At 38.3% G+C, this 54,144-nt stretch overlaps 2 protein-coding genes across 2 annotated transcripts; both read right to left on the reverse strand.

The window, feature by feature from the left end:
* Positions 1 to 8,925: 8,925 nt before the first annotated feature.
* LOC119787559 (glutathione-specific gamma-glutamylcyclotransferase 1-like) lies at positions 8,926 to 11,157 on the reverse strand. The gene is made up of 3 exons (XM_038291504.1): positions 10,719 to 11,157; positions 10,559 to 10,594; positions 8,926 to 9,674 (listed from the first exon to the last, which is right to left on the reverse strand). Exons 1-3 carry the CDS (start codon positions 10,887 to 10,889, stop codon positions 9,273 to 9,275), a joined length of 609 nt encoding a protein of 202 aa, XP_038147432.1. The 5' UTR covers positions 10,890 to 11,157; the 3' UTR covers positions 8,926 to 9,272.
* A 2,034-nt stretch (positions 11,158 to 13,191) lies between these two features.
* On the reverse strand, positions 13,192 to 22,514 carry LOC119787583 (delta-like protein 4). Its single transcript, XM_038291543.1, has 11 exons — positions 22,088 to 22,514; positions 21,732 to 21,986; positions 21,222 to 21,279; positions 20,658 to 20,927; positions 19,276 to 19,336; positions 18,935 to 19,065; positions 18,676 to 18,845; positions 18,191 to 18,410; positions 16,173 to 16,881; positions 15,586 to 15,694; positions 13,192 to 14,488 (listed from the first exon to the last, which is right to left on the reverse strand). Exons 1-11 carry the CDS (start codon positions 22,139 to 22,141, stop codon positions 14,483 to 14,485), a joined length of 2,043 nt encoding a protein of 680 aa, XP_038147471.1. The 5' UTR covers positions 22,142 to 22,514; the 3' UTR covers positions 13,192 to 14,482.
* Positions 22,515 to 54,144: the final 31,630 nt, after the last annotated feature.

Below are 54,144 nucleotides of genomic sequence, written 5' to 3' on the forward strand. Positions count from 1 at the left end.
TCAAGTCAAAGAACATCATGTGCCAACCGAGCCATTAAAGGGACCTTGCCCTGTATTAACATGAGTGCATATAAATAAATAGAACTTTATTGATCTCACATTGGAGAATTTTTTCTCTGCATTTAACCCATCCCCTTGTGGAGCAGTGGGCTGCCATTGTGTGGCGCTCGGGCAGCAGTGTGGGGTTAAGGATCTTGCTCAGGGACCCAGAGTGGCAGTCTCGGGGAGTGGGGATCGAACTCCTAATCTCAGGATTCAAAGCCCTATGCCTTAACCACTAGGCTGCCACTTCCCTACATATTCATGTTTAAATAAAGAAATATATGCCAAGAACTCCCCCTGATAGAATTTACTTAGCATTTTTCAGCATGAAAAGAACTTTTGCATCAAGTGTGAGCAGCAGACATAAAAATCGCCATCTGATCGACCTACCTACTAACGCAAACATCGCCTTGGTAGCGAAATTGGAATGCTTCTTCAGCTTTAGCAGCCAATTCAGTTAAAATCAAGCCCTACTTGTGTCCCATTCCTCTTGGCGTCAATTCTTTTTTTGATCTTTGACACTTGACAATAATTTGATAATAACAAAATTACCCACTGCTGACAAATAAGTCAGTTTAAAATAGAAATTAATTATAACAAACCAACAGGGTACAGTATTTAAGAAAACCGTTGCATGCTACCAGAGGGATGTAATATCCCATTCAATAGCAACTGTTAGATCTCTGTATGCCAAATCGTTAGTTGGAAGGCTTATTAAGAAAGTATTTCTGTCCTTCTATTACAAATACAAATATGTGGGTTTTTCCACTCTTTATAGAGGTTTTATTTGGAAATAAATAATATGGTCCGATGAAGCCAAATCAGAATTAGAATTACTTTATGAATCCCTTACGGGAAAGTATTTTCTGGCAGTGTAAGTATTTACAGAAGTACAATAGAGCAAAATAAAATATAATATAGTAAGATAGAATAAAAAAAGTAAGTAAATAAGTAAAAATACACCCTACCCATATGAACAGTGTAAAATAAGATGTATGGCGCTCTATCAGATGGCAGAGACTGGGGATGTTGGATCAAACTAGCCATCCTAATCAAGGACCTTTATTTTAAAAGGAAATGTGGGATTGAAGTGACAGAAATAGATAATAAAAGAAGGGCCAGGACTATGTAGGATCTAGGGGCACTGGGCAAAGAATAATGGCCAATAACCCCTCTCTTTATATGTTCGAACAAAGTTAAATGTTATTGCAGAAGAATAAATTCACTACAAGGAGGTTCTAAAAGGTACAGACAAAAGATGATATGGTATATTAACTTCTTAGAGTTTCTAATGAGATAAACTGAGAAGAATCAGTGGCATTTAATCCTACCAAGTTCATCGCTGTTGTTCTTTTCAAATACTTTAAATGCTCTACGTCTTGTAGCGCATCACCCTTTATGATATCAGTACAGCTGTCCACCTCTGCACCCTCTCCCAAGAACATCTCAAGTCTCCACTAAGTGCAGAGCCCATTTCCTCCGTCCTGCCCAGCTTCGCTGGCTAGCGGTGGGGCTTGCCAGTGCACTGTTGGTGCTCTGCATTTGGGGGTGGATGCCCATGAAGGCACTGGCTTGTTCCTTGCAGATGCTCCGCAGGGCCACGCCCGATCCACTTTGGGGTGGCTGGCTGCCAGCGGAGCCCGACGACTCATCGCCATGGCTCCCGGGGGCTCCAGTGTTGCGGCGGCTGAGGGTTTTTCTCGGGACCGTCTCTCTTCCTCCCTTGGTGGAGGTCAGATATTCTGGTTTGGCCCTTCCTGGGCTCCTGCTCTTGGGATCCCTTTGAGCATCTGGGTGCTCGCCTCGGTGCTCTGAAGGGGCGCTTCTTCAGCACTTCACAAACACTATTGAGCATTTTTCCTATGGATAAACTTTACATGCATAAGTGCACTTTCACATATGACTACAGGTGCTCGGTTCCAGGTACTTAGAGATTCACTTCCGTACAGAAGGCGCATTGTCAGATTAAATAATACTACTTATACTTCAGGGATAGTATCAAGGTGTTACTTTATTGTATCTCTTATACTATATCCATTGGTTGTGCTGTTCTTTTTACTCTCTTTGCAGGTGAAGAAGCAGACTGAAGATGTTTTATCATTATCTCCTTTTTATCTCCCCTTTTATGTCCTCTTTCTTTTATCTTTTCTCCTTTTTTCCTTTCCTGTTCTACTTACATTGCAGTGTCCATACAGTGTACAATCTGTAATACTTCCTGCATGAATTATAATAAAGCTATTTATATGCATAAATCAAGTGGAACACTGGCGATAGCCATACTGTTCCACTTGTAAAAGCAAAATCTTTTGGGCTCTCTTTTTGGCATGAAGGCAATTATTCTTATTGCCAATTGCCAGACAGGACATTGTAAAAAAAAAAAAAAAACCTGCTGTCCACTTACAAGAGCCCAGAGGAGAGTGAGCTCCCAAATGACCTTCTAGTGCAGCGTGCTGGAGTAAAAAAGCAGATAAGCTCCATTAGTGACCCTATCACTTTCTCTTTACTCATTCCCAGAGTGACCTTTGACCTATTTGACCAACCTAAGATCAAGGGGTCAGAGTTAAGACATGGTGCACTTTAACTTGCAGATGGAGGGTTTTTTTGGGCAACATGGGACCATTTGTACTGACCTGCACATCCTGAGAAATCGATCGTTCCACTTTGTTGAAATATTTGTTGCTTCTTATGGTATTTAAACAAACCTAGACTAGATTATTTGAGACCAATAGTAACATGAAAATCTTTGATAATCTAGAAAAAAATTTTTTTTTCAAAGACTATTGGTGTAGAACTAATTAGTCCAGGCTTAAAGTATTTAAGTGCTGTATTTTTTGGAACTGCACTGGTTTTATTGAGATCCAGGTGCAACAAAAACACCAATATGATTCTTTAATGAACTTTTACAAAACAAATACAACATTTACTAATCCCACACAGATTAACAATGAAAAGATTCATATTTGAGGGGATCTTATTGGCTATTCACTTTTTTGAGATAATTCAATTTCCCTATATGTATCAGTTGACTTGTGTGCCAAGTAAAAAGCTACATTATAAATCTGTTTAGATTGTAAAATGTGAATTTGATCAATTATTAATAAACACTTGTTGTGACTCAGAACAGAGGACCCAGTATTCGAGGCAAGACAGACAGTGAATAGTTCAATAGGGTTTATTTAAAAACGGGTCTGTACTTCAGCAGCTGCAGCAGCTAGGGCAAATATCTGTAAAAGGAAACACGGGTTAGTGAACATGCAAATCTAATGGAGGAAGATTATGAACGTGAGTCCCGAACTAGGTTTAAAAGTTCAGTCCATGCAGAGAGAAAGAGGTAGGATCCAGCTGGTGGCTGCCAACAAGATGCGGCAGGAGCCCACAGTGTGTCCCAGATGCTGCAGTCCCAGAAAACATGCAGGAGTAGTCCGAAGCTAGGTCAGGCAAACTATTCAGATGGAAACAGGTAGGCTCAGTGGTTGAGAGGCAGGATAGATCATGATCAGGAAACCAGAAACACAAAGGAACTCTAAAAACGCTGTCATCACTGGCTAGAGAGAGCAAGATAGACAAATAGAGGCAGGTGGACCAGATGAGCGACCGGACAGAGTTAGACGGGTGAACAAAATGAGCAACCAAGACAGTCAATAGCGCCAAGATCATAACACTTGTTAGTGTTACCCCACAATTTTTTCATGAACAATTGGTTTTGTAGTAATTTATTACATGCCGAGTACAATTGATTTCATACTAACACTTGATAAGGTTATGCGGAAGAGAAATTTCCGTTAGGTTTGTGTTTTTTATAAAGACATTGACTCCAAACATTCCAGACCATCCAGATTATCTTTATTGACTGGCCCTCCAGATCCCTGAGCCATTCATCATGAGTGTTTGACATCATACATGCTGTTTCTGAGATTAAACCAAAAAATACTAAAGAATTACACAATGTTGTTGCTTTGACTAAGGCTATTGACAGGGATCAGCCACTCTTCACCACAATGCCCCCCAAATGAGAGACGTCTCTCAGAGGCAGTGGATAGACAGCTGAATATTAGTTTTGGTGACTTACAGGGAAGTTAAATCTCCAAGAAGTTTTATTTTGAGAATGCATAATAGATATTTGAGCTTGTAAAGAAAAGGGCTGACATGGCCGTTGTTGTTGTTTTTTGTTTGTTTGTTTGTTTCTCAGTTTCTGCAGATGGGTTGCAAATTTACTTAACAGTTCCTGCTTTCATTTGGAACATGGGCGTAGGTTTGCATAGGGACCATAGGGACATGTCCCTACCAAAATTTTGAACCGACCTAATTGTCCCTACCAATGATTGGATGTGAGCAACATGTTTATAATTTACAGCAGTAGTTGTTGCAGCAGTGGCTTCTTTTCCTCTCGCAGCTCCTCTGCCTTGTCTCTCCTGTCCCTTTCATGTAGCAGCCCATGGAACTGTGCTGCGCTGTTTAACTCCACTCTCATTGGTTGTTCTGCCCTAGGTTCCGCCTTCTCTCCCTCTGATTGGCTGTTTTCTAGTCCGTGTGTGCTTGGAGCACAACATTGAACATGTATTCACACTAGAATGCTGCGGTTATTATTAGGCTACAAAACAAGTCCCGATAAAAAAAATGTATATCAAGTACACTAAAAAACAAAAACCTTTTTTTTTTCTTTTATAAAACGAAATATCCTGAGTCAGCCAGGAGTTCTGAAGACTGCTGGAAAAATGGGCAAATAAAGGCTGTAAGTCATCAACATTTCTGATTCTTAGCCACAGCCACCTAAAAAAGAAAATGTGAGGGTTTCCTTTTTACCGATATTTAGTTGCTGTTACTGTTTTCATTTTTTGATGACTCTTTGAGAAAGTTCAGGTATAATTATTAGCAGGTGTTATTTCTCTTATAGAGTATAACAACAAGAAATGGTGGCTAAACATCTGCTGTTTATCGTTTAAAAAGCATAATTAGGGTTCCACATATAAGATTTCCACACCGTCAATAAGTAAATTAGTACAAACATTAATGTCTGGTAAAAATGCTTGAATATGGCTGTTTATTTTTGATATTATTAAATTACAGATAAGATATTGTTATATTGTCTTTTATAATTGTTAAAAGTGATTTTATATTTGAATACACTTAGGCTCATTCTTAGTGTTGTGTTTGTAGATGATGCCACTGAAAAAGAAAATATACATAAGGAGCTATTTAAACAGTCAGACAGTAAGCAATATAGGATGGTGATAAAAGGTTGTGTTACATTTAATCCTTTACTATTAAAAATGCACTTATACATTATATGATTATAGGAAACACAGATATCCAGCAATAATGATGCAGGGCAGCTTGTAGGTGAAGCAGCTGGCCCTTCAGTGCTTCAGGTGATGTCTAAATAAACCAGGTGAAACTAAAATATTTCCACATGAGGAGTTCTGGATGGAGAATATTGACAGACAAAATTTTTTTTTTAAATATTTTATATATATCTATATATATCTATATATATATATATAGATATATATATATATATATATATATATATATATATATATATATATATATAAGTATTTTTACAATTTTGGTATAATTACAATTTTGGTATAATTACTGATTTAAGTGGGTTGCTCTGTCGGGGAAAGGCACATTTTACATTTAGATTATGTTTTAGAGTCTCTATTCTTCAGTTAATGATGAATCACTCACTAAATTAGTTGACAATTATTGAAATAATCAATTAATATAATTCATTTTTTCAGCCCCAGATAAAATACATGATTTGGGCGACACAGAGTAACTACAGCCCAGATGTTCAACTTTTATAGTGAAGTTAATATTTTAATGAATGTATTATTTTGCTTGATATAAACAGAGCATAGTAGGTAAAAAATATAAGAGTGGGGTTTACCTCTGCATAATTCTATATCTTCAAAAGAAAATACTGTATTTACCTTCTCTCTTAGTCATTTAAATGAAACCATTTTCAAAGTGGAAAACAGTCCTAATTCCACATTCATCAGAGCTGGTGATACTTCAAACATTGATAAACAGCATCTAATGAGTGTAGTGCTTATAACATTTTTATTAATGTAGCAAAATTATGCTTTTCTCTTTTAACAATGAATTGCTCTTATCAGTACGGATGCTCACATCGAGCATAAAAAAAGGCATGCATATTGCACAGCACCAATGACACCTGACCAATTGTGTCCCTACCAAAGTTCAAATCAAACCTACGCCCTTGATTTGGAACAAAGTGTTTAGGGTTTCCAATGCATTTGCGTGCATTGAAATAGAAGCCAAAGTACATGGGTTTCGGTGAGTCATGTAATCTGTTTTCTGTGAACAGTTCGTACCGGGTTGGATTTCATGGCATGTAAAAGTTGTTCTGCTGGAAACCATGAGCAACATATTTGTGTCAATTAAATGCTGTGTGCCAGCTTTCATTTCAAAAGGCTGAAGGGTTTTTAATGAAAACAAGGCTGACTGTTCCTGAGGTCTGACGTTAGCTTTTTTAAAATTTTAATTAGGTACTGAGAGTTCTTTTATCTTTTGGTTGAGTGATTATTTCTGCAAAACAATTGCGACAAATGAAACTGTGGTTATCAAGAGAAAAATCTGCCAACATGTGGGAACATTTTGTACCTTTCCCCAGCAGCATTCTGAACCTGTCCTAAAATGTCTACCTATTTTTTTTTTAGATTACTATGCAACCTGGAATCTAAATTCATTTTGTAATAAAGTTAAATAAATTTTAGATACAGCTTGCAGCAGGAGAAAAACCTTACTCATTGTTAGAGCAGTGGTCTGCAACATCAACAGTTCAAAAAGTAGTGTTTGCCATCAGTCCAGCTAAATAAAACTCAATGACCCATTGAAAGAAAATTACTTATATATTTTTTTAAATATCCTTGCCTTTCAAAGGTTTTTACTCTTTTGGGCTTTATAATTATTGTGTTACATTTAACTTTGTATTTTGGATGGCTTTTAATTTTATTTTATCTAAAGGATCTGCACAAAATAGACCAAGTTGGTGAAGTAAAATTAGAAAAATACTGTAGACATAAATCAAATAAAAAATAGTAAAGAAAATAGAAAAGTCCTTCCCTTACTTTAAAACCAGTCTCTGGTGTAACACATAACCTTAAAGAGTAACATCATTAGTGAAATGAAATTTATTTTATTTATTTATATTTATAGAACTTTTCAAAGACATTGAAATAAAAAAGAGCTTTACGAGAACAAAACATTAAAAAAGAGTGTGCAATCTAAGTGTCAAATGACAGACCATTAACACAACTTTTCTGAAAGTCCTCAGAAGCACTGTTTCTGAAACTACAAGCCTACTAACCAACAGGCATCACTTCGTGAATATCAGGGAATTTTCAAAACAAGTCGAAGTTTTAACAAGTACAAATCTGGGCGGTGTTGTAAATAAAATGCTAACTTTGATGTTGTCCCAAAACACAGCCAAATCCATCATCGTTTAAGGGAAAGCACATGGTACCGCAACAAACTTGCCAAGAGAGAGCTGCAAACCAAACTCACAGACCAGGGAAGTAGGGCATTAATCAGAAAGGCAGGGCAGATCCCTGAAGGATCTGCAGAACTCCATAGCAGAGAGTGAATATCTGCACATAAGATCACAATAAGCTGGATACTCCATAGGCTAGGACTTTATGCAAGAGGGGACAGAAAAAAGCCAATACTGTACTTACTACTAAAAAAATAAAAAGGCACATTTACTCCTCACATGTATGGTGGAAGGGAATCTGGTATGATAATCAGATATTTCAGCCACTAAGGAAAAGCTATGTTTGGCACAAAACCAACACTTCCCATCAATACCATCCCCATAGTGAAATATAGTGGCGGCAGCATCATGCTGTGGGGAAGGTATTAAGCGAATTGAGGGAAAAGAGGAAGGTGCTTAATATAAGAATTCAGTTTGCCTGTGATTTGAGCTATAGTTAATAAAAAGCTCCTAAAGAAAACAGGAAGAAGGCATAAAAGAAGATACTAAATAAGCTTAATTTTGAATTTAAAAAATATTTTCCTTGTGCAGCCACACATTTAATTCCTACGACAGAGTATTAGGGCCACACATGAAGAGAAATTTTTTTTTTGCCATGACGAGATTAAACTCGACATGTCGACTTTAAAGTCGACACGTCGACATTAAACTCAACATTTCGAGAATAAAGTTGAAATGTCATGTTGAGTTTAATCTCGACGTGTCGACTTTAAACTCGCCCTGTCGACTTTAAACTCGCCATTTCGAGAATAAAGTTGATATATCGTGGCGACTTTAATCTCGACATTCCAAAGTTTGGAGAAAAGAGCAACCGCGCTCCACAGCTGCAGTCTGCGTTTTAAGAGTGAAGGTAGTCTTTGACGTGCTGCAACTGTATAATCATCACAGGAAGCGGTGGCCTACCAATAATAACGTAACGATTTATTCTCGAAATGGCGAGTTTAAAGTCAACAGGGCGAGTTTAAAGTCGACACGTCGAGATTAAACTCAACATGACATTTCAACTTTATTCTCGAAATGGCGAGTTTAAAGTCGACATGTCGACTTTAAAGTCGACACGTCGAGATTAAACTCAACATGACATTTCAACTTTATTCTCGAAATGGCGAGTTTAAAGTCGACATGTCGACTTTAAAGTCGACACGTCGAGATTAAACTCAACATGACATTTCAACTTTATTCTCGAAATGGCAAGTTTAATGTTGACATGTCGACTTTAAAGTCGACATGTCGAGTTTAATCTTGTCATGGCAAAAATATTTTTTCTCTTCATGTGTGGCCCTAATACTCCTTTGTAAATTCCAAACATATAATGGACAGATTTATAAGATCAAAAGAAAAGTCTGACAAGAATAATAAGCCTCCAGTATTTAGCATTTTTTATTCAGATAAAAAAAAAATATATATATATATACATATATTCAAATATTCAAAATAATACATTTTTCATTGCATCAAATTAACACATTAATTGCATTACTAGTGCTTAAGGCAAATTCAAATTTTAAAAAGGAAGTAATTATGCTAATATTGTGAAATACAAAAAAAAGCCCCTAAAATTATAAGTGTATGTGCTAACTCTCAATTACAGATAAAAAGAGAAACTCCTTTAAATCAAGTTTTACAGATTTTAAGCACCAAAATCATCCTAACCTAAATCATCAGGTCCCTTTTAAAAGAAGAAGTGCTGTGTGCAATCATCCAGTCCCTGTTATAAGGATTTTAAGGCTGAGGGTGTGATCTCTCCACCTGGGAAAATCTTTAAAAGAGCCGCCTCGATAGAAAACAGGTGCTCGTCCTCCACCTCTGGACAGGACAGCCTCATAAACTCTGCCAGCCGGAGCAGATATTCAACGTTGTGTCCTGTTTTCCCTCTGGAAACCGCAATCTGGGCTGCGATCTCCACGTCCGAGGCCGGACCCAGGTAGATGGGGTTGTCTGATGTGGCGATGTAGACGAGTGCCAGCAGAGAACTGTGGCTCTTCTCTTTAGGAAGAAACTCAACCACTTCTGTGGTGTATCCCCCCAACAGAACCTCTCTGACATTGAGGTACTGAAGGGACTCCTCCATGTGGGACTTAGTCACTTCATAGGCAACACCCCATGTGCAGGCCTGGGGTTAAGAAAACAGCAGTGTCAGCAGCAGAGAAGCTAGAACAAATACAACCCACTATAACCTGATAGATTAAGGAATCCAGATTTATTATTCTGTAACGTTGGCAATAAAGAAAAATAAATGAATGTAACAAGAAATAGATTTTAGGATGTAAAAACATCTATATCAATGCAGTTTATTTGTACTCAGCCCTGTTTACTTGAACAACACCAACAGAATCCCTACCATATTGATGGAAAATTCATAAAAATACACAGTGTACTCAACATAATTAACTTAATTTGCATTCTCATAACAAAAGGGAAAAAACAAATAGTAATACTTACATCATTTATTCTGTTGAAAGAATAAATTGTATTGTATTACTCATATATAGGAAGTGTTAAAAGCACACATTAATAGCCACTATGGGGGTAACACAGCAATATTTTATAGGTTTGCGGATTTAAGCTCCATTGTCTGCAAGCTGAAATATAACCAGAGGAGCAGCCAAGAGGGCCATAGTAACTCTGTAGGAGCTAAAGAGATCCACTACTCAGGTGGAAAAAGAATAGAACATTGCAAAACTGAATGCCACTTTTGGCCTGAAGCTATAAAAACATTATTTTTTTAGGGCATGCTGTATGGAAGGAGGTGTTCTGATCAGATGGGGCCCAAATTAAACTGTTTTAGCCCTTGAGAAATCTGTAACATCATGTGGTTAATGCAATGTGGTTCAATAAAGTGTTAAAAAAAGGGCCAAGTAAAACATTTTATATTAGTAAAAGAAATAAATGAAAAAGGAAAAAAATATAATAACAAATTTTCAATAATGTACCAGTTTTTGTTGGTCTATCTTGTAAAATATAAAGCTAATAAAAAAAAAAAAAATTAAGGCTTACCTCCTGATCCTCTATTAGTGTAACAACTCTGCCTGGCTGAAAAGCAAAGACAAATACAATTAGATATTTTATAACACACTGCAATACATACAAATATATATACATATATAAAATAAAAAAAGTGCATATGTGTTGAAGAAAACCAGAGCAAAGGACTAACCTTTTCCTTATCCCCTCTATGGAAATCATCTCCATGCCAAAATCGCCTTTTGTATCCTTTAATGTAACCAACTTTCCTTCTTTTATAAGAAAAATCTGGTTTCCAAACTAAAGATCCATATCCAAAGATCCAAAGGCTGTTTTTTTCATGTACAATATCCCGCAGTTTCATTCTGAGCAATGTTCTTTTTAAAAATCACAGAAGAAAAAAAAAAACCTTTAGGAGTACAACTGTCTTCAGGTAGCTTCCTCCCTTTAACTCCTCTTATTTAGTTGTGTCTCTGCTATCAACTACATCTCATTGCTCATGTTATAGAATTGCTGATCCTACAATCGATCCTTTCCTCATCAGCATACTGAAACCGCAGCCTTTATTTTCTAAGCAGACTGTCCTCTAAAGTAAACTTGTAGGAACTGTCTGTTTCTTCCCTGAGCAAAGCATAAAAAATAACACGTGGACTTGTTGTGCAGTGACTAAGGCGGCATAGGCTCAGCCAATTAAATTACATAGTGGGCGGGCTTTAAAGAATGTTAGCCTATCACAATTGAGCAGAGATGAACTCCAAGTTCATTGGTTTGGAAAACATTAAAATTGCACAAGGAAAATCAAATTTCAGGTTTAAATTTAGGCGACAAAAATGTTTCAGGTATTCCATCCAAATAATCTTAATTTTAAATAAGTGCGCTATAGATATTATTAAATTTACTATGAATGTTTATTCACATTTTGAGAAAGAAACATTTGCTTTTATTGTTTTTTTACTTTCATTTGTGAACCATTTGATGACATCCTGCATCCTAGAAGTGTCAAACAGGAAACCCAAGCAGCTAATCACATTACCTATAAATAGTTGGGACTGATATATCCGTGCTCTCTAAAGCTCATTAGGTGTCTGCATCAATCCGTCTAACCTCATTGTCCTCATGCAGACTGATACATGTCACATTTCTCCTCTGTTTGTCCCTGTCTGTGACATCTTCAGAACTGTAAGGGAATGAAATACAAATCCTGCCCCCAAGTGGTTAGAACGGCCTCAGGTATAGTCTACTCTTTAAAAAGAAAGCGTTAAATCTGCATTTAGAGCAGCATTTGCAGGTTTCTACTTGCTTGAAGTTGATGGAAGATTGAGGCAGCTTAAATAAAAAGTTTTTTTGTCAGGCTGAGGGCTAAAAAGTGCCTGACAACCTCCCTATAGGGGTTTAAAAACATCTAAATGAAGCTTCCATTGCAAATGTCTGAATATCAGGCTGAACATTTCAGATAAATACATCTTCTAATGTTAATCCATTCATTCAGAGGGGGGAAAGAATTGTGTGAAAAATTATCCCTTTAAAGGAAATGTAAGTAAAGTATATATTCTGAAAGTATACTGTGGCTTGTGAGGTCACACTGAGGAATATGCATGTGTAGATTGTGATTTTCTTTGTACAATAATTATTGTTTGCTGATCAATTTTTTTTAAATGTGTGTCTAAAATTGTCTGTTTGAAATAAATTTATTGATTCAAAATGTAGTTTGCTCAAATCTACATACAATTATATTGAAATTCTGTACGTTTTCTGGAAAAGACAATAAACTCTCCAGCTGGGATTGTAAACTAAGAATAAATATGTGGAAAAAGCGGCTTGTTTTTTCTCATTTGGGCGTGAGGAATGAATTCTATCATACATCAGGTAAATTGTTGATAAAAATCTGGTTTCCTTCTTAAGAAAAGTGCCTAGTTTGCATCCAGATAGTTATGAAAATATAACCAAATTAATATGGATATTTTTTGACAATCACAAAATTCACGTTCCTGTCTGATAATTACAGCTAAAGAAAACAGCAGGACACCCATAACTCAAAGAATCTGAGTTATGGGTCTCCTGCTATTTCTCTCTTGTCTATGTATACATTGCATAAACATAAAAAATATAGCTTAAAATAAGAAAAAAAAATCTTCTGAAATATTTTAGGATTACACTGTATAGAGAAAATACAGTTAAACTAGGAAACATAAGGTTTTCTCCCTTAATTCAATAGATTGTTTAAAAATGGGGTTTGATGAACAGACATGCTTTTAGAGTGTTGAGCACTTCACTGGTCACATGTGCCCGACTTATTTTAAAGTTATGGAAGGATCCCCTTACCCCAACAATTAAAATGTGGACCGAGAAAATGACTGAAAATGTCGCTTGTGAAAAAATGTTGGGAAGAATACATTCTGATAATGAAGCAGTCATGCAACAATGAGACAGTTTTTGCACCTACAGTATATGTCTACAAATTGATTTGGATTGTAAGGCAGCAAAACAAAGATTTGCTCTAAACCTCGCTGTTTTATTCTTTGTTATTTTATTGTAATGTTTTTTTGTTTTTTTTTATGTTTTAAAAATTGAAAAAATCAATAAAAACTTGAATTACAAAAAAAAATGGGGTTTGATAATCAAAAGTTGACTATTTTTAGAGAGTCAACAATAATAAAACAATAATAAAACAGTAAAGCATCAAGACCCTACGGTCCCTTTATTTTCACATACAAACCTTTTAAGTATATATATTCATTTGAATATTTTCATTTACAATCCTGTCCACTGAATGAATGCTTGCACATTGTTTTCAAATCAAACTGAAACAGACGTCACCATAGACACAGTATGAGAAAAGCTATAAGGGCGAACATTAACGCATCTTTCGGGTCAGCTGACACAGACGGAGCTTACAGATGATTTAATTTATAATCTCTACTTCGACCACAAGAAAACTCACTGACAACCGACAAACAAACAGTGTACCAGATATGTGTTCTGCATGTCTTTTTTATAGCAAAATAAAAAATATAATAATAATAATACAATTAAACACCAAAAAAAATTAAAAAAAAACAAAACAAATTAGCCTTTTTGGTGGCAACTTAAAACACAACTAATCTCAACATATAAATATACATTATATACAAAACAATCCTATAAAACGTAAAACGATCAGTGCTTCATATAATTAAATTACTACTGAAATACTAATCTTACAAAATAACATTATTGGTTCAGTATTTTCCACTGAAGGCGTCCTTGGTGTGATAGTCACTTCACGTGTGTCTTTGTCTTTATCAGGGCGAACTTGCATAAAACAGACATGTAGGTCCTTGCATCGTGTTTTTTTCCTGTTTTTCTTTTTTTTTTGCATCTTTTGATTGTTTATGGTTACCTTAAAGATGCTGTGCAAAGAATTCGAGATAAGGCAGGGCAAAAATTGTTTTCTGACATACACACAAATATATATTTAAGGCTTTTGTGATCATACATTCTTTATCAAAACCGATTTGCTTTACAGAAATCCTAAATAAACCCCTAAAAATGAACCGTTTTCAGTAGTATTTTTTTTTTTGTGTCCACTTTTTGTTTGCATAGTACAGTGCAGGTCACAAAGAATAGAAATAAGCCTGACTCGTGCTACATCTGATTTGAGAGAACAGTTCTCCTGTCCCAACCAGCACAGAAACAGTGACTTCTTATTGTTCTTGCCCAGGCGTTGAGCTGGACGAAGAGGTCAGGGGGGCTGATTTGCGACGGTCAAAGGTGGATCGGTGGGCTTTCATTTTTCTCGCTTCAGTCTGTACATTCTCAAAGGATTATTAGCTTCAGTTCAGTTATAGTCAGACAGCACATCCAGTTATCAAGTTTTCAACAGCAGCAACTTGCTTTTTAAATAAATCCAAGTCTCTTTACACGTGTAAACAGTCCTCAAGGGATCCAATCTTCACAATGAGAAACACGTTCTGATTATTATACCTGGAAGAGAACAGAAAAGATCAGCATTAATCTCAGTTATCACATTCAAACATATCTTATCAACATGTGATTACCTATTTTAGAATATCAGTGGGTTCCTAAAAAAGGTTAAAATGTAAGAATACTTTTTTTTTCTAGTACTCTTGACAAAGAGGTATGGCAGTTACCTAATATTAGGGCTACAACTAACGATTATTTAGCAAATTGATTAATTATTTTAACTTAAATACAAAATGTTTTCATATATTATTTTACAATTTTGGTATAACTGTTGCTCAAGGTGGGTTGCTGTGTTAGTATGAAATGTTTTAGAGTCTCTACACTCCATTTAACAATTAATCGAATACTAAATTAGTTGACGATTACTTCAATAATTAATTAATCATGGTTACTATGATTGTTTAAGCCTTAAAAAAAGATATAAAGATATATATATATATATATATATATATATATATATATATATATATATATATATATATATATATATATATATATATATATATATATATATATATCTTTATAGTGTTGTGTGAAGATTCTTGAGTCAGGGATGCTTTGGGGAGCCTTGCCGTCTGCTAGCGTTGGCCCTCTGTGTTTTCTCAAGTCCAAAATTAGCGCAGCTGTTTTAAAAGCACTTCATGTTTCCTTTTGCTGACAAGCTTTAAAGGATGCTTATTTCCTTTTCTTGCAGGACTTGGCTCTACCAACTAGATTCATGACCATGGATTAATTGTTTTCTATATGTCTGACTGGAACCTAAACCCCTCAAAGAGTTTATTGTAATTTTCCAAAAGACGATAAGAGACACCAGACAAGCGCCTTAAGGAATAGCTGCAGGCTAACGACGAAGCTATCTGGACTTCTTTAACACATCTACCAAAAGCAGATCTCCCCCATGCAATGCTGCACCTCTAAGGAACTTCATGCAAAAGAATCCTAGACTAGCTGCTAGCTTTAGTCATCAAAATGAACAGAAATAAACTTCTATGAATGATATATGAAGCAAACTTGCTGAAATGAAGTACTAAAAAAATGAAACTTTTAACAACAATCTGATTCATTGCGTATCATCAGTATGTTGGGCAAAGGCTTACCTCAGTTGCAATGATGCATTCTTGTTTCTCTTCTCCTATTACGAAGACAGACTGATAGACTGACTCTTTAGAGGAAGAGATTGTTGATATTCTACAGTTGGGACGTTCACTGTGAAACACAAGATGCATGAAATGAATAAATGAATTTTTAAATGGTCATAACAACATGCAGTAAAGATGACCTGCCTTTGCCAAATCATGCCCTAATATCACAACTTTATTTATCAACCATGCACCAAAATAGCTTTATTAATGTAAATCTCTTGCATTGCCCCCCATTTAAATTGATTTTGGTTCTGGCCCATTTTGGCCAATCAAGTCTACTGAATTGTAACACATAAGAATCCCTGCTAAACCAAAATGACAAATCAGCAATCTACTGTTAGCAAATATAATTTGCTAACAGTAAATATAATAATATAATTACATAGGTAGATAATGCAAAATGACTTTAAATTATCAACAAATTATTGACAAAGCGGGTTCCTTCTGCAGCAGTTGAAAAAGTTGGGTTGGGAAAAATAAGAGTAGAATATGGCGAAGGGTTGAAATGCTCTGCACCCATTTGGATCTTCCTTTCTGCTTACCTGTACATCCTGCTTAAATTCTTGTTTTCTTCTAAAGTCTTTTCACAGTTTTCATCTTTTCCCAGAAGGGACAGTTCATCCTTGTACCTCATGGAGGATTTGTAGTCCAGCGGAAAGCTGTTGATGTATTTATAGTTAAACTTTTCAGTGGGACAATCCACTTCCAGACCAACCGTCTTGTTATTGTTCTTTAGCTCAACAGAAGAAATAAGATTTTCCTTCTGAAAGTTCGTCCTTGAGAGGTTGTTCCTCTTAGACTCAGGCCCCTTCTCTTTCTGCTTTTTTCTGTTGCGCACTACCACCACTGCTATGCAGAGAAACACCAGAACCGTAACTAGGCCAACACCCAAGCCCACAGCAGCTAAGTTCAGGCTTGGGGTGTTTGCCTGGTGCTTGTCGCTGTCCTGGCATTGGGGGCCACTGTATGGCGCTGCACAGATGCAGGTGGGTTTGCCTGTTGCCCCATAGATGCAGGTTCCGCCATTGAGGCAGGGCAGAGAGGCGCAGCGGTTCGTGGGCCTGTCACAGTGCCGTCCAAAGTAGCCCGGCGGGCAGATGCAGGTGTAGTCATTGATGCGGTCTATGCAGGTCGAGCCGTTCGCACATGGATTCCTGTCACATTCATCTATGTTTATCTCACAGCGCAGCCCTGAGAAACCTGAGCGACACCTGCACACTCTGAGGTTACCCTGGACCACACAATGTCCCCCTAAAGACACAAACAAGCCAGCAAAGGAAATTAATTAATTGCAAGCATTGAGGAACTGTACAGGCATACAATCTTTGGCCCTGGTTGTGGCCCTAAATGTTTGTGCCACATGTTCTCACTTTAACTGGATGTTTCTGGTGACAAAAATAGGATTTTAAAAGTCTTTTCAGAAACCCAGATTTCAAAATCTCAACCTGGCTTTTTGTTAGAAATCACAGAGCAGTTCTGTCAATTATTCCACACCTGTTTCTATTTGCCTTTTTTTTATGAATTTTAGATGAACAGACCATGACTATGAACATGGGTAGGATTTTTTTTATTTGTATTCAAACGTACTAATTGTTAAGGGGTTAGGATGGGTATTGGAGTGTTTTCAAAGGGATCCACAACAAAGAAGATGGAGATAAAACATTATTGTTTAAGCAGCCTAAATATTTATTGTGATTTTACTATTTAGACTTTATAAACTTTGAGATTGTTGTTACAAATAGATGATTTATTGGTGCTTTTTTACATTGTTTTTTTATGTTGTTGTTGTTGTTCATATGCATTTAAACTTAAAAGAAGTATCTCTATCCATTTACCTTTTTTTCTGGCGGTTACTAACTTAAAATACATGTTTAATGCCCTATCAAGGCAAATTAACTGTTCTTTTCAGTAACAGTTTTTATCCCCTGTTATTAAAACTAGTTTAAAAAATCACAGTTTTCCAAAAGATAAAGATATTTTTATATACTGTATATCTTCATTTTTAATTATTTTGATGCAATTTTACAAAATTCTGCAACTATTTTCTTAAAAAACATTTATAATAGAATAGTAAAGTTATTTTATAACATCTAAAGAACAAAACGATTAAATTAGTGGAACTGCCAACATCCGACAGCTACAGGCTCAAGTAAATCACCTACATATTTGAAATACAGGACAAATGTACTTAGACACCCTATACTCTAGAATAAAAATAGAGACATTTAAATATCTAAAACTGCCATTTATTTGTTAGAATTTAAGGAAAAACACTTATCGTTATGTAAGGAGAAGATTAAAGTTATAAATGATATTCATAAAAATGTGTAAGAAAATAAACTATACTGTTACATTAATGTTCAATTTCCATCTTTAAAGTTGTGTCAAAGGGAGCCAAAGAGGAGCAAATTTCAATTTGTACACAGAGGTTAAAAATGATCAGGATAATTGTAGATCGACGTTATTTAGTGAGTATTTTTGGTGTCTAAGGGACCCAGCTGTGTAGCAGAAAATGAAGGGTTATGTTTCTAGTAATGCAGTCAGTCAGCTGATGTTTTACCATTGGCACATTGCAGCATGGTACATTTATCCACTTTCTTCTCACAGTTGAGTCCAGTGTATCCAGGTGGACACTCGCAAATGTAACTCCGCCCGTTGTCCCTCTCTTTGCACTTTCCACCGTGGAAGCAAGGCCTGTCCGCACAAGTCGGTATCTGGTGTTCACAGCTTGGCCCTTCAAACCCATTTGGGCATATGCATGTGTAGCCTGTGTCTGAGTCCTGTAGGAAAAAAAAGAACACTTTAATTCTAAAAATTGAGGTGTCAAATGTTTTTTTTTTCTTTTTTATTGTACATTGCCCTAACGAACTCTATTCTTCTTGTTCTGACTCTGAATTCTATTTCCAGTACACAGTCTGTGAACTGGGTCATCGACGGACTTGACAATCGATAGCATCCTCCTGGAGCTGCAGATAGACCAAGGCGAAAACAAAAACAGGAAAGCCTGTGTTGTGGGAAAGGAGAGCGAGCGACTTCCGGACTCACCTCGCAGCGGCCTCCGTTGTGGCAGGGCTTGCTGTCACACTCCCTGACCTCTAAGTCACAGTTCTTTCCGGCAAAGCCTGGCAGGCAGGCGCAGGTGTAATGACCCTCTCCTGTGTTCATGCACGTGGCCCCGTTGGCACAGGGTTTGTGATTGGTGCAGTAGTGCAGGTCTGCAAACAAAAAGGGGAATGGACACGTCAGGCCTCTTTGCTTTATCTTAAACATCCAGCTTCCTGTTGCTTTTGAAAGAAACAAGCACCTTGGTCACAAAAGATGCCTCCCCAGCCCTCTTTGCAGGTGCACTGATTCGGCTTTTCGCAGGTACCATGTTTACAGAACCGGTGGAGTTTACACTCATCACAAAAGCGTCCCTGCCAGCCGTCTTTGCATCTGTTCACACATAAAACATGACAGTTGGTTCAAGCATAAACTCAAACTCACAAACAAACAAAGCTCAAAGGAACACATAAAAAAAGAGCAATATGATTGAACAGAAACATGCACCTGTTACTAGATTATTAGATTCAAAGTGTAGAAAACAGTGTCAAACTTCAAAGTGCTCTGGATCATGACATTTACTTTATCATCCTTAAAACTTACATGCATTCTCCTGGTGTTTTGCAGATCCCAGTACTTTCATTGCAGCCTTCAAGGCAGATGGCTGAAAATAATAATAAATCATGATCAGAATCAGTACCAGAAGCTCCTTTTCTGGATATTTGATCCAAAAAAAATAAAAAATAGTTTCTCAATATTTTTAAGGCATTTAGATAAAAATATTATTAACAAGCATTTAATCACCTCATAAGTTCCCCTTTGTTTTTATATCTGACTCTTTGGTTAAATTATACTGTTAGATCTGTGCTGTACTGATTTCGTGAGGCTTTTGTGCTCTTTAAGCACAGCAGATGCCTGTTAGAGGGACAGCTGCACCCATTGTTTCCAGAGGACGGTTCGAACCCCGTTTGCAGCTGCTGCCCCGAGCCGCCTTAACAAAAGAAACCCTCAATTTAGTGGCGCGTGGCGTCCGATAATGCCGCGATTAACCCCAGCGCGTGCTGCTGCTGATTAGAACGCACGCGCCCAGAGAGAAAGTTAAACTAAGGCTGTAAAGGCAGTGGAGTGTTAATTGAGCTCAGAATTAGCCATTCCTTGTAAAGGAAAAGCTTCACAAATCTTAAACTATTTATAGGTTAAACTTTTTTACACTTTATGAGAAGGTCTTAATGCTTTATTCTGTTTGAATTTTTCAAGTGGCAGGAGCATGGAAGTTTTGTGGGACATAGTTTTATTTATTTTTTATCATGATTTTGATAAAGAGACTGTTTTAGGAAAGCCTTAAGTATAAAAGTGACTCTCACCCTACTGTATGCATTTGTTAAAGAAAGTTGTGCAGGTATAGAGCACCCAAACTGGCTCTATCCCATAGGATAATCCTCCTAAATCCGGTCCTGAGGGGAATAATCCTGTTTTGATCAGTTTTAGTAAAAAAATCTAAATTGTTTTTGAAAACAAAAAACAAAAAAACAGCTCTTTAACTCAGTGCCATTACATAAACTTGAAATCAGAAACCTTCTAGTAATGCATGATCATATTAAAGTGCATTTCACAACACAGGTCTACTGCCTGTTGATGAAACATATAAATAAACAATAAAAAAAAGTTGTTTTAGGAACCGGTGCCATCTTCTTACATAAGGTGGCTCTCTGCCTCACCTGGACAGAGCTATAACAGCTCATTAAGGTCTCTTATTTGTAGTTGAATTAGAATTTATAGGATACTTAAATGGTCTCACTAGTAAAAGTCAGACGAGGCATCTTTACAATGATGAACAAATTAAGACAAACAGTTTGAAATATAAAAAAGATAAACCCCTACAGGTTATATTATTGTAATAGCAAATACCACCTTATTTAAGCCTATCATTCCCTATAACCAGACTCAGGACAACCAACACAAGCCAATGAAAGTCTACTGCTTACCTTCTTGGCAGTATTCTCCCTTCCATCCAGGAAGGCAGCTTATGTCCCCATCAGTCGTGCAGGTGAAGTGTCCGAAATGGTCGTCTCTTGGAGTGCATATTTTGGAGCAGGTGGCTCCGTAATAATTTTCTTTGCAGACGATTCGGTATGAGTACCTTAGCTCTGTCTGCGTCCCCATCCCTGTCTGCACATCCTGGGACCACTCAGGCCCTATTGCCAGCTGGCTTTGGATGGCAAAGGAGCTGATTAAAAATTCAGGGTTGCTGGAATCTGGAGATAAAAGAAAAATAATAACTCAGCTTTCAGCTTATTTAAAAAGGGAAATCTATCTGAACACTGGCTTTCCCGTTTCTTTTATCAATGGTTGTCTAAAATCCATTATATATGATGTGAGATCCATTATTTTTGTTAAAGGTTAGTTTTAATACTGAAAGAAATGCAAAGTTTGATGCATAAATTAATCCTAGTGTAGATGCTTCATATAAATGAAACTCATATAAATTTAGTAACGAAACCCTGCCTTTGTCTCCCTCTAGCGGCACAAATCAGCAAGCACTTCTTTACCTCCGGGCTGCTCCGCTGCAGGAGAATACCAAGCTTCAACAGTCATCGAGAAAGCACCCTAAGAAAATACACAATTAAAAAGCCACCATTAGAAAAGAAATAGAAATTGGCGAACATGTCATTGTATATGTCTATTTATCAATAACCAATTCAAACATTTTCTTTATTTTCATACCTAGAAGTGAGGTTTTAAATAGAAATCATTATAAATACACGCACTTTTAAAGTTTATCACTAGACATGGTTAAAAAAAAGAGGGGAATAACTTATTTCTATTAAATTTCCTTCTATTTTAATTCAAAAGAATAAAAATAATGAAATATATTTCAAAAGCATGAACATGCAAAACCTTATATATATCATATAAAAGTGTCAGTATTATATTTATTTATTATATTTTTATGAGGTGATAACTAACTAGGTTATATAATAATCCCATCAAATTTGAGAAATTCCTGATATTTTGCTTTCCTATATATATATATAGGTAGGCGCACTGCAGGCGCTCACCGGCCAGGTGAAGTTGAGCGGCAGCCGCACGGGCGCGTCCTGCTGGATGCTGAAGGAGTCGGTGCCCAGGACAGGTGTCCTCGCTGAGCCGAATATGCACCTCCCAGAAGGTGACACCTCCCTCTGGAAATTCTTCAGACAAACCCTGAAATAAGTCCTGCAGCCCTCCGAGCTGCAGCTGCGTCCGTTTGCCAGCAAAGCCTTTGTATTCTGAAAGTGGTGAAGGTCTATCTCGAACACGCTTGATCCCAAAACCTTAAATGAAATTTAGAATGAGCCAAGAAAAAAAATATATAAAAATTTTTTAAAATAAATATTTATTCCATTTAAAAGTAAATAAATAAATAAATAAATACCTGTGTAAATAACATCATAACTATTGCGATAACAGAGGTGAACCAATCGGCCATCCTTTAGAGTTTAATGTTCTTATCCCAGAAATCAGTTCACCCTCCTAAAAAAAAATAATTCTATTCCAAATTAAAGTAGCAAAAATTAAAAGTGAAAAAAAAGAAACTGTACACAATAAATATAATCCTCCTTCCAAAGCTTGTAGGTAGCCTATAAGATCCAGCTCCGCAATCCGTATCCAGAAGTGGAAAAGAAAGTTTTTAAAAACCGAGTTATCTATCCAGTGGTAGACGTTAAACAATTATCAGTAACGTCAATATCCACAAGTGAGTCATTCTGCGGTCTTTATGTGGCCCATCCATCGTGCTGGTCGGCTGGTGTGTGACTCTGCTGTGCTGATGCGGGGCTTGTCCTACCAGCTGGGAGGAGAGAATCAGCGCTCAGCGGCTCCCAGTGAGGGGAGATTTATATACTGGCAGTAAACACCACCCCTTATCCTCCCCACCTTCTTCTCTGCTTGGTGTGTAAACATCAACATATAGTCCCTCTAAGAGTCACCTGCTTTCACAGTTTTTCTCTGGATGTACAATAATTGAGCTTTTACACATTGCGTCATGTTACAACCATCAATTTTAAAAATTAATTTCATAGGCCTTATATTTTAAGAGGAAAGAAAGACTTGATGTTCACATTCTTACGTTATTATGTAGAACAAAGCAATTATTGTGTAGGCTCTACAAATAATGAGAAGGATTTTTCCTTGGTGGAATAATTTTATTTCAGTGTTTTTATTTATTTTTATTTCTTTTAACAGTGTCCTGCGAGTGTGGCAATAAGACTAATTGTTTCACAGTCTTGGTTCTGTTATGTTTTCTTTTAAGTATTCAGTTTTACTTTGCTCCATGTTTTATAGTTTGTGGTTTAATTCTTATTTTGTTGTGTTTTCAGGTTATTTTTCAATTACAATCACAGTTTTGGTTTTATGTTTTCTTTTGAGTATTCAGTTTTACTTTGCTCCGCCTGGTTTATGCATATAAATAGCTTTATTATAATTCATGCAGGGAGTATTACAGATTATATGGACGCTGCAATGTAAGTAGAACAGGAAAGGAAAAACAGAAAAAAGATGTAAGAAAGAGGAGATAAAAGGGAGGTAACGATAAAACATCTTCATTCTGCTTCATCACCTGCAAAGAAATGTAAAAAGAACAGCACAAACAACGGATATAGTATACACTAAGACAAGAAAGTAACACCTTCATACTATCGCTGAAGTATAAGTAGTATTATTTAATCTGAAATTTATATACATTTCAATGTGTTTAGAGTAGAAAATCCATTTATTGTCCCACAATGGAAATTGTGGTGTTCCAGCAGCAAAAGGTTATAGCAGCAGTGCTCACAATGTGGACCTTAGAAAAGTGTATGAAAATAATAGAATAAGTGATAGAGTTAAGAAAATAAATAAAGTACTTGTCATGATGGGGTCTAAGAGAGTAAAGCCCAAGATGCAGAACACACACGGAGAACGTTGGTAAAAGTCCAAAGAGTTTATTGTAACACAAGCACGTAGTAAATATGCAGGAACAGTTCAGTCCGGGGGCTGGTTCACTGGGGTATGTGCGGGGAACGGAGGATGGCTGGTACTCTGAGATCATGAGGGGCTAAGCTTCTAGCTGTGAGCTTAGCAAGGCTAAGTTGGATCTGAGCTTCCAGCTCAACAAAGAGAACAACAGGGGATAATCCACACGGAAACCTCTGGGGAAACTCCTCGAAGAAGTCTTCTAGTTTCATCCACGTAGGAATCTGTGGGTTGGCTCACCAGGGCAGTTTAGCAGGTTGGGCTTCCCAAGAGCTTCTGGCTTGAGACTGGTTTCCTGTGACGCAGCTCTCCCAGAGCTGCGGGTCAGAGACTGGGTTCCAGTGAGGGTGCTCTCCCTAAGCTTCACCAGGAGACAGGAGGTTAAGCTCATCCAGAGCTTTCACGAGAAGACAGGAGGTTAAGCTCATCCAGAGCTTTCACGAGAAGACAGGAGGTTAAGCTCATCCAGAGCTTTCACGAGAAGACAGGAGGTTAAGCTCATCCAGAGCTTTCACGAGAAGACAGGAGGTTAAGCTCATCCAGAGCTTTCACGAGAAGACAGGAGGTTAAGCTCATCCAGAGCTTTCACGAGGGACAGGATTCCTGTGAGGCAGAGATAAAGAGATATTAGAATCTGGTCTCGACCTAGGAACAACCAAGACTCAGTTAACAGCAGAAGGTTCAGGAAGCTAACCAACTAAGATCAACACTGCGGCGTGGAATCAAGGTCAGGCAGGAGCTTATAAAGGAGAGGTCTTCTAATGAGAGGATTAGGAACAGGTGTACAGGAAGGTTCCAGCTCCAGAAGACCCACAGCGCATCCTGCTGGAGACAGAGGGTAATCTCCAGAACCCACAGTAATTCCAACCCTAAGGGAAAAAACAAAGAGAGCAGAAGAGGATCCTCGGCGCCCTCTGGTGGGCAAGCCTGAGGATCCCAACAGTACTGTGCAGTGTTTTACAATATAAATGGTCTTTATCTGGAGAGTAAATAATCAAAAAACAGCAGTGGACATTTTTACAGTAATGGATATGTGAAAAATAGCAGCAACATCAGAGACGTAGAAAAAAGAAATGACAGCAGCATGTTATTTAACTTAGACAGAAAGTGCTAAAATCAGCATGAATGTAGCAACTTCTTGAGGTTGTTGGGAATAGTTATGGTTATTAGGTCTTACAGCTGCCGGGAGGAAGGATCTGTGATAACGCTTCCTGGTGCCTTTAGGGTTTAGCAGTCTGTCAATGGAGTTTGTGAACATAACATTTCAAGACACATCCCAGAGTATGTTTTCATATAGATGCATCTGCTTTGGTCTAAGCCACATTGCAGCAGAAATACTGCTATATTCATATCAGCTCTTTCACATTTTCCCTGTGAGGAAAAGCCTCATCAGAGCATTATGCAGCCACTGCCGTGTGGATAATTAAGTAAGTTTGTTAAAGTGCGTTTAACATGTTTTTTTTCACTTATTCTTTAGGAAATGGGCTCAAAATGTATATTTTGATCCTGTCTAATCAGATCACATTCAATGCAGTTCTGTCCAACGTTAATAGTTTGGTTTTATCTTTTCCTTTTTGCATAAATATAGTATTTCTGAATCAGTTCTACGTTGTGCAGATCTGAAGGTGTCTGGCACAGATTTGAAAACTGGCATGGTGCACTGAGTGATTAGGTGAAGTAAAGACTTCAACAATGCTTGAAGTACTGGAAAAAAACTTTATGAGCTGGCATGTCTGTTTAATGCCCTGTAGGGTTTCATTGTCCCACGTGAAAGATGAAAGCAGTCTTTAATGTGATGTTTACAAATTGGTATATTTTCAGATATAACTTTGCTGCAAATCTCTCAATAATTTCATGACTGAGTTGTCTGCATGTCCCTCGGTCTATATGATGTCTTTTTACTAATGTTCTTCAACAAACCTTTAAGGCTTCCACAGAACAGCTGTGTTTATACTAAGATTGAATTGTGTAAAATTGTACTTATTTACTATTTTGGTGACTTCTAAATGCAGTTGGGCTCACAAGATTTTTTATATGCGTGCGTCTCAGTAAAGTTACAATACATATGCCAAATTTTTAGATTGTTTCACCATTTAAAATGCATACTCTACTTTGTGTCTTTCTATAAGATCATCTCCCTCTAAAGATTTAAGTTTTTGTTGTAAAAACCTTGAGAGAGGAGATCTTATTTTCCCAATAGACCTTTTTCTGTTGGATACAGTCATAAAAGTTATAAAGTAATGAAAAAATGTTGTTTGAGTTTGTTTTAGAAGATAATGTGAAGGATAACTCCTTATAAGATGGAGGATTTATCCTGTTCGGGTTTTCGGTAACTTACCGTAGCAAAACCTAATCAGTTTTTCTTCTCACTGTAAATATTTAGGGAATCATACATCTTATAGGAAATATTATACCACCAGTTGTACCAGTTTGATTTATTTCTCTTACTGAAAGATTTGGAAAAGCCTCCCATGCTTGCTTGCATGCTGCAGTTCCCATCAGTGAGGGAGAAGATACCATAGATTTGAGGAAAAAGTTGTTTATTGTATTTATTTTAAAAAGAATAAAGTTGTTCTTGCAGTAGAACCCACCATGCTCTCAGCTTGTAAATTAAATCGGACATTCAATCCAACATGTAGCCTTAAAGTGTTAGTTGACCTAACATGCACAAGAGCCGTGTTTAGAAAATAATATTGAAGCCATACTTCTGCCATGGATGTTGTTCCAAGAGAGGAAAGGAAAATGAACTCATAATGGAGTTCGTAAAGGCTGCTGTGTAAATAAATTCTAATGTTATATGTGTATTTTATCACATGAAAGCTCATGCTGGGCAATGGCTTTGTTAGCTTTATCATCCTGCTGCAGAATCGCCTCTGTGGGAGGATTTACAGTGAGGGAACAAGAACTGACAAATGTTCCTTATCCAAAAAGGTGTGTGGTTTGAAGCCCTTCTCCTGCTGAGGTGACTTCTTGTCTTACCCCCCACCTCTGACTTATAGGTTTTGAGGTTTGACTTCAGAGCGCAAGACAATGGACTATTGAGTGTGCAGCAGCATGAGTAAGAGGCCCGGACATCTCATAACTCTGTTGCATTGAAGTATTTGCCGTTCCCACCATTGACTGTATCACACAGATCCTGTGCTGGATCAGTGCAGCCTTGTCTAGTGGTAAAAGCACGTATTCCTGTTCTGGTTTGTGTTCAGATTGACCTTAATTCACTTATCTGAAGGGAAAATCGCTACTTTATGAGGTCGCCAGGGACTACAGACCTTCATCAATCTCTTTAGATATGGCAGAAATGTGTAGGGTAACCGTAGCTCATTTCTTACATGTCAAAACATACATATAGTTTAATATTTGATGGCCTGTGGGTAAGGTTTCTTCTTCTTCGGCTCAGGTTACATTTCCATGTAAAGTAAATGGACTGTGCTAAACACGCAGCAATGCTTGGTTTGGCTGTGTAAAAAAAGAAAAAAACAAAAACACGCCAATTTGGATCTGATTTGGAGGAGTGCCATGCTGGTGAAGCATTCAGGCTCTTTCATATATTTACATATTGATCTGCTTGATTTTATCTGTCTTTTAATATGATTGTAGCTATGTAAACAAGACAGAAACCCCAGGCCTGAATTAAAAGAACATTTTAGTGCGGGGGTTATTTACTCCAAGCCAAAGCAAACAATACAATAACAGGCTCTTTTTCAGCCTAGAACAAACACAGCCTTGGAGACAGACGTTCGCCACCATAGCCCCATCTGCAGCTTTGTGTGGAGAATCATTTTTCTCTCTGACACTGTTTTATTAAGCTGACTCCTGATTGTTCTGCTTCTTCTCAGCTGGCATCAAACCCTGAAAAATAACATTCTGATTGAAAGTTGTAACCAGGATAATTTTTCTATATTAGATTCATTTTATATTTTATTTTCCATTTTTAGATTTAATTCTATTTATTTTTATTTAAAGGTTTAATTAAAATCCTCCTTTCTTTAATTTATTCAACACTAATCTAGTGAGAACAATACTGTTCTTGCACGGTTTTGACATCATGTGCCAGCTGCACGTCATTGTCCTAATTGACAGCTATGGCTTATATGGCTGCTAACCGCGCCTTAGGTAGGAAATGCTGTTGTACCCTGACGTGCAGGTAGGCTTCTGGTCTGTTCCCAAGTGGTTATCATAACTATTGTATATCTTCAATCTTGTGCCTCTGTTAATTTGCAGACGTGTGATCACTCAACCAAACATTGTAAAGATCACGGTTGGTCAAGAGGGAAAATACATGTACATGTAAATTGATTGTTTAGGCCTGATTACACAGGCCAGGTATATTGCAGATCCCCCTCAAGGCGTGGCTGAAGGGTCTAGGATACAGCAAAGATTGTCTGGCTTCATAATGACCAGACTGGCGAGCTAACCGCTTAACGGATTGGGATTGTCTGAGGAAACTCTTCCGAACTGGTTGGAGATTCAGCCCAACAAGTCTTCACTGAAGGAATTGGATTATTATTTTTGTTTTTTCTCCCTTTCATCATCAACAAAGACTGGTTGACTTCCTTGGTTTAAGGAACCCATTTGGACTTTAACATTGTGGAATAACTTGTGTATATATTGTAAATAATAATACAACTCACTAATTTTGCACCATCAAACTGTCTCTGTGTTTTACAATTTGCCACCTCCTCCAGCAGACGAACCTAGTCTATAAGAAATCACATGTGTTGACTTTAATTTGGGTTATTTCTAATCCTAATAATCCTAGAATGCAACTTGGGTTACAAAGTGAAAGGATTTGTACGGACATATAAGTGAACTTAAATGAGAGCCTGTTTGCCAAAGTGGTTAGCCTATTTAAAAGGCTGTTTGTTTCCAGACGGGCTTTGTTAAAGATTATAGTTTTCGTAAAACATGTTTAGAAACCTAATCAGCCAGAAATATTAATCAGTATTTTTACAGAGCCTCACAAAAGCATTAACTGCCCATGCAGTTTAGCAAAGGTATCCTTGTATTATCAAACCACTTTCCTTAATGAATTTATTTTTTGTGGATTTTATAGAATAGAATAACACAAAGGGGTTCATAATTGTTAGTGTTTAAAAAAAAGAGATTTCTTTATGTGAAAAACTAAAAAGTGAGGCACAAATCTGTATCAAACACAGCAGTATTTTAATAACCCTTTATAAAGGAAACAGATCACAGCCATATATTTTACTCCACATGCAATTAAAACCTCATCCAAGGGGAGATATTTTCTTTAGCAGGGATTTTAAAGCTGGTCAGCGCTGCTAAGAAAATGGAAAGAGTTGAATATTAGGCAATCCAAGAGGAAATCCTTTTGGATGCAAAAAAAAAAGACTTCAAACTGAGGCATGGGTTTAGGCATATTAGTGTTTTGAAAACTATGCATCATTTTCCTTTCCTTGTTATCTATATCACATTAAGCCCTAATGAAGTACACAAAGTTTTGTGCCTGAAATATTAAAAAAATATATAATATGCAGTAGGTTTGAATTCATTTGGAAGGAATCGGCAGTGGACGTTTTAAGCTTCTGCTGCAGAGAAATTCAAAATGTCACACTAAGGCACTGTTAATACTCATATTAATCAAATCAGAAATATTAATCAAATCAAAAATATTTGATGGATTTTTTTTTTCTTTCCTAAATTGTTCATGGAATAAAAAAAAAAAAAAAAGAATTTTAAAAGTAATTTCACATTAAATTTGAAAGCAATGATCGAGGCATTCTGTTCCCTTTAGCATCACTGATCTACTTTCTCCTCTTCATCCAACCTCTGTTCTCAGTCCTGACCTGTTATGCCAACGGTTCAGTGAATATAAACAACGGGCGCGTGCTGTCAGAAATTAGCTCCAGTGGTAACAGATGTCTCCCCCCTCCCCTCCATCTTAGAAATCTGTCCACATTTGATGTGAAGCAGTTTAACACTTCTTTACAGCACATTTGATCTCTATGCCCCAATCTGTTCGGCCAATCAATGCAGGCTTTTGATGTGCTGCTGCCAGTGGATCTGAGGCATCTGAGCATGCTGGACTGGGAGGAGAAATCACCTGCTGTTGCAATTAGAAAAACAAGGGCTCTGCTTCCTTTTCTCTCAGCACCACGCTGTTCTGCTGTAATGTAATACTCCCCCAGCATGCTTAGAAAATACCTCTTTAAGGGAAGGAGTTATTGGAATTATGGCATGTGAGGGTGTGTGGAGAGGAAACATAACTGGGCTTTTATAAGCATAATTTGAGAAAAAAAAAAGAAATATATATATATATATATATATATATATATATATATATATATTATTTTAAGGCTTATATAAAATGCAACAGATTATTTGGAGAAGTTTATAATGATAGTCTGTTTTCAATCAGCTTAAAGCTTTCTTTTTAGTTCAAAGTCTCGGATATGGTGGCTGCCTTTTTAATAAGAGGCCTTGGGGCTGTTTTGGAAATTTCCAGCCACCTTCTACCAATGCTGTTGACAAAACACGTCTGTGTCAGCACCACTACATCTTTACAACACAACAAACATTAAGCTTCGCTCACTGACATCATAATATGATTCATCCAGGTGTCACTTCATCTAAGTGGAGATTTAAGTATTTAAAAGCCCATTTGGTCTCGTTGTTACCTCACGCTTGCAAAATTAGGCTCCCTTGGATTTTTTCCGCGTTATTATGAGACTATTTAAAACTTCGGTGTCTATTACTGGGATGTGATAGAGCTACAGAAATGAGTGTACAAATGTAAAGAAGCCCAATACTTCAACATTTAGATAGATATCTAGAGAGAGAAAAATGAAGCGCTCTATTTTTTTGTCAAACAGCAAAACGAGAATGTGTGAAAATCAGTTTTCAATTAAAACATTACATTTCTATTAAAGTAATAGATCCAGAGAACATCTAGAGTGGTGCAGAATAAGATAAATATTTTTCACTACATAAAAAAATATAAAACTCCATACAAAATATATTTGCTATATAAATAATTGTTTTAGAATTTTTTTAGACTGACCAGCCACACTATAATATGTGTATTCAATACACAGCTGGTCAGTCTGTTAATGCTCAGACTCTCCTATCTAAAACCAACTGGACCAATCACAGTGCAGGAGGTGGGGCTTAAACCAGAACTACCCATAATGTTTTACCCAGCATTTGTCCACTGTCAAGATTGCCACAATTATATTTCATGATGCCTTTTATTATGTCCTGAATGAGCTGGATATATTTTCAAAATTTGAAGGACTGACTGCTGTAAGGGGTTATCTTTTTAGTAAAATGTTTTTGCATCACAGCCATAGTTATCTGATTGGTTCTAACCTGTTTCAACTACTTCTGATAATCCTGCCCTGGTCCCACCATTGAAATTTAGGCTCCATATGCTTTTTTCTATACTGATAATCTGTATTATTATGTTATATGTTTTAATGGGCCCGAAATATATAAACATTTATTTCTGGTTGAAATGCTACTATCCACATAAAGGATTCTGCACCAATAGAATAAATAGTAGGTGATGCTAAATTCTAAAATATTCAAGTATTGTCATCCTTTTAAGGCATGTTGAAGCAATACCTATTAGAATAACCAATAATTTTCCACTTTCTTTACTAGCTTAAACTCAGATTTCAACATGTCTGCCATAAGTTTAATTAGTGCTAGTTGTGGGGGGTGTTTTTTGCCGTTTTTATTTTTTTCTCAAATATGTTTCACACACTGGGGCAGTTCCTGCATGACTGGGGCCCAGGAGAAGCTCCTCCTTCTGCCACCCTCAACAGATTAAAATGTCTGAAATTATTAAATTTAAGAGGCAGGATCAGATTCAATGCAGTTTGAAATAATCTCTAATCTAATCTAAAGGTTTAAAAGTTAACAGCTGATCATAGATGCTTGTAGCACTGGTTCAATAGCAGGATTCATTCAGGAACATGTTACTAGGGCTGACTGAATTTCAAACATGTTTCATTGTCTCCCGACCTTATGATTCCTGATTGGTAGATGGCCATGGGAGGCTAATCGCCCCTTGTTACTCCCCTTATACTACACGATGCAGGACACAGGCTGAGGCTGAAACTTGGCAAGCTACCGAAAGTTCTCACACAACTGAAGAATCGGCCCAAAAAGGACAAAAACGTGTACAGTATGCCCGGCTTTAGCTGACAAATTTCACACTTGCTATCTTTTGGCCAGAATACCCCCATTTTCTTTTTGAAATTTGAGCAAAAGGATCCAATTAGTGGATAGAAAAGATATTTGGGGCAGGTGCCACTTGGTGATTTACTGATTGCACTGAGTGTCCCTCCCTTATGCAAACCTTTTCCACATGAGCCCTAAAGATGGATACTATGTAGAATTCAAATACAACTACACAGATCAATCTGGTTTATGCCAGGTTTTGGTTTTGGACTCCTCTATAAATCCACCCTGAGTACCTGCCCTTATTCCCAATATTAAAACAGCTGTTCCCATACATAAATACATGTACAGTTTCAGTTTCTGAACATATTCAATGCACAAAAGCAGAGATACAGATTATTTAGTTTTTACTGCTAATGGTAATTTGACAAGAACATTAATTGGTAAACCCTACTGATTTTCTAGTAGAGCATGTTCTTGCTGGGCTGGATGTTATTTGTAGATACGACTTCTCACCTCATAGATATATAGGAAGCAGGATAAAGTAGCTCACGGCAGTGGGATCTAGGGATCCTGATTTTTTTTTTTGTACTTTACTACTCGTCAGACTAGGGTCAGTTTGAAGCAAAGGCCAGTCTACACACATTACCCGTCTTTCTGTCTGTTTGGGGATATTATCTGAACATTAATGCCAATTTGTATTTACAGTATAAATAGTTAATACCATCTACTCTGACTGGGACAAGTCCGAGCACTGATACTTGTTCCACAGTTTGATAACCATACATCTAAGCTTGTTCTATATCATATTTTAAGGTGGTAATGGCGTTTCAAGTAGTGTTGCACCGATACCAATACCAGTATCGGATGGGGCCCCGATACTACCCTAAAATGGTGGTATCGGTATCGCTGAGTACCAACAAATAGGGCACCGATACCATTTTGAGAGCCATAAGTTTATTAAACTATTGTCACCCACTCCTGGTAGGCAATAAAAAGTTCTACTGGTTTCACTTTGTATTAGATTTTTTCCTGCTTCACAAAGGTAGGCAACAGCTTGACAAAGCCATGATGGGAATTATTTTACATTATTATGGTATCGGTATCGGCCGATACTGCACAGCCAGGTATAGGGTATCGGTATCGGGGCCAAAAAATGGCATCGGCGCAACACTAGTTTTAAGGGAAGGGTACAGTGTTAAGTTCCCTTCACACTGTGTTTGGACTCTGTTTACTAGTAATGAGACTAATGAAAGTATTTAGCATTTTTTACTTAGAGGTGTCTGGAAAAAGAGAGCTGAATAGAAAATCACATCTTTTCAAGTTTTTACTTGCCACTTGCAGTTACTGTATGCACTACTTTTTGCCCTTTATTTGAAATGCAGAGGAAATACATTGACGTTTGTGACCATAAATAAAAAAATCAGGAAGTTTTATTGACACTATGTAACCATCGCTATATCTTGAGAAGAATGCACTTACATTCAGCCATCTTAGGAGGAACAAATATTTGATTAGCAACCACAGAGGTAGACAGTATACTCAATAGATTTTACATGGGGTTTGAGGCATTATGATTTATGAATGCCAAGACAACCATCTACAAAAACATATTGGCGTATATGATCAAAAGTTAGCTCTAGCCTGCCATGAGGACAGCAGCAGGTTGAGGAGAGGCTAGCTATAGAGACTAACTGAGGAGGATTGAGGGAACACAGCAGAAGTCAGCTGGGGAAACATAATGCTGAAGATGGGGAATAGGCTACAGGCGGCCGGGGGGAAGGACGGTGGTACTTTGAGAAATCCACCAGGGAGATAGAGCGTGGAAAGACTACGGCTGACCAAGGCTAGTCCCTATGGGGAAACGGAAGGAGCACAGCGGACGAGCAGAGAAAATGTCCCATCCCTCCTGCCGTTGCTTCACTGGCAGATTACTGCAAAGTTTTCATCACAACTGCCCTTATGTTTTGTTAAAAGGTTTTCATAAATAAATATGACTCAAACCACGTGTAAAACCTACTGAGAGAACTGTCTACCTCTGTGGTTGCTAAAGAAAGTTCACTCCACTAAGATGGAGGTGATCGTCACTAGGCTCTGTCAGGATTAGGTTGTGGTTTGAGGACTCAAATGCAGAGGCAAGGAGGCAGGGGTGCGGAGGTAAGTTTCTTGTAGATTTAATGACAAGTTAACAGACAACTGTGGCAGGAAGTCCAAAAATCGAAAAATCAAACATGAGAAAAGTAAAACAAACCAGAAACCATGGAGACTTCAGGGGAAAACAATCCCGACAAGGAAGACACAGTAAAACGGAGTTGGAGGAAGTTAGACGAGGAACCTGCACTGAGGAACTGAACAAGGAGAGTATTTATAGCTAACTGAACAAAGAGAGGACTAACGAGCAGATTGGGAGCAGGTGTGAAGAGAGCGGTCTAAGGAGCTAGGGAAAAAGGAGACCAACACAATAGGGCAACAAATAAAAACCTCAGAACTGAAATATAACCAGAAAAAACAACAAAATAAGAATTGAACCAATAAAACTAGAAAACATGGAGCAAAGTTAAACTGAACACTCAAAAGTAAACACAACAGAACCAAGACTGTGACAGGCTTGCACTCGGATGTGTGAAATCACTGCAACGCTATCTATAATACACACCACAACAAAGAAATATTTATAGGGAAGAAAAATTTACCCTTACAGAACACTATTAAATATTTGAAAACAGCCTCTCAAAAAAAAAAAAAAAAATACAAATGTGGAGATTTAAAAGCTCATTTGGTCTCATTTTACATTTTGCTTGCAAAATTAGGTTCCCATAATTTTTTTCCACATTATTATGAGACAATTCAAACATGTGAAAACACCCTCTGAAAAACAAAAACAAAATATTAAATAGCCTTTTTAACTTTGTAAAGAAAAATAAAATAAAACAATATATAAACCTCCTTAGGAGAAAATATTTAAGTAGATATATAGTGCATAAGAGCCGTCTGTGTTAAAGCAGTTGAGGAAATGGGGTGGTGGTTTATTTTACTGTCATTGGTGTGGTTATGTGTGTGCAGTATGGGGTCTTGATGCGTGTGTCAAAGGAATGTAAAATATACAAGCAGTAAAACACTTTTGTAAAAGTAACATAATTAAGAGCTCAACAGCACTATTTGGAAACTGACAGTAGGGATGCCCTAAAGCTGGTCTAGATGATTTAAAACATCTACATTTCTTAATTCAACAAGGTTATATAAACACCCAGAGACCCTTCTCATATATTGACCTCAACTTTGCAAAAATGTTAAACCCCACATCAGCCTTTCATTTTAGCAGATGTGCATGCCCTTTTCAAATTCATACTGTCCTCCTGCTGATAGTGTTCAAAAAGAAAATAAATGACTCTCCAAGGCTCTGCACGTAAAAGCCAAACATGTTTTCATGTCTACGCAGTCCTCGAGCAATCACTAAAGCAAGGCTATGGAGGCATGTTCAGAAGAAGCTACTCAGGCCTTGAGGATATCCTCCCTCGCCAGAGTCAAAGCATCATCGTTTTACACAAGACAAAACTCCACAGCAGGAAAAGGAAAGAGATAAATGAAGCTTAGGGAAGAGCGTGCGGGTGTGAAGAGGGCTGTTTAAGGCAGGAAGACCGGCTTGGGGTTGTAAATCGCTGCCTGCAGTTCACTCGTCCATCTCCTTTCAATCTTGGAGGTGTGAACAGGTGCTTTTACTAGATGCGCTTTAAAGTCTGTGTCCTTTTTAAGTTTTCTTTTCTGCTGCGATAAACAGGATATTTACATTGTAAGGAAAGCTAATATTAATCTTAAGAAGTTTTTAAAGCTCTTGCTTCAGTGGCTCCGTTGGGGATATTCATCATAATCAAGGACACCATCAGATTGATTAACATCATGTGATTTCACCTTGGTATGCAATGCGGTTAGATCTGTGGATGTAGCGTGATAAGAGCTTGCAGCTTTGGTTTAATTATCCAGACTTAATGATCTCTTATCTGTTGTTTTTCCCCCCACTTCCCGAGCTGGGGTACATGACCTCTGCTGTACACAGCAAAACAGTAAATCACTCTTTATTTATAGCGGATGGCTTTTTATTTTTTGTCCCCCTTAATGATTTGAAAACTGCGATTGTTCTCCAGTTCTTCTGGGCTAGTCTCAAAGCTCCTATTCTTATGCCAGTTTCATCCAGAAACATGTTTGGAAAATTGCTCTTTTCAGGAGTGCCAAGGGGAAAAAAATGATTTGTCCCCTTATATATGTCTTCTGTTTTCAGTTTTTGTCACACTTAATTGTTTCAGTTAATCAAACTTTTTCAAGTATCAAGCAAAGGTAAGCTGAGGGAATAGGAAATAAACAGTTTCATCAAATTTGCTTAGACTATCCAATCAAAACTGGTCTTAAATAAATAAGTTCATCATTATCAAAACTGCTTACTGAGGCAGATACGTATTCACAGAACATATATTTCATTCAGAAATAATAGAAAGTAAATCTACTCATATGTGCCTATGTCTTACCAGCAATTATAAGCCATTAAAAGAATGAAACATGACCTCTTGTTTGGATTCCATTTAGCTGTCTGAACTATAGTTAACCTTACAAATGCTCACCTGGTACAAAAACAAACCCATCTCAACCCTGCAAAGCAAATCTTGTAGCAATTGGGCAAAACAAAGTTTGATCTTTAAATGTCCTCATTTATAAATTTGACATATGTGCTGCAGTAATAACTCTTCTAATGTATTGCCCAATGCCGAGGTGTTGAACCAGCTTGCTATGCAGTTCACCTTTCCACATTTGACAGATCTCAGCATTGCTGCATTTCAAAGAACCGTATTCCTTATGTGAAACAATCCCACATAACAGGGCAGGCAGACACGCCAAAGAGAAATGTTTTCAGTGCAATCTTTAATTAAGCTACATAAATAATTTGTTGTGTCATGCAAATCAATCACTCTGCTTGTGTTTGTGTTTTTATATAATCTACAATGACTCATAAGCTATAATGATAAATGATACTATAAGTGTAGAACAAACATTTTTCTGCGATCCGTAGGAGAAGAAGAAAGCGCTGCAATTCACATAATAGGAACATTTTAGGGGCCTATTTACTGTAGTAAACCCAAATATGTGTTAAGTGCAGGCTTCTTTTATATCTGCTTAGTTTGATGAGAACATTGAAGTTGTGTTTTGAATATGTTTCCTAGCATAATATTTAGGGACTATTTCCTTTTTCAGTTACTCTCAAGGAAATTATAATTAGACAATAATTGTGATCAATTTTGCAGGAGTTAGAATCTAATTCGTAAATATGTCTTTTAAGTGAAACAGTCTTACATGTGTGTCTGAATGTAGTTTAAAGTCTTGGTCAAGTTTTCTGCCTTAAAAAAGTGCTAAATAAGTACTGGCCATTTACCATGTAAAAGTTTTCAGTGATTCTTAAGGAATTGATTTGAAGCAAAATTTAGTGTAATTTTGGGAAATAGAGCTTTTGGAAATTGTTAAAAATCTTTCTTAGATTACACTTTTTTTCATTTAGTTTTCTCTTCAACCACCAATTTAGACAGAGGACATGGATAAATGGATGGATGGATGGATGGATGGATGGATGGATGGATGGATGGATGGATGGATGGATGGATGGATAGGCAGGCGGATGGATGGATGGATGGATGGATGGATGGATGGATGGATGGATGGATGCATGGATGGATGGATGGATGGATGGATGGATGGATGGATGGATGGATGGATGCATGGATGGATGGATGGATGGATGGATGGATGGATAGGCAGGCGGATGGATGGATGGATGGATGGATGCATGGATGGATGGATGGACAGGCAGGCGGATGGATGGATGGACAGATGGATGGATGGATGGATGGATGGATGGACAGGCAGACGGATGGATGGTTGGACAGATGGATGGATGGATGGATGGATGGATGGATGGATGGACAGGCAGACGGATGGATGGTTGGACAGATGGATGGATGGATGGATGGATAGACAGGCAGACGGATGGATGGTTGGACAGATGGATGGATGGATGGATGGACAGGCAGGTGGATGGATGGACAGATGGATGGACAGGTGGACGGATGGACAGGCGGACAGATGGATGGATGGACAGGTGGACGGATGGATGGACAGATGGATGGACAGGTGGACGGATGGATGGACAGATGGATGGATGGACAGGTGGACGGATGGATGGACAGATGGACGGATGGACAGGCGGACATATGGATGGATGGATGGATGGATAGACAGGCAGACGGATGGATGGTTGGACAGATGGATGGATGGATGGATGGACAGGCAGGTGGATGGATGGACAGATGGATGGACAGGTGGACGGATGGACAGGCGGACAGATGGATGGATGGACAGGTGGACGGATGGATGGACAGATGGATGGACAGGTGGACGGATGGATGGACAGATGGATGGATGGACAGGTGGACGGATGGATGGACAGATGGACGGATGGACAGGCGGACATATGGATGGATGGACAGGTGGACGGATGGTTGGACAGATGGATGGATGGATGGATGGATGCATGGACAGGCAGATGGATGGATGGATGGACAGATGTATGGATGGACAGGCAGGTGGATGGATGGACAGATGGATGGACAGGTGGACGGATGGACAGGCGGACAGATGGATGGATGGACAGGTGGACGGATGGATGGACAGATGGATGGATGGACAGGCGGACATATGGATGGATGGATGAACAGATGGATGGTGGTAATAAAATCACACTACTTTGCTTCTGATCATATTTTAATAATCAATCATATTTTACACTGAGCGTATCATTCCTACAATAAAACACGGTGGTGTCCGCATAACACACTAGGGATGCTTTTTTAAATTCATGTGTAAATAACTTGTCGCTGGGGCTTTGATGACTGTGTCAGACTTTATGCCTGTTTTGCCTATTAAACCCAAAATTGTCAAACAAGCTGAATCACACAGGTGAGGATCTACCAAATTTTGTGTATATAAAAACTTAAGTCATGGGCTGGTGGTAAAAGGTTGCACAGGAGCCGATAGCTCTCAGAGAGGGCGTCAGCATGCATCCCCTCACAGTAATTACAAAGTGCTTGCAGGAGCTCATGTAACTCCCAAGGAGCATTCAGCTGATTTCACGCACAATGGTCTCAACCAAGCTTCATGTTGATGTGTTCGCAGGCTGGTTCATTCATGTATGATGAGATCACAACAAGTGTATTTGCTTGTTTATTCCATAGATTTTATTTTATAGAACCTAAGCAGGCTGATCCAGCTCAGCTGATGGCTCTAAAGGATTTGCTGAAAATCATTAAATGAATCACTCAAGGAAGGTATGTGCTTCTCTTAAGATACATTTAACGCAAAAGTGAGACTTCCCTGGTCATGGTTGGGACAAGTGTCCATCAGTCACAGAGCGTTAGCTGTTAGCCTTCACCCTCCACCTCCCACCCTCTCGCCCTCACCCCATCCTCGGCCTTACCCCGAGCCTGGGAGCGGAATTCTGGGAACATTTTTCCATGTGAAATTCCGAGGTCCAGTTGAGGGGTGTGACGCCAGTGCATTGTTCCAGCAGCAAAAAAAGGAACCTCTTGTGATGAGGCCAATTCCTGTTGGTCCCAAAAAAACAGGCACTTTCTCACACCGACTTCCTTCCTCATTGGACAGCACAAAACAATCCAAGACCAACCGGCAAAGCGAAAGAGAACGAAGGAGAAGGAGCAGGAGGTGTGCTTGGAGAAAAGGAGCTGGAAGCAGAAGAGTTTGCTCTGCTCTTATCACCTGACTGTCCCTTTTGAAGCTGGAGACCTATTATGTGCTTGTTAAAGGTGCCTGCCATTGTATCTATTAAAAAAAACAAGCTTATCTTTACTACCTTTATGACCCTCACCTCATATGCACTGCTTTTTACTCCCACACTGTTTGCTTTTGGATCTCATCTGGAAACAAAAGCAATAGATATAGTTCGAACTCATATCTTTATCATTTTACAGCATAAGGCTTTAGATTGAGACAACAGAAGAAGAGCGAGCAGCGAGGCTCAGCTGATTGAGAGAGCAGGACACAGGAAGCACCTGCCTGTGCGGGGAGCAGGGCATTTATCTGACCCTGCTCGCATCAGGTGGTTTCCTTGTTTATATTGTCTCCCAGCAGCTCCCTGTAGCCCGGCCCATATTGCCTGCCTCCTGGGCCACCCCTTTCACCAGAACTTCATTGATCTTAAAGCAAATTGTCACTTCCTTGCATATTTTTTTTCACCAGAATGACTTGAAGTTGCTCTTGCCCAATCTGTTCGCCTGCAGCTCGAATACAGGGATCAGAGTAACAAGTTAAAAAGTCAGATGTCTGCCTGACCTTTCACCCCAGTCCACACAAAAAACAAACATGGCAGCCTTGAAGCCTGTCTTCCTTTTCCGCTTCTGGCCTATACTTGGGGAGAGCAACAACAAGAAGCCTTATCAATTAGCTTGACTGATAACCCCGATCCTGCTGGCCTCCATGTCACCTGTATTGCTGAACCTTAACCCATCTGGCAAGATTTAAATCTCCCTGTTTTCATTTGTTCGTTTCTAGTTTCTAGGAATTCTACAGTGACTGTACTTCTGGTGAAACAGCAGGATATTTTTTTTACTACTGCAGCCAAATTATTCCTTTTTTCCCCCCCTTGTTGATATAATTATAGTTAAATTGCAGCTTGGTATTCATAGTAATGACTGCAGGTGGGCCAGACACAGGTGCTGCCTGTAATTACACGGCACACGAGGTCCAGAAATTATTATCTGGGCTAAATACATATAATCAGCCTTTGCAGATGTGCATCCAAACAGCTTGGTCAAACATCAACTGTCACCGGGAGGGAGGACTGAACAGAGTAAGCATGTGTGGAAGACACATGGAGACTGGTCCATTGATCTTTTTGCATGGCTGTCTAAGCAAATAAACTCGTCTACCCCCTGCTTTGTAATCTATAGCTGTTTCATCGTGTTGGAAAAGATCAAGAGTGTTTGATCTGGCCTGAGGTTGCTCTGATGTTTAGTCGAGGAAATTTTAGTCTTAAAGTCTTAATCTCAACCTTTACTGTGAAGTTACACCTTGAACTTTTTTCTCTTGATACAAGCACGACCATAATGTTTTTTATTGCAATTGCAAGTTACAGACTGACACCGATTGGTCATAAATGTGAAGCTAAAGTAAAAAAGTAAATGGCTTTAAAGATATTTTAAAAAAGGTGTGCATTTTCATTTGCCACTTTATCAATAAGCTCTTTAATGAAATCTGTGACAACCGACTGCATTTAAAGTAAACATGTGGGTAATCTAATCAAGTGTACATAAGAGAACAAACAGTTTCAAAACGACCAAGGAGCACAGCAAAAGTTGCAGAGAGTTTTAAAGCAGGGTGTGGTTATAAAGCGATGTCCAAAGCTCTTAACATCTCACAGAATAAAGTTCAGTCCACCCTCTAAAAGTAGAATGAGTATGACATGGCTGCAAACCTTGCAAAAAAAAGTGGCCATCACCTAAAATAAAAGATGCGGCAATGAGATTGTTAATAAGAGAGGTAGTCAAGGCCCATGGTAACTCTGGAGGAGCGACAAAAATCTACACCTCAGGTGGGAGACTGTGGAAAGAGTCAATTTTTCTTGCACTCAACAAATACTGCCTCTATGGAAGAGTGGAAAGAAGAGAGCCATATCTGATAGAGTGGCCTGAGATAGAGCATGAAACGGGCCTTGAAAGTCAGCCCGAAACCGACCCGAGTCCGAAAGAACCAGGCCCGTGCCCGGCCCGGCCCGTTATGATTGACAGCTTCGTAGAGCCCGACCCGTTTGCAGCCCGACATTTTTCAATTGTGCGCATATCACAATCAGTCAAGAATTAACCATTTTTGCTGTATATTTTTACTATTTTTATTCAGAATAGTTAGCCTAGATGTCTGAACAAGAACTTAATTCTAGGCTTAAATATATTCTCTGACCAAGGAAGTTAAAAGAAAAAATAACAAGCATCAACAAAAAAACAGCGGTATTTTATCTTAACATGACGCGCATATAACGGTTTAAAGCCCGAGCCCGGCCCGGCCCGAATGAAATAATAAAAAGTACAGCCCGAACCCGCCCGAACCCGGCAGGACCTCTCGGGTCCCGTCGGGTTCGGGCTAATATTCCCTGCTCTAGCCTGAGACGTCCTAATTCAAGTTTACTCAAAACCTATAGGGGAAAGAGCAAACAGATGGAAGAGGTTGCCCAGGTAACATAGGATCAAAACTTTTTTTGGCCTACGTGCACAACACTATATGCCTGATCCCCAAAGATTCAGACTACATGGTGCTGAATTGCACATGCAGTTTTTTAGTATGTGCAATGAGTGGCTGTGTTGCATGTGATCTACAAAGATTACTGCAGAAATTTTAAGGCATGCAAACCATTTGGTTTCTGCCTTTTGGAAGCACTTGAAAGTTGTCATAAAAAAGATGAGGTTCGAAGCTATGCGGCTAGAGCTAATAATGCTAAAAAATTATTTAATAAATATTATTTATAATAATAAATGATATTCATAGTACACGCCACTTAGATGCCATATCTTCTGTCTCAGTCTGCAGGTTTACAAGTCGTTCTTTGAAATCCTAAAAGAAGAATGGGAGATCTTTAAGGAATAAGGCTCCTCTCCTGTGGAACCGACTACCAGTTTTAGGCCATGAGGCAGTGACATTATCCTTGACATCACTGAGAGAAATATCAGCTGTGCTGCTGTCATCAACTCTCCTTCAAACTCTGACATGGGAACTGGATCGGAGCTCATCTGTCTGGCTGTGTGTTTCTGGGACAGGGCTGCTTGTGCAGCTACTTAACAGTTGCCTTTTGTATCTCTGCTCCTTTTTCTATGTCGGCATCTGTCTCCTTGAACCCCAGTCGGGCTCAGCAGATGCCTGCTCACACTGAGCCTGGTTCTGCTGGAGGTTTCTCCCTGTTATAAGGAAAATTTTCGTCCCGTCTAAAAATTAAAAGGATGAGAACCTCTCCCATATAAAACATGTTTTATATGGGAAAATCATATGTTTTTTTAACACATAAAACATATATGATTTATTTGTTTTGTTGGGTGCAAACACATAAAACATAACTATGCTTCATGCTTTTTGAGGAGGAAAAAAAATCATGTTGCAAGGACTAAAAGATACTTCCACCCCTACCTCTTCATAAGCTCTTTTAATATTCTATTTTTTTCATAAGCATGCCAAAACATTTAATTTCAGTCATTTTTTCAGTTTGGTTTAATTATTTGAAGATTGTCTGCTGTCCAGCCTCATTTATTTCTGCCAAACCGGAACTGGTAATTTCTTCTTTAAAAACATTACTTTTCTATAGTTGTTTCTGGTGGTCCAGATATGTTAAGATATGCACAGAATCGCTCTCTATACTCTGGCATTGTACCAATACCTCGTTTGTGGCAGCAATGACTGCAAATATTTTTTTGTGTCAGTCTGCACCTGACTTTCAGAAGTTCTAAAAAAGACACAAAAGCCTGCAGTTGAGTTTTGAGATTTGGGAGATCGCTTTGCACATCGTATCCTCCACCCATGAACCTGCTATGTTTGATCATTAGAATAGGATCTGCCTATTGATGAAGGCACACAAAAAAGTGTTTGCATACCCAGTGTTGGGAAAGTTCTCTTTCTATGTGAACTAGTTCAAAGTTCAGTTCACACATTTTAAAATGAACTAGTTCAGTTCATAGTTCATAATTCAAAATTTTGAACTAAGTTCACAGTTCCAAAAAATGAACTAGTTTATAGTTCTTTTTTTTTCATATATTGCTCAATTACACCATAGCCTACTGCAGAACCACAGACAGCAATTATTTTATCAGTTGTAACTCTGAAACTGTGCGTCAGATTTCATCTTCATATCCAGTTTTGAATCCTTATCCAACCAGGATTTACATTAGCATTGAGGGGACAGCGTTTCCCCATTGTTGCTTTAATGCTTTGTTGCTGTCCATTCACTTCACATTAGTAGCAGCTGCAGCTTTCACCCCTACAGTATATTCTCAAAAACATCAGGAAAAATGTGCTGCTTAAATGGTCTTTTTTATGAGGAATTATTAAAAGAAAAACAGGAAAGTAGTCTTTAAGGTGCAACGGTTTTTTTTCATTTTAATATTTTTTTCCATTTGAAATTCTATTTCAGTACATATGCCATTTCAGATTTGCTTTGAATGTTACTGAAGTGCGGATTTTTTACTGAAAGCCGGCGGGCAAAGTTTGCAGAGAAATGTAAGATTGTTGCCATCATCCTCACCGACCACCTGGTCATAAAACTGTTTTAAGTGATCATACTGCTGCTTTGTCGCCTCCACGGACGTCTCCATGCTGCTGTGGCTTCCACGCTGCATTTTGTTTTGATGACGCACGCGGCTGTAGGCTACGACACTGGTAGCTGGTGTTGCCAGATTGGGTGTTTTTCCCGCTACATAATAAGGCTTGTTTACGGTGTGATTTAGCCGGGGTTTTGCCTGGAGGGCTCTATAGAAATTTGGCAACCTATTGAACGAAGTTGAACTGAGAGAGCGTGCCGTTCACAGACACCAGAATGAACGAGTTCACAATAACGTTCATCAGGCAGTAATACAGTACGTTCAGTTCACATTCGCCCAAAAAATGAACGAGTTCATGAACTTACATTCAATGAACGCGTTCAGGCACAACACTGGGCCGGATTTATCAAAGGTTTGCATTCATAAAAACGTGAGCTATTTCACTGCGCACGCTAAAAAATTTACAAACTGATCTATCAACAGCGTGCTAAAAGGATTTGGTCTTTAAAACGTGCTAAATAGCGCCTCTTATCCATTTAGTACTTTTTCTGCAATGTATATGCAATATGGGGCGTTTACACGCAAAAGTGCGTCTTGTGGGAGGAGACCATGTAAATATATTAATTTAGCACTCGCAAAGTGATTTATCAAACCTGAAAGCAATTTTGCTAACGGTATCTGACTCTATATTTAACACGTTTCAAAAGAAGGTGCAAATGGTCTGTATGCGTAATTGCGCACACATGGCAGCGGTTATTGTCACAAGAAGGAGACATGGAAATGAAGCAAGGAGACGCAGAGAACGCATTTTTTCACTCCGTGTGAATATTTTTGGAATGAACGAGGAAACGATCATCAAAACATATCGTTTATCCAGCATTGCCATTTTGGAGCTGTTGGACCACTGTCCAGGATGAAACAACTAAGATCCAGGAGTACATCAGAAAGATGGCCCCTAAAGACAAATGGCTTGGTGAATACCTCAGGCAGGAGAAAACCGAAAGGGAGGACAAGAAAGAGGAAGGAGAACCATCATGGAGGGACAAGCCGCTGCACGGCGTATACCACAGACAAATAGAAGAAGTGGCTGATATCAAAAAATCCTACCAGTGGCTGGAAAAGGCTGGACTGAAGGACAGCACAGAGGCACTAATCATGGCAGCACAAGAACAGGCACTCAGTATAAGATCAATAGAGGCCAGGGTCTACCACACCAGGCAGGACCCCCGATGCAGACTGTGCAAAGATGCCTCTGAAACAATACAGCACATAACAGCAGGGTGTAAAATGCAGGCAGGAAGTGCATACATGGAACGCCACAACCAGGTAGCTGTCATAGTGTACAAGAACATCTGCCATGAGTATGGGCTGGAAGTCCCAAGGTCAAAATGGAAGACACCTCCTAAGGTAGTTGAGAATGACCGAGCTAAGATCCTATGGGACTAACCAACCAGACATCGTGTTGATGGACAAGCAGCAGAAGAAGGCAGTAGTGATAGATGTGGCAATCCCAAGCGACAGCAACATCAAGAAGAAAGAACACGAGAAGCTTGAGAAATACCAAGGACTGAAGGAGGAGCTAGAAAAGATGTGGAAAGTAAGAGCAGCAGTGGTGCCAGTGGTAATTGGAGCACTGGGGGCTGTGACCCCCAAACTGGGAGAGTGGCTACAGCAGATTCCAGGTAAAACATCAGAGGTCTCTGTCCAGAAGAGCGCAGTCCTAGGAACAGCTAAGATACTGAGCAGAACCCTCAAACTCCCAGGCTTCTGGTAGAGGACCCGAGCTTGAGGATGACACATACCACCCCACGAGGGGTGAGAAAACAGTTTTTATATATATATATATATATATATATATATATATATATATATATATATATATATATATATATTTATTTATTTATTTTTTTATTTTTTATTTTTTTGGAGGGGGTGGGGGTGTCACTGTAAGATAAAAATTTCTTAATGCACTAGTTTGCACAAACTACTTTGCCGCAAACCACAAAACGCACAAAACCATCATTTAAATAGGGCGTCTCCAACAGTTTTGTACCTGCCACCAGTTACGCAATCGCTCTTGTTAAATCACCCGCAAACCATGGTTCAGCCCCTCGCGTAAAATTCCAGTTTGCGAGTGCAAATTACTGCACGCAAAATTGGATCTTGATAAATCCGGCCCACTGTGCATACCCCGCCTGCTGATTCACAATACCAAAAGTATGTGAGTGCATGTATGTTCTGCACATACAAAAACCATTGCGCGTTTTAGAACACACAATCCTTCTGAATATCAGGCCCTATGGAGGAAATCTAACACTTTAAATTACTCTCAACTTCATCAGGCATCTTCATCACACCATCAACATTGCTTTAGCAGAAAATAAGCTGACTAGAGTGGATTGGAGGACGGATAGAGCTAAATTCATAGCGATGCTGAAGGAAGACCTGCTATGTGAAAGACTTGAGACAAAATGCAGAGATTCAGCTTCTGGCAGCACAACAGCTCAGAATATACAGTCAAACCCAACATAGCGCTGTTTAGGTCACAGTGTTAGAAAGCTCCAAAACCTAAACCTAAATCCAGTAAAAATGTCTGGAGAGACTTAAACATTAGCACCCACAGAAACCCTTCATCCTTTTAGCCTGAGACTGAACCATTTTGTAAAGAAAAACATGCAAATACTGTATATCAGTCATATGGGTGAACCTGACGGACACATACCCTGAAAGACTTGCTGTGCAGAATGAAAAGAGGTGAATCTACGATGTAATTTCAGACTTCACAGAAAAAAAAACATTTATGGATACCTCAGCAAGCCACTGTATATCTTCTGGCTATGTTCATCATCAAGTTTACCACTGAGATATATATCTGTGGTTAATGCCATTTCTTCCTCTTTTTAGGCCTCTGAATGGTCCTTCAGCAGCCATGCTTTCCTTACTATCTTGTTATCTCAGCAAGTGTTTCCTGCAAGCGCCTCGCTCCTCTCTGGGACATGCGGTGGAGCTTGTGCCTTGTTTTGTCCATGAGGTATTGTTCTCCCACAGTTTAAACATCGTAAATTAGCTGGAAACAATTTGTCAGACATGAGAAACAAGAAAGAAGGGAGGCAGGGGAGAAAAAAAACAACAAAAAAAACCCAGCAATATCGACAACATCAGGGCCCTGATGTGGCCCCGGCATTGAACCGTACATCCAACAAATATGTTAATGGTCTTGCTAATTGCAGCAATTCAGGCTATTGAAAAAAATTATTGCCTTGAGTGCTCTGTAGTGGGCTAGCTGGAAGACATTTTCTAATTTTGCACAAAGCTAATTGCTGTTTTAGCTTCTTGGCAGCGTTATATTTATATTTATCACGTTGAAATGCAAAGAACAGTAGCTCGTACATGTAGACTCCGACTAAAATAATGCTTCTTTTGTCTTTCAGATCAGAAGGGACAAGGTTTGTTGGCCTGGTCTGCAGGATGTTGCACAATTAAAACAAGTACATATTTGTGAGCTGCATTTCCATTTTGAGTAAATGAAGTGTGTTTATTTGAATTCACCGGAGGAGCCACCCCTGTTTATTCCGCAGGCTGATTCCTCCTCACCGTCAACATGACCTTCTTTAATGAGAGAATTCCTGAACATCAGAGGATGTCTAACGCACATCCTGGTTTTTAATCAGCCCTCGCGCTCTCACCTAGATCATCAAGGTCCTGCAGCAGAGACCCTCTCCTGGAGGTCGAAAAGCAGCCTTCTAATTGTTACATCTCAGATAAGAACAGAGTGGCCTGGCTAAGCACAGAGCTGTAGGCCATCAAAGAGTGGAATCCCAATGAAATTCCTCCCAATAACCCAAAACTGCCTCAGCTTGGCAGCATTTGAGAATGTCTGAATGACAAAACTATGCCCTTCTGTCAAGATCTACCCTGCTCCATGTCTCTGGGGGATCCACTGTCACAACCAATGTTCCCATGGATGGAAATGACTCCAGGGAGTCTGAGATTGACAGTAAGCGGAGTGGGACCAGAAATTAAAGGTCTCCAAAGAGTCAAGAGGCTAGTCGGGGAAGTAAAAATAAAAACATGTTGTAAAGCATGCTCAAAGCAACAGAATGCCCTTAGCTGTGACATGGGAACCCTTTCGCCCTCAAAGCTATGCCAATAGTCATCCCCCGCTGGACATCGGGGGAAGGCCATAACTGAGGCCCTGTTCACAAACGGACAGCTCTCTGCTATCTCGAGATGGGCTGAACTGTGCTGGGAAACATCTAAGCTCGGCAAATAGCCTTTAGATTAGCCCTTAATATAAGTGGAGCCTCCAATGGCTTTTGATATGAAGCCAAATAAGTAATTGTTTTACAAAGTTGCTTTGATAAGGAAATGTTAAAAGGCGAGGGAATTGAGGTTATTGCAATTATTTTAAGAATTACAGCAATTTAACATGAAAGTAGTTCCCCTTAGTCGAAGTTTCTCATATATGAACTGAATCTTAAAAGTACAAGTACAGATCTTGTTTTGAAAATCTAGCACTTTGTGATGTAAAAATCGAGTCAAAATATCTCCTAAGAAGCTAACAGCAACAACCAGGAGTAGCAGGATTTTCCATCAAGCAGTTGTTTCCTACATGTGGCGTCAATCTCCTATATTGTCCATGTGTCTTGATTAAGAAGTAATAATGGAAAATAGGTTTGAAAGAGCTTTCTTTCAAAGCAATCAAAATCCAGGTCAAAAATGTGTTTTGGTCAAAATAAAAAACAAAAAACAAGGCAATTTCAATTGGCATTTTAAACACAAGATTGACAGTGATTTTCACCAATACACCATCAGCCCAGTGAAACATGGTGGGGGAAGAATCATGATTTTGACAGAGTAACTTTACTTCAGATGGAACTATTGTTTTAGTTGAGCTGGATACAAATATAGATAGTTTCAAATACCAGTAAGTTATGGACTAAAAGGTAAGGTGTCAGCTTGAAATCTGAGAATAAAGACACATTTTTAGTTTTAGCATCACAGGGAGTCCAAGTATGCATTGAAATTGAGCAAAAATACTTTATTAGGGACATTTTCAGTTTATCTAATGGCATAACCAGGCAGTCTGTGGTTTCACCTGAAAAAGACTATGGACCAGCGCTGTTACATAACTGTCTAGTGGTCATTTTGATAAGATTTTAAACAATTTGGTCTGTTCTTTAGGGGTGGAGTTAAGTTGATTGTGAATTACATTTGTTTTCCTTTTTATCTTTAACTATTTATTCTATATTCCTTTTTCAGTTAAATCAAGTAATACACATCTGTTTGATATTTTCATGCCATTATCTCTCATTTGAATGCAATTTAATTTGAGTAGTTTATCGCCATGTTTTTTTCTTGAATCCAAAAAATGTTTTATCATTGAAATGGCCCCGTAAGAGGTATTCTGAAAATGTGTGACTATTTGTAACATAGAGCTTAGCTTATTATGGCCTTAATGAATAGAATGGGAAAAAATATCGATACATATGTACATGAATGCATATTAGATTGTCAATCTTTACAATGCTATTGTTTGTGTGGTGCAGAAAATTAAGGAAAAATTTATAAAATAATGTTTTTCCATAAACTGAACTGTTTATGACCTACTCAATGTATTCAATTCAAAGTACGTACCACATATGCCTCTGATATTCTACAGGAAAATAATTGCATGCCTTGTTTGGCATAAGATTATATTTAGTTTCTTATGAGGAAATATTAGGCCCTGGGGTAATAAAAAACACTCTAAGTTTTATGTTCTTCACTAGAGCAGTACATGAAATGTAACAAGAATCCATCAGCTTTTGGATTTATCTAAACTACTCAGGCTTTCTAATTTGTTTATTTTGGCTTTGCTTTATCTATAAAATCTCTTCATCATGATGAAAATGAAGCTCTATGTCAGCAAAATTGAATCCCCATATCCATTATGCTGAAGTGCTATTAATGCCACTTACTAGTAGGATCCCATAAAGGGAGAAAATGGAGGAAAGCGTGTCATAATTGACACTCTTTCAACAATTTCATAGAATACAGTGCTGTGAAACCGGTATGTTATATTTTGGTCTAAAATGGGAATTTAATGTATTTCAGAGTTGAATGACTATGTAATAGACCAGTTATATAATCTAAAAAACAAGAACCAGGTGCACAAATTGTTTTTTTTCTCTAATTTCACAAACAGTAAAAAATAAATAAAAACAAGCTTTAATAAATAATACAACCAAACTAACATTTAGTTAAATATTCCTCAGAAAGTTACAGAGAAAACATACTCCTTCTCTTACATGTTGAAAACACATTCACTTTACAAAACAAAGTCTGAATCTGAACAAATTTTACAGACAGATATGAAGTCAATTACATTCGTGCCATATTGATCCTAGTCATCAAACATTATAATTCACCTTGGTTAGTAAGGGTTTTCAACAAATAAATCCAGTCATTGACTGGCAGCATCCACTTCTCCAGTCAGGCAGTGAGGGTTTGCTGCCATGAAACCAGCTTTTAGTCATAATCCATAAATTATCAGTAGGTTTGAAAAGCCATATTTTAGTTTTCTCCATCTACCCTAAGCGCAGTTTTTATGTGTACTTGGTATCATGTAGCCTCACCTGCAAGCTGAAACCTTGTGGCATTTGTGCATTTACAAACACTCAAGAATCTATGATGTTCAACACTCGCTTCAGCCATTCGAGATCAACCCAAATGGGTTAACCGATCAACTTTAGGGATTATGAGGGATTTTGCGCATTCTTTAAAAGACACATCCGCTCCACTTAAAAATAAATGCAAATGCACAGCCCTGTACCATCTCCCGAGAGGGAACGCTTATTAAATGTGTGCGAGAGCGTGCACAAGCCCATTTCTTCTCCTGCACACTCTGTTTAAACGTTGCTGTTCTCATAGTTCATACAAGTGTACTGTGTCCGAATGTCAGTGTGTCTGCCCTTACCCCTAAATCCATCAATCACTATACAGAGCGGGGACTATATAGTTGACTTTACTGTATAGCTTACCATTTGGACAGATGATCACTACTTTTTGCTCCCTGTTGGTCACGTTACTCCAACTCCTGAGCCATCTTTGTTATCAGTCGCCACTGTCAACAAACAACAGCCTATGAAGCCAGTGGGCAGAAAGCAAATCCCATAATGCTTTGCAAGGAGAGCTCTCCGTGCAGAGCATTCTGTGATATACCTGCCTCTTCTGAGCCCTTTCTTTTTTTTTCTCATACACCTTGTAGACACTTTTTTTCTTACAACCCTCAGCCATTTTCAATGAATCATGGTAAGAAAGGTGAGCTTGAAAAAGTAGCTCACCACACATATACACCTGAAAGTGAGCATGCACAAAAGAAAGATAGCTAACTGGGGACAAGCATGTGGAACGGTCTTACGTAAACATCACCAGAATGATTGACAATAAGGAGGACCACTTATTGAGATGATCCACCCAGAAATAAAAGACCATCCTCTATATCTTTAAGTATGGTTTAATGTGGGAGACACAGCTGTAAAGAGAGAAATAAGTGCCAAGCCCACAGCCAAGCCAAAATAAACATGTCAGTGCAGGATATTTACTCCACAACTTCCTCTTTAAGAGAATTTGGCAGGCGGGCACTAGGTGCCACTTTGCCCAATCAGTTCAGAAAGTCCTGTTGAAGTTCTTCTTCCTTTACCAAACAGATTGAGCGGAAGCAGGCTGAGACTGACTATGTGTAGAAATAAAGAAAGAGTGCCACACATTGTAAGTCTGGCTTGCGAGGTTAGGGATCATGGTCGTATTGTAAAAGTCAGTGGTGTTCAGTATCCAATCTAACTGGTGGAATAACATAAAGTTAAAGAATATGCAAGTGCGCCTACAGGTCGGTCTCTCTACTAATAAGGGCAGTGGCAGCCTAATGGTTAGCGCATAGGGCTTTGAATCCTGATGTTGTGAGTCGATTCCCCACTCCCACAAGCTGTCACTCTGGGTCCCTGAGCAAGACCCCATACCCCAACACTGCTCCCAGGTGCTGCACAATGACAGTCCACTGCTCCCCAAGGGGATGGGTTAAATGCAGAGAAGTAATTTCCCTCTAGCATTGACAGGAGAGCAGACCCTCAGCATGATGTTGCTATCATGTTAATTTGGTTTTATTAGGATTAGACTCTGTTTTTTTTATCTTTGCACCAAGATACATCACCTCCTCTCTTTATAAGGGCATTTTACATTTTATATTAAGGTTTAACTTTTACAAAATGATAGTCTCTTTAAAGACAGGCAAAATGACATCAGCAGCCTTAAGTTCTGAAAACATCAGATAAGAATCTGGACGACAATGACACTGGTTCCTGATTGTTTTGTGGGAGATTAAGTCCCAAGTCGTATGCTGCTGGTAAACCTATCATGGGACGGGAGTGGACAGGGAACCTCCACAGACAATATGGCACCTACCTATACAATGAGGGTGTCCTGATAAAAGGACAGCAACTTAAGTCCAGGTTGTCTTTGCATTGTAATTAAACTTCTGACATCTTTAACAGGTACCTCTTGCATACAATGTCCATGCAAGCTAAACAACAGAGGTCCAACAATGATCTCAAATATTCTAAACACAGGTTTAGTTTTGTCTGCAGCACAATGAATTTTGGATGTTGTGTCATTTTCCTTCCTTATCTACACCCATTTCCCACGATGTGGGTATCATCCCCTGGTTTAACTCGCAGAATTGCAAAGGTTTGTTGCTGTTACACATTACAATGTGCATTGTTCTAATGGTTGCCTCTGGCTGCTTCTCAGGGAATAATTTATAATCTCAGAAGTAAAATATGCTCAATTATATGCTGACTTGATGACTACTGTGAAAAGACCTACTTCTGTGTCACTAAGACAGGTCATGTTAACCCTAAATCTAATTTAATTTCTTCTAATTTCTCACAGCTGAAAGTCTCTCTTTCATCCAAAATAGCTACCTGTGACCAAACCCCCTCCTCCCTGCTCAGATTAAAGTAAAACCTGGAAACCATTTTGTTTCTCTTTGTTTCCTCTGGAGTCCTCTTAATGACAGGAAAGTACACTAGCCTTTCTGTCTCAGAAAGCAGAGGCACATGCTGGATGGGAAACTGTACGTCTGCATTAATGCCTCCTTTTAGGGCTCTGTTACACTAAACCTCTGCAGCTATAAATTTTGGAACATGAAATAACTTGTGCCCTTTATCTTTATTTAAACAATATAAAGCAATTTTTGTAGGCACTTTAAAATAATCAAATGAGCTCCAGAGTCTACTGAGATTTTTTTTCCCCCATGAAAACATAATTCCTAATGAAGCTGTATATTTTTGGTTATATATATTTAAAAAAAAATTCTCTACTTGTATGAACTCCGATGCCTTGTATGGATTGCTTACATTCACACACACCAGCTTTTATGGTACAAGCAGACAGACATACCTATATAAAGAGCACAAATTTGCCCAAAAATACAGAGCTAGGCTGTTATGAGAGAAATAAATAAATGTTAACAGGAATGCAAACCATTGGTTCACATGTAAAGGTAAGATGATAAAAAATAGACCTGACCTAAAATAGTTTTGAAATGATAAATAAATACATCATAAAATCCTTTTGAAAACCCATGAGATGCATCTGAGTCGGCAGTAATTTCCTTTTGGGATCAACAAAATATTTTTAATAGAATTAAATGGACTATAAGAAAAGCAAATAAAAACAAAATCAGCTCTAGGACACTTGTTCCTCAAGAGTTTTTTTTTTTCTTTTTTGGACAGTGTGCAAAGCAGACAGGTGTTTAAAATCCTCTTCTAAACGACATTGATGTAATTACCTTTTTTGAGATTTTCTTGCTAGAGAAGACTTTAATATTTTAAAAACGAGTCACTAAACGGAGTTCATAGGGTTCCTGTAATCAAATACTTTAATACATTCAGAAATTTACGTTGCACACAAAATGTAAAAGAGTTACAGTTAATTAAAACAGAAAAAA

The sequence above is a fragment of the Cyprinodon tularosa genome, unplaced genomic scaffold (assembly GCF_016077235.1).
Source record: "Cyprinodon tularosa strain WSP-4 unplaced genomic scaffold, ASM1607723v1 ctg3, whole genome shotgun sequence".
Taxonomy (NCBI): Eukaryota; Metazoa; Chordata; class Actinopteri; order Cyprinodontiformes; family Cyprinodontidae; genus Cyprinodon; species Cyprinodon tularosa.

Bases quoted from the DNA above. Each gene is read 5' to 3' on its own strand.
- LOC119787559 (XM_038291504.1), bottom strand. From the start codon at position 10,889: ATGAAACTGCGGGATATTGTACATGAAAAAAACAGCCTTTGGATCTTT. The intron at 10,595-10,718 runs GTTAGTCCTTTG...TTTGCTTTTCAG, and splicing joins ATAGAGGGGATAAGGAAAAG to CCAGGCAGAGTTGTTACACT. The intron at 9,675-10,558 runs GTAAGCCTTAAT...TCTTAACCCCAG, and splicing joins CACTAATAGAGGATCAGGAG to GCCTGCACATGGGGTGTTGC.
- LOC119787583 (XM_038291543.1), bottom strand. From the start codon at position 22,141: ATGGCCGATTGGTTCACCTCTGTTATCGCAATAGTTATGATGTTATTT. The intron at 21,280-21,731 runs GTGAGCGCCTGC...GTATTTTCTTAG, and splicing joins CGCTCAACTTCACCTGGCCG to GGTGCTTTCTCGATGACTGT. The intron at 18,846-18,934 runs GTGCTTGTTTCT...TTTTGTTTGCAG, and splicing joins AGGCATCTTTTGTGACCAAG to ACCTGCACTACTGCACCAAT.